General features: G+C 38.9%; 2 protein-coding genes across 4 annotated transcripts in view; both read left to right on the top strand.

Moving 5' to 3' along the window:
* Nucleotides 1-7753, top strand: part of hmcn2 (hemicentin 2) — a 65497-nt gene extending 57744 nt beyond the window's left edge. The window contains exons 72-81 of the mRNA XM_057832151.1: nucleotides 1039-1098; nucleotides 1199-1318; nucleotides 1437-1571; nucleotides 1730-1849; nucleotides 1961-2086; nucleotides 3254-3382; nucleotides 3477-3770; nucleotides 5627-5746; nucleotides 5827-5953; nucleotides 6028-7753. Coding sequence (XP_057688134.1) covers nucleotides 1039-1098; nucleotides 1199-1318; nucleotides 1437-1571; nucleotides 1730-1849; nucleotides 1961-2086; nucleotides 3254-3382; nucleotides 3477-3770; nucleotides 5627-5746; nucleotides 5827-5953; nucleotides 6028-6406 — 1610 coding nt within the window. The 3' untranslated portion in view covers nucleotides 6407-7753. The remainder of the gene's footprint in view (nucleotides 1-1038; nucleotides 1099-1198; nucleotides 1319-1436; nucleotides 1572-1729; nucleotides 1850-1960; nucleotides 2087-3253; nucleotides 3383-3476; nucleotides 3771-5626; nucleotides 5747-5826; nucleotides 5954-6027) is intronic.
* Nucleotides 7754-15205: 7452 nt separating this feature from the next.
* On the top strand, nucleotides 15206-68794 carry angptl2b (angiopoietin-like 2b). 3 transcript variants are annotated; one of them, XM_057831952.1, is made up of 5 exons: nucleotides 15206-15299; nucleotides 59218-60103; nucleotides 63385-63578; nucleotides 66509-66779; nucleotides 66853-68794. In XM_057831952.1, the coding sequence occupies exons 2-5, from the start codon at nucleotides 59242-59244 to the stop codon at nucleotides 67050-67052; spliced, it is 1527 nt and encodes a 508-aa protein (XP_057687935.1). In that variant the 5' UTR covers nucleotides 15206-15299; nucleotides 59218-59241; the 3' UTR covers nucleotides 67053-68794. The 3 variants fall into 3 exon arrangements, with proteins under 3 accessions (XP_057687935.1, XP_057687934.1, XP_057687936.1); XM_057831951.1 differs by lacking the exon at nucleotides 15206-15299 and adding an exon at nucleotides 55308-55641; XM_057831953.1 differs by lacking the exon at nucleotides 15206-15299 and adding an exon at nucleotides 57078-57145.
* The last annotated feature ends 3295 nt before the right edge of the window (nucleotides 68795-72089 follow it).

Below are 72089 nucleotides of genomic sequence, written 5' to 3'. Positions count from 1 at the left end.
TCAACTGTTACTTACCTGTGGCACATAACAGGTGATGGCAATACCTAAATCACACTTGCAGCCAGTTAAAATGGATTAAAGTTGACTCAACCTCTGTCCTGTCTCCTTGTGTGTACCACATTGAGCATGGAAAAAAGAAAGAAGACCAAAGAACTTTCTGAAGACTTGAGAAGCAAAATTGTGTGGAAGCATGGGCAATCTCAATGCTACAAGTCCATCTCCAAAGACCTGAATGTTCCTGTGTCTAAAACGAGGCCTTCAAAGAAAAGAACACGGTCCACACAGTCAAACATGGCAGAGGTTCCCTGATGTTTTGGGGTTGCTTTGCTTCCTCTGGCACGGGACTGCTTGACCGTGTGCATGGCATTATGAAGTCTGAAGACTACCAACGAATTTTGCAGCATAATGTAGGGCCCATTGTGAGAAATCTGGGTCTCCTTCAGAGGTCATGGGTCTTCCAGCAGGACAATGACCCAAAACACACTTCAAAAAGCACTAGAAAATGGTTTGACAGAAAGCACTGGAGACTTCTAAAGTGGCCAGCAATGAGTCCAGACCTGAATCCCATAGAACACCTGTAGAGAGATCTAAAATTGGCAGTTTGGAGAAGGCACCCTTCAAATCTCAGAGACCTGGAACAGTTGGCCAAAGAAGAATGGTCTAAAATTCTAGCAGAGCATTGTCAGAAACTCATTGATGGATACCGGAAGCGGTTGTTCACAGTTATTTCGTCTAAATATTAAGCTACCAAGTATTAGGCTGAGGGTGCCAATACTTTTGTCCGACCCATTTTTGGAATTTTGTGTAAAATGATAATGATTAAAACATATTTTTCATTCTATTTTGTGTTTTTTTTAATTGCAGGCAAAATAAATGAAGCTATTACTACCAAAGCATTTGTAATTCCAATCATTTTCTGGGAGAAATTGAGCATTATCTGACAGAATTGCAGGGGTGCCAATACTTTTGGCCAGCAGTGTATTCACTATACAATATATGCTATATATGCGTACATATATACTATATGGCTATTTGCAGATGGCCACGAAGAAACTTGCCCGAAAGGCTTTGTCCTCGACACAACCTCATACTGTGCTGGTAGGTGGCCTCTGCCTGCTTTATGGTTTGGCAATATTCAACTCAAACACATGTAATTGTGCCACTTTATTATTGTAATTCAATGTGTGGTTATGATTAGACGAAGACGAATGTGCCCTTCAGTCTCCCTGCTCTCACTCATGTAACAACATCATGGGAGGATTTTCCTGTGTCTGTCCTTCTGGTTTTACCATATCCACAGAGACCAACTCATGCCAAGGTGAAACAAGCACACATGGTTTTCTTTACTAAGTATTGACTGTGATGATAGGTGATATTTTATACATAATATAAAATGTAAAAGTCGCTACCCTTATCCATCAAATGGTACCCAACAGATATAGATGAGTGTACCCAGGGCTCACATATGTGCCACTACAACCAGCAGTGTGTCAACACTGTGGGCACGTACCGCTGCCAAGCCAAATGTGGAATAGGATTTAAGCCCAGCATCACAGGAAACAGCTGCGAAGGCAAGTCACCATTTATCCATGTTCACTTTTTCCAGCGAAAACCAGTGTTAGCTCAGGTAGCGTTCAGTAAGATTATGAAACATTGACTGTATTATAATTTAATAAACGTTAATTACACAGCCGGCTGGTGAATACAGATACCTAATTTTGTGCTCTAGATGTGGATGAGTGTCGTGAGTCTACCCTGTCACCGTGTCAGCATCATTGTCTCAACACTTTGGGATCCTACCGCTGTATCTGCCACCCTGGGTACCAGCTGTCAGGCGACCAATGTCTCGGTTAGTCATCTAAAAACAACATGATGAAGGCTTATCATTTTGAAGAACTGCCATTTGATTCAATGATATAGTAACAAACATTTTTTTTTTTTTTTTTTTACAAAAATACAGACATTGATGAGTGTTCGAGGAACGTTTGCCCAGCTCACCAACAGTGTCATAACACCGACGGCGGATACCAGTGTTTCGACAGCTGTCCTGCTGGCATGACAAAAGCAGACAACGGAGTGTGCGTAGGTAAGTATCTGTTCTTCCTCTCTTCTCTCATTTTTGAGATTTTCCATAGCAATTCCAAAATTCGACTGCAGACGTTAGATTACGTAATATAATCATTGAAAGTGCCAATAAATTTTTGAAACACTTATTTTCTTGAGTGGGTAAAGATGAGGATGAGCCTGTTGGCACTGCATTTTACATTGTGTAAGAGTCTGATTTCACAGGAAATCTGCTGCATTGCTTAGAGAGGTTTCTTCCATAAAGCCAGTAAGAGTTTTCTTAAATGCTATAATTTGTTGCACAGATTCCACTGGAAGATACTTACCAGGAGTGCAAACAAATTATAACGCATTTCAAACAGGTTGTACAGTTCAGCTCACCAGTTCACATTTAAAATCGTAAACACTGATCTAGCTTGATTTTGCATGGTGAAGCTTTGCATTACATGTGCAAATAGAGACATCATACCAGAATAAATTCACAACTCCATCTCATTTCTTGTTGATGTGTTTTTTATAGGGCTGTCAAACGATTAAAATTTTTAATCGAGTTAATTACAGCTTAAAAATTAATTAATAGTAATTAATCGCAATTCAAACCATCTATAAAATATGCCATATTTTTCTGTAAATAATTGTTGGAATGGAAAGATAAGACACAAGAGGGATATATACATTAAATATACTGTACATATGTACTGTATTTGTTTATTATAACAATAAATCAACAAGATGGCATTAACATTATTAACATTCTCTTAAAGCGATCCATGGATAGAAAGACTTGTAGTTCTTAAAAGATAAATGTTAGTACAAGTTATAGCAATTGTATATTATAACCCCTCTTAATGTTTTCGTTTTAATAAAATTTGTAAAATTTTCAATCAAACAATGAACTAGTAGCTCGCCATTGTTGATGTCAATAATTACACCATGCTCACGCATTGTGATACTCATAAAATCATTTGGACCCAAACGCCAGCAAAGGGCGCCAAACACCAAAAAACAAGTAACAAGCGGACATTACACTGCTGTCATTTTAATCTGTTTGAGCGGGGCATGTGCGTTAATTGTGTCAAATATTTTAACGTGATTAATTAAAAAATAATAATTACTGCCCGTTAACGCGATCATTTTGACAGCCCTAGTTTTTTAATACTCGTTGTCACTTTTCTTAATCATTTTTCAGATATTGATGAGTGTGCGGATGGAAGTCACATGTGCCGCTACTCTCAGATCTGTCAGAACACAGTCGGTGGATACAGCTGTATATGTCCCAGAGGATACCGATCTCAAGGAATTGGTCTGCCATGCCTAGGTAGGAAATCCCTACATTTCCTTACCTTCAAAAATTACATAATTTGTGTGTCATGCCTTTGCAGTACAGTAAGTCCTCTGTTCTATACTTTTAGATATTGATGAATGCCTACAGACACCAAACCCTTGCGTCTATCAGTGCCGCAATGTGCCTGGAAGCTTCAGGTGTCTGTGTCCACCTGGAACTGTGCTTCTTGGGGATGGACGCTCATGTGCAGGGCTGGAGAGAGGACATATCTTCAGTAATGGAACCAGAATCAGGGCGAGACTTCGGCCACAGCTGGTGTCATCCCTTGGCAGGCCAATTTTGTCCCGTCCTTATGGGGCATCTCGTATTACCAGGCAGAGTTGCCCTGTAGGATACACCAGCCAAGATGGCACTTGTGTTGGTAAGCATTCATAATCGGTGCGACAAATGTCTTTATATTGCAGTCCAAAGTAGGACTTGACTATACAGAACTGTACTAACTGGAGTTTGAATAGCATGGTCGCTTTTATGTGATTAATATTGAGTTCAGTTGAATTTATCAAGATGCCTTTTTCTACGTTTGCATTCAGCTTTTCATAGTCACGTTTTTGGCATCTTTTTAAAAATTTGCATTTGAACAGGTAATTTTTCATTCAAAATTTTTTCTTTGAAGCAATCCTTTTTGTGTTTGGGCCATATTATGGTAGGACATTTGTGTCGAAATCATTCAATCCCCAAAAAAAGCTTTGCGTCGTGGCCCTCCGGTGGGATCCCGGGTGTCGTGCCACTGGCCGGCAGCCGGCCTTCGATCCGGGGGTGGCCCCGTTGCTCTGGTGGGACCCCGATAGCCAACTGCCAGGACGGCGAGCGCACGATCTGGGTGAGGCTGGGGGCCACCGGCAGACGTGTGTGTGAGGTTTCCCGTGTTTAATCAAATTAAGCAGCAGGCTCTCGGATCATAGAGGCGCTGCCTAGCATCAAAGTCGTCCGCCTTAGTTGCGCTATTTTCAGCTTGGGCTTGAGCCGACGGCTGGGGCCGGCCCGATGAGTGGTGGCCATGATTCTGGCTTTATCAAGCTTTTAAGGCTTACTCCATTGGCGTTACCACTTGTCAATGAAACATGTCTGACCAATAGCGCGAAGTGCAAAATTTGTCTCAAAATGATTCACTTAAAAGAAAAGGTCGCTCAAAACTTTTTCCTCTTCAATCAAAAAGAAAGGTTCTAAACTAAACTAGTTCTAAACTTTCTGCACTTAAAAAAAAGTGACACTTCAATATAAAAATAAATAAATAAATAAAATACAATAAAAGAAAAATAATATTTTCAAGAAAAAAAATATTTTTAGGGGAGGGCAATTTTATTTTTGTAAATGAAGTTTTCCTTTGATTTACTTTTTTTTTTTTTTGGTTGAAGCAACTTTTTTTGTGATTGAATAATTTAGACACAAATGTCAAATACAAATTTTTGAGTCTTAAAAATTTTTTTCCATTCAAAAACTTTTTTTCTATGATTTGAAATTCTTTTTTTTGATTGAAGTGATTTTTCTTTTGATTTTTTTTTTTTGTTTTTTTTTTTTGAAGAAAACATATTTTTGATTGAATAATAAAGACACAAATGTCCTAGCCAAAATGTGTCCCAAGCACAAAACAACATTACTTCCATCAAAATCGTTGTTTCTAAAACAAAAAAGAAAAAAACAAAAAAAAAAACAAACAAAAAAAACAAAAACAACAACAACTTGACTTCAATCGAAAAAATAATTAAATCAAAGAAAAATAGTTTTAGTTTAGTATTTAAATGCATTTTTTTTTTAGTTTAAAATGTATTTTTGCATTAAAACACATTTTTTTTTTACTTAAGTGACTTTTTCTATTGAAAATATATAATTTAATTGAAGCCACTTTTTTTGATTGAAGTGACCTTTTTTGATTGAAAATATATATTTTTATTATACCCACTTTTTTTAATTGAATAATAAAGACGCAAATCTTGAAATGACTTTTTTATTTCATTGAAAATATATGTTTTGATTGAAGCCACTTTTTTTTTTAATTGACTAATAAAGACACAAATCTACCTCCATAGTATAACTGATGATTGGAAAGAGACGTCAAAATTACCTTATCAGTCAACTTCAAGCCTTAACCATTGAATAATGTAGAAGCTTTCTCACTGACTAACCAATTCAACCTTTATTATTAACTACACCAATACAGTTACAGAGATTACAAGAGAATTATAACCTACAGTATATACTGTATTGCTATTTGTGTAGATGTGGATGAATGTCTGCTCAGAAAGCCGTGCCAACACGAATGTCGAAACACTATCGGCAGTTTCCGGTGTCTATGTCCTTCTGGCTACCAGTTGCTACCCAATGGCAGGAACTGTAAAGGTACCAGAAAATCAAATTGTAATGATGTACACTTGATCTGTCACACAGTTACGACAAGTAAACTTTCTTACTCATTCTAGATACCGACGAGTGTTTAGAGCAAGGCATTAAATGTGGCTACAATCAAATGTGTTTTAACACTAGAGGAGGATACCAGTGCCTGGACACTCCCTGCCCTGCATCCTACCAGCGTGGAAGAAGCCCAGGGTAAATCCAATAAAAAATCAGGCATTGAAATCTTTGCTGTTTAACTGAGACCTTATCTCCTGATTCTTTAAAAGGACGTGCTACAAGCCATGCGGTCTAAACTGTGCCAAAGGAGGTTCTCCTCTGCTCCTGCAGTACAAACTACTCACTCTTCCCTCTGGCATACCAGCCGATCACAACGTAATACGACTATCCGCGTTCTCAGAGTCAGGCATCCTGCAAGAACGCACGTCTTTTACCATACTAGAGCAAGAATCCGACACAGGTCTGATGGACCAGGCATTTGACATCAGGGACGAATTCGGCCGGGGAGTCATCTATACACTAAGGCGTCTTGACGGACCAGAATTGGTGCGGCTCAAGGTGCAGACCTCCACCGAATCACAGCAAGGCCGTGCGACCTACCAGAGCATTTTCATCATTTACATCTCCATCTCGGCATTTCCCTACTGAGCATCTGCTGCTTCACATATGACTATGTCCTTAAAAGACCTCGAGATACTTTTGAAACCAAAGGCAATTTCTCTGAAACCTGATCGTCATGCGGAATTTGGGTTTTAAAGGAACTTCAACATACAACATATGATAAAGAGGACGCTGTCAATCAGAGAAGATTTGGAACACTATACATAACTGTGACAGGCAAATCCTGCCTTTAGTGTGAGTGAAAAACTAGAGAAGAGTAAACTTGTCCTTTCCTTCAAAATGGAAAGTACAATGAATGCAGTCATCATATGAGCAATAATATTTTCTATTGACCAGAAACTACCATAAACTTGGCTCTCTTGGTATTTAAGTGTGTCACTGTCTGGTTATACTGTTACTGGTTTAATTGGAGCTAATATATGAAAAGGAATAAATTTTTCGATCTTTCACAATAACCTTTCTAAATGTTCACCATTAATTCCATGAGGCTGCCTGGGCCAAAGTGACAAACCAGAAGAGTGAATGTTCCTTTTTTGTAGGCTTTTCATTTTTTGTTTTATGTAAATATGTTTAAAAGTGCCTTTGAATGTATCTTAGTGAAATTTATTGATGCTGTGATTCAACTGGTGCTTATGTGCTACACAGAATATTTTTTTTTTTACTGTTATTTTTCAAACGTATTGAGTTCTTTGGGATTATAGCATTATGCACCATGTTTATATCTAGGCATGAACAACATCATTTCCAATTCATGAAATTTTTTAAAAATACATTTTCACTGTAATGTCTGTTGAGTATTTGCTGGAAAATAGAAAATATATTTTGAAAACCCTCTGCTATGCCCGTAATTTTAATCGATATCAGGAAAAATGAGAGAAACAGCATTACTGTATGCAAATATTTTGGAGTTTCTCTGACTGGCAGCTGCAAATATTTGTTTTATATTTGATGCTTTAATGTAAAAGTGACCTTCCAATGACTGGCCCGTCTATAAGAACACACACTCGGTTAAACATCTGTTTCTAAGATGAAATTTCGCCTTTCCTCATCAGTAAAAAATGTTATTTGCTAAAGATGAAGTGTTGAGACAACCAGATGAGAATCAGCGGCTTATTAGGGCTCCCCCCAATAAAAGAAAAAGAGGTAGGAATGACGTCAAGTACATTTATGTTCCACAGCAGAACTATCATAACCAGGTCAACGACTGGTATCTGGAAAAGTAATAAGGAAGCAACTGTTCCCATCAAAACCTGGTCTCCAAGAACCTTTTATATGCACAGAAGCTTATTAGGGTAATACGGTACATATGTTGGAATGCTTGCATTGATTATACAGCAACAGTACAGCTCAGCGCCAATATATTTTGACAATGACGTGGTTTTTTGTTTGTGTTTTGTTAATTAAAAAAATATATTTTACTATTACAAGAATAACTAGCCCTACAAGCAGGACTGAACGGGCCCTTGCAGTTTGGCGCAACTCGGACGAACGCCGTGAAAAGTGGGGAAATACAGTGGAATTTTTTTTCCGCGTTTTTACGAAAAACGAGGGAATACAGCGAAAAAAAAAGTCACTATATTCCCCAGCTTTTCCGTGAAAAACAAAGGAATACAAATACAGCGAAGAAAAATCCACTGTATTCCCCTGCTTGCCCGTAAAAACCGGAGGAATACAGTGAAAAACATCTTCACTATATTCCCCCGCTTTTCTCGAAAAAACCACGAAAAACGAGGGAAAACAAAAAAAATCTTTACTTTATTCCCCCTTTTCCATGAAAGGGGGGGGAAATAATGACATTTTTTTTCACTGTATTCCTTAGTTTTTCATGGAAAAGCGGGGGAATATAGTAAAGATATTTTTCGCCGTATTCCTTCGGTTTTCATGGAAAATCGGGGGAATACATGGAAAAAAAATGCACTGTATTCCCTCATTTTTCGCATGAAAGTGGGGAATATATTGAAGATTTATTTTCGCTGTATTACCTTGTTTTTTGCGGAAAAGCAGGGGAATACATAAAAAAAAAAAATCGCTGTATTCCTTCATTTTTCGGTTTTTGCCAAAATGTGGGGGAATACATGGGGGAAAAATCGCTCTATTCCCTCGTTTATTGCGGAAAAGAGGGGTAGTATAGTGAAGATTTTTTTTGCTGTATTCCCTCGTCTCTTAAGGCTCCTCTGATGCAGATTTGAGGTCAATTGATTTCTTTTCCTTGGAGGAGGAGCCTGTCTTGTAAAAAGGCCGTTTCCTGTTCCCACTAGGAGACGCCAGGCCTAATGGATAAATATTTCAATGCAGTCATGTTCAGGCTGGGATTACCTTTTATACATGGCAGATATGAAAAAGACTGCACCTTGTATCAGGGAATTATTAGTCATTTACTGAATATGGCGTGTTGCGGACTTAGGCACTCCGCCCAGGTCAGGCCAGTGAATGAAAACTCACCATTTTGATAACTTATGATCTCATATGTCTCATGAACTACTCACCAATTTTAAAGAGGATCCAACTAACTCCCTAGGCGCCAAGGTCTCAAATGTGCACCCTGTAAATGGATAAAAATTTCACATTCGATCCAAAATACCCGATTTCCTGCTGAGTTTGGAATATGAGTGCATTAAACCTTTTGGAGCAGTTTTGCACAGTTTATCGACTCCCCAAATTTCATTGCTCTATGTTGAAAAAACCTAGTTGGAGAGGCCTTTTATAAAATTCAAGGGGGCGCCACTGAGCCATTTTGTTACACTTTTTCACAACGTTGCAAAATTATGTGCAAATTTTGGTGCATTTTCATGCATGTTAAGGCCTCCAAATTGGCCATTTTCATTTGCCATGAAAAAAAAAAAAATCCTTTACATTCCAATAGGGCTCTCACGCCAGTTGGTGCTCGGGCCCTAATAAGAGCTTGCCAAGAGTGTATTATGCGCTTTAGAACAGTACGTTCACTTTGCCGTTGCAGGATAGTCGACAGCTTTCCCATAAAAATTTATCGAGTTGTTTTTGGAAAAAGTTCATCATCCTTTTGCATCATACATCATCCGTACTAAAGCATTCCAATGAATGAACGGACATGCAAAACCTGGAGTTGTCGACTTTTTATATACACTGTAAAATAACAAAAAAAAATTACCCTATAGGGTGCAATCTGCAATGTAGGCGGAAAGAAGGAAGCACTCAAAGAAACACTTTTAAAAAAACAGATGGAAATCAGTCTGTGACTACAATCTGGAAGATTCAGTATGTCTGCTGTCCCCTCTTTAAAAGAGGCTGGATAAACATAATCAAAATATCTGTAAGGGTAGTATGACTGCACATTTTACGTCACTCTTTTCATGTGTTTTCCTTAGGTTGAGCAATACATATTATTCCACGAACTGTTATTGCTTTCAAATCTCAATTTCATTGGTGCAGGATGTGGGGTGCTGAGGGGTGCTGCAGCATCTCCTGGTGTTGGGGAGAAAAAAAAATATTTTGGTAGATTCTATTTTTGTCAAAAATAAATCAATAAACACTGAAACAATAGAGTATTTAACTTTGGGGATTAAATATATACGTTGAAAACCTTTTTTTTTTGTTTGTTTGTTTTTTTTGTTTGTTTGTTATTAACATCATCACCACCTGACACCTTGCTTGCTACCAGGTCACATTGGATAAGGCACTATAGGAACAGAAAAGTTAACCCTGTTGACAAAAATTAATGAGCAATTAATTTTTTATGCATTTATTTATTTATTTATTTTTACAAAATCAGCAAAATTTTCTAAAATTCAATTCGAGGTTGAAAATGAAGATGATTATGATAGTTTGTAATAGTTACCAGTAAGGAAATGTTAGCTGACGATTTAGACCATGGAGAACTTCAGATAGCTTGCCTTGTAGCCATATTATTGTTTGTTGCTGCTGTTGAGCTGCCGCCGTGCAGAGAGCTGTTGGATATTCATGTGCAATATATTTGAGTGTTGTGAAAAGAGGCTGCTAAGCTGAGGCTTATTGGCTTATTTTTCCAAATGTGTTTGTGTGTCATTGCGCTGTCTAGCTGTGGGGATTTGCATTATAATACACAGGCGCTTTTATTTCCGAAACAAAAACTCCAACACACATTGTAGGTGAAACAAACGCTGTCTTCTTAGTAGCCTAGTAGTACGTAAACTATCCAGCATGCGTGTGTACTGCCATTGTGCACGCTTTGTATGGAGACAAAGCGCGAGCATGACAAATTTGGAACAAAACGGCTGATTAAAAATGGGAAAAAACACAATAAGATCCTGAGCACCCCCTGCTGTGAGTGACTTCCAGCGACACTGCTTGATTTTATCTCTTCTCTTGAGATTTGTATTTATTCGGGTCTTTTCTTGAAAACCAAATAAAAAGTTGGCTCAAGTTACACCTTAGCTACGCAGCAGATGGAGCTGATGTCAGATTACTCCATAAATGTTTTTAACGGATCATCAGCACTGCTGTGCTGAGTACTGTAGGGTCTATTTGCTGTCATCACTGGTAGATGGGAAATGGTAGTTGTACTTGGAATTGAAGATTAAAAAAAGAACAATGCTACAGTGGTTGCTATCGTTAAGAGACGTGTTGAACATCCCCGCTGATGTTAAATAAATGATGGCAGTGCTGAGTTTTTTTTAATACATGATCTGTTGCATGGATGACCCCCTAAACCCTAGGCCCTAGTCATATTCTAAAAATGCTGTTGGGATGGCGTGGGGGTAAGCGGCCAGGTGCAAGCCTTTTTGTTTGGATATTTATCCGGCCAATTTGGGATTATGATGTTACCACTTACACTGGTCACTGTGATCACAGGCAGCTAACCCTAACCACTAAACCTTAACTAGAGTTGAGGTTTCAATTTAGAGTTTCAAAGCTCAAACTAGGGTTAGGGTTCCTTCCAAAGTAGGGTTTCAAAACAGGGTTAGGGTTTCAATTCAATTCAATTTTATTTGTATAGCCCTGGATCACAACAATGTCGTCTCAAAGGGCTTTGCAGAGGCAATATGATACACAATCAGAAACAGCAAACGAAGCAACAAAGATGAATAAATAAATTCAAGTCCTGGGTATCCCCCATCCTTAGACCCTCCAAGTCGGCAAGGAAAAACTCCAAAAACTCTAGTGTCTTCAGGAGAAAACGAGAAACCTTGGGGAGTACCACAGTCAGGAGAGATCCACTCCCAGGACGGATAGACAGGAAGCCCCAGGACCACTAATGGGAATTAGCAGGCGAAGTTACAGTCCGTAAAAAATGCGGTGGAGCAAAGGAACAAGAAGAGGTCCATCTAGCCAGATGAGACGGGGGTAGCAACGAGGACGTCCATCCAGCTTGGGGTCCGGACAGTCAGGAGGCTGCAGCTGAAAAATAGCCCCTCCCCAGAGGGGAGGGGGGAAAGGGGACACCAGGTGACTAGTCATGAAGAGACTAGACAACTAGATATTAACATTGGAAAATAGAAAAAAAGTAAGATAAGTGGTAGGTAGAGTGAGAAAAAGGAGATAGAACTCAGTGGCTGTACTTCCCCCAGCTTTATAGCTTCTAGTGCAGCTTAGACTAAACTTTGAGTCTACTCCGACTTCAACTAGCCTGACCATAAGCTTTGTTGAATAGGAACGTTTTTAATCTAATCTTAAATGTGCAGACTGTCTCGGCTTCTTTAATATTAGCTGGAAGCTGATTCCATAAAACAGGGGCTTGGTGGCTAAAGGCTCTAGCTCCGACAGTACTTTTAGAAACCCTGGGAACTACCAGTAGACCTGCATTCTGAGAGTGGAGTGTTCTGTTGGGGCGGTATGGAACCAGAGCATCGGAGAGATAAAATGGCCCCAACCCATTAATGGTCTTAAATGTAAGAAGGAGGATTTTAAATTTAATTCTAAACTCGACTGTAAGCCAGTGAAGGGCCTGGAGCACAGGGGTGATGTGCTTTCTTCTATTGGTTCCTGTTAAAAGTCTTGCTGCTGAATTTTGGACAAGCTAAAGACCTTTTAGGGAACTTTTAGGAACTAAGGTGCAAGAAGGGAGTTACAGTAATCCAATCTCGATGTAACGAACACGTGAATTAATTTTTCTGCATCGCTTTTAGATAAAATATTTCTAATTTTGGCTATGTTGCGCAGGTGAAAGAAGGCCGTTCTGCAGGTTTGTTTAATGTGAGCTTTAAACGATAAGTCAGGGTCGAATAAAACTCCTAGGTTTTTAACTGTGGTGCTGGAGGCTACACTTACATTGTCCAGAGTGACTATGTGGGCAGCTAAAGAGTCTCTCACACTTTTCGGGCCTATTATAAGGACTTCTGTCTTTTCAGGATTAAGTAGAAGATAGTGCTCATCCAGGTATTTATATCTCGGATGCAGGTGCTTAGTTTGTCCACTTGCCTGATCTGCTCAGGTTTAATTGATAAAAATTTGTGTGTCGTCAGCGTAACAATGAAAGTTAATGCTATGTTTTCTGATCATATTACCTAGAGGAAGCATATACAGCGTAAACAAGATGGGCCCGAGGACCGATCCTTGCGGCACACCATAACTAACTCTAGAGTATGGTGATGATTGCTGGTTTACATTGACAAACTGGTACCTATTAGATAAATAGAATTTAAGACAGCAGAGGGCTGCTCCTCTAATGCCTATGTCACAGTCTAATCTCTGCAATAAGATATTATGGTCGATTGTGTCAAAGGCTGCACTCAGGTCCAACAGAACCAAAATAGGTTTCAAAATAGGATTTAAAACTGGGGTTTGGGTTCCAAACTAGGATTAGGATTCCAAATTAGCATTAGGGGTTCAAATTAGGGCTACCGTAGTAGGGTTTCGAAATATTGTTAGGGTTTTAGATTATAGTTTCAAAGTGTTCTTGGGGGTTTTAGATTATGGTTTCAGAATAGGATTAGGGTTTTTAAATTGAGTTTCAAACCAGGGTTCCAAAGTAAGTGTTTGTTGTTGCTTTCATGTTGTGCTGCCAGGAGTTGTTTGACTTCTTGCTGCTGTTCTCATGTTATTAACTTGGAAGCAATGTTTACTGGTGCCTGAAAAGAACTTTCCTGGATCGGGGTGTTATGCAACTTTTTTTTTTTTTACCGACTCCTCAAGATCACAATTACATGATAATACTATTAGTCTTAGCACAAATGAATGGTTTAATATGTCCTTAAATAAATGTTTAGTAGTGCTGTTAACAGTAAACACAGCATTGTGTTTTCCATGTAAAAGATTAATAGCCAGACACCTTCCCAATAACTACGTTCCTACAAAAAACAAAACAGCCATAAACTCAATTCTACTGGTAAACCTCAATAAAAGAATGTCTAAAATTCCTGCGGAATAATACCACTAATTTCAACTGTCATTATTAAGTAGTATAAATAGGTCTTTATCAGATTTAATTCCCAAGAGATTAGATAATTTTTGTTTACAAATAAAGTTTTACAGAAATATGTAGTGAGGCAGTGTTACGCTACCATCACAGTCAGTTTTTGGGACCAATAATTTTCAACAAGAAACAAAAACATTATACAATCATTGATTCACACTATTCAAGACATACTTGTTACAATATTTGTTCATTTTTATTTCCTTTTTTTTTGTTTTTTTGTAAATTTGTTGCTGTTACTGCAGTGACGAATTATGCATCACATAACAGTACGGAAATACTAGGAGCAAGTTAGCACTTGTTTCAAAAGTGTGCCCTAATTTTAAATTGTGCATGCGTCAATAGTTGAGCATATGTACAGTGAATTCAAAACCTTTTAGAGTTTCAGGCACCTCTGTTTAGTTTTAGCAGATAAATACCAATATCCTCTAGTCTGCAAAGCCCTTTGAGACAACCTTGTTGTGATATACAGTAGGGCTATACAAAAAAAAATTGAATTGAATTGTTAACAGTGGTGCTGACAACAGAAAATGACTCATCTGTAGCGCCAACAAGTTGACAGCATTTCAGATGTTAAGTTCAAATAGCGCTTTACTAATTTCTTAAAGGGAACCACGGATATAAAGACATGTAGTTCTTAAAGGATAAATGTTAGTACGAGTTATAATAATTTGGTATTAAAACCCCTCTTAATGTTTTTTGTTTTAATAAAATGTTTTAAATAGTTGTTGACGTCGCAGGGTTTCACAGTGTCACTCCTTAACTATGTAAGGTAGTGATTTAAATACACCACAAGGTGTCAATGGCGAGTTTTAAATTAGAGATCAAAGACAATGAGTGAGTTTTGTCCCTTGACTGACGCAGTAGTTTCCTCTTTAGTGCGGGTCCATTATGTTCAATTGGTTCAATGTTGTCTTCACAACATACAAGACTCCTGATAATGGCTCCCAGCATCATAGTATGTATATTGTGACTAAATATAACCATCTAGTGTATTTGTTGAGCTAAACAAGTTGCTAAAATCTTTAAATAGAGTTTGACCAAAGTCTGAGTAAGTTTTATGTGTGTTTTGCATATCTATTTTGATTGTGAATCCCAATTCTCTTTGCATTGTTGTTTGTGAGAACATGGCCTCATTAATAAAGATAAAAGCACTTTTCTTTTTGTGAACATTATTTTTTGAAAGATACGAATATTATTTTGTTGTATTTTCACTATATGATACTTTTGTTCAATTGTATGTTGTGAAGGAATTGCAGAAGTTTATGCCAATAAACGGCGTGGTCCGAGCTACGAATCTAAATGCCTGTGTCCACTCGCCTTTCTCTGCTTCTTAGATCTCAATGTGCAAAATAAGACATTATAATTTTTGGGGCAGAAAATGATACGAATAGCCAGCAATCAAACTAGGTTTAATACATTTATTTGTTTTCCATGTCCCTTATTCACCGGGAAGCAAGATTTGGAAGCAACATCTGATAAGTCTGATAAATCTGAGAACACTGGCAGGATGATCAACAATCTGGACATTTGCTTTTACGTGATAAAAATAAGGTAAGGCAGCATTCTCTCAGTCACGGAGCCCCTCGACTTCTCGGTAGAGGCAAACTGCATCAACGTTTTCGTGTCATTTCCCTGTGATGTGGGTGTCAGCAAAAATAATCAAACTGCTGTGTTTCACTGTATACCCTAATCATATGTAAGGCACATGACAGCTCTGGATGCTAACTGTCTCAATAAAAATATTGAAATAAGTTGGATCACACACACATTAATTTACCGTGAAGTTCTGCAAACAGTTTTTCAGATCAAACACTGTCCTGCTCTCGTCACTAGAGCAGGAGAGTGCTGTCATTAGCTTACTTGACACGTGAATGCTACTCGTCTCAACCCGTCTTTCCTGTTCATTTTGATTTTGCTCTCATTTTCATTAATGTTCCACTCGGGTTCAGATTGGAACGGCAGACCCGATTACATGTTTATGTAGTTAAAGAGTGACACTGTGGAAGTCCGGCAGCGTACCCATGTGACGTCACCGCCCTGCGACGTCAACAACAATGGCGACCTACTAGTTAAAATAATTTTACAAATTTTATTAAAACGAAAACAAAAAGAGGGGTTATAATATCAAATTATTATAACTTGTACTAACATTTATCTTTTAAGAACTGCATGTCTTTCAATCCGTGGTACCCTTTAACTTTGCCTATACCTGCAGTTGCTCTTAATGCAGTAAGCACTCATGGACACACAGGCTTGTGTTGCGTTCAGGTCAAACTTAATAAAAGAGGACAAACAAGTGTCCTGCTTGAGGCTGCGCACTAGCGCAGCATGCAAGACGTAGGGCTGCCCTACCTTGTATGGTGCTGTAACTTCATCCCAAGTGATCTAAATTTTGGCTATTGAGCCCATTATATTGTTTTCATTGTTTTCAGTCATTTCTAGCTCCTGTCCACAAATCTAGTAATCAGAAATTTTGTAAAGTAAAATTGACAGTAAACTGGTTGACATGCTTCAGAAAGTGAGGAAACAAAGATATCGACATGTAGCAATGGAGTGTAGCTGAAGACAGCCTTTGAAAATGTCTGGAAAGCTTTCTCGTTGATAGTAATGTGTTCACGTGTTTGTTGAATGACTAAATATGCAGATGTTCGTTGTTGCTCATTGTGTGACGGATTAGCTAGTGTGTATACGTGTGACTCTGGGTGGAGTGCTTTGAATGTGGGTGGCAGGTCTCAGTCTAAGCACTGACAAGCTTTGTTAGTGTTGTCATGGAACATTGTTTGATTGGCCAAAGTGCATTATTGACATGAAAATATGGCAGGGAACCAGCATATGAGGTCAGTTGTTTCCAAGAAGGGGGACAAGTCCAAGATTTTTTAAAATTTTTTTATTTTTTAATTTTAGTCATGGTTGTCCCTGGATAAGAACAGTTCAACTATGAGTAATGCCACGGTTGCAGAAGGCTGTCGAACTCGTTTCGGCGTGATTGAGTTACAGGGCGATGTAGTGATAATCATAGTAATGCAGTTTCTTCGTGGCCAATTGGCAGTGCATAAGTGGTGACGTTTTGAGCACTGTTGGGCACACAGTGAACTTTGAGACATGCTTTTCATTGTCAACATACAGTAAGAACGGTGCTTCCATATGCTTGTTCTCAACTTCTCCAACAGATTTCACAGAAAGATTCGATCATACCGTTCCAAGAATTTAAATTCAATCAGGCTGTGCCTTACAGTGACCAAATTCAGCAATGTTAGCAATGTTAAATGTGACCTTGAACATAATTTGTCAACACTGCACGCAGTCTGGAGACAAATAAATGAAACTGGTGCGCGGTTCCAGATGACATACTGCATTTCTCTTTTCAACGCTTGTCCAGCCAATAAATAATATGATAATAAATGCTCACGTTTTCTTAACCAGAACAACCATATGACCCATTGGAAATTACTGCAAAGATGAAAAGATTGGTTGGGTAATATTTACTTGTTGTCATAGCAACAGAAAGTTATAAAAAACACAAGAAGTAGGTCAGTGGCAAAATACACAAGTGTGGATAAAAGAAGAGTTGACACACACGTCATATATAATGAAAGGTAAATTGCATTTTAATGTTCTAACTTGTTACCTTTCTGTTCTCACATTCTGCCAAGTCTCGTAGTCATCATACGTAAGGATAAGAGCTCAATGAGCTCATACCAATACACAGAACAAACAACATAGGAACAAGAGGGTTCTGAAGAAATCCCTCAAAGCAACTCCAACACGAAGCAATAAAAGAAAGTAGTAGCGCGGTGGGCGGTATATTCCTTGACATCATTCATTTTAGCCAACTTGACAATATTTCTTACTCACATATGGGAGCAACTTTCTAAAATACATGTAACACTTGAGGAGCACAATTGAACTTTACAACATTATGTGGATTTTTATGGCCAACTGTAGAAAGGTACAAAAATATTTTCTTACTGGATCCCACCTCAACAAACCATCTTCTACACTTGCTAAGCATTTGCCCACACGTGATGCAGCCTGGAGGGAAAATACTTTCATGTGTTCTAAACATGTTGGCTAGAGTGGTGCTGCTGTCTAAGTGCAAGCGTCTGCTTCGTTTTAATGTGGGCCAGACTCTGACTTCATTGCCACAGTGCTGACCACAGTAGTTCCATCCATCCTGCTTCCCAATCTACCAGCCAAGTCCTGCTTCCTATCATTATTCCCCAGGGATGTCGACTGGGGAAAATGGGATGACTATCTAAACCTAACTAATTTTTTACTTTTAGATGGAAAGTGGTAGAATGAGCAACACGTGAATAAGAATAAGGAGACCACACACACGTCTTTGTTGATTTCCATTAGACTCAAAGCTTCTGTTTTGGGTGGTACCTGACTACTGAGTTACTGTTTAACATATAAAATACATGGACTTCCAAGTCTTGACTTAGCATTTTGTCGCTGACTATGAATGACACAATAACGTCAATAAAACATATACTACATGTATTTTAAGACAGTAAGAGCCACTCGCATCACTTTTTTTGGTCTTTTTTGGATGTGGTTGTATTCCAATGCGACTGCAAAGCAGCAGCGATTCTTAAAGTCCAAAAAAATAGCTAGCAAAACCAACAACTTTAGTAAAACTGCTCCTTCTGATAATGCCAAAAATACATCCCTTTTAGAGAAGTCCAGTATGTCAGTTCCAATGCTGATAAGATTCCAACTGGGCAAAAAAACATAGCTTGCTAAAGATATCAGGAATACTATATCAGAAGCTACTCTCAAACCTGGCCCACCACCAACATGAAAAACATTTGGCAGCTCAAGCAAGTTTACTCCCCCCTGAGGATATTTTGTGTCCGCTGTATCATGAGACCAAAGCCCCCTATTGCCAGACCTGCAGTTGTTCAACTAATCCTTCGGCTGAGATTTACTGCCCTGGTAGACGGGTAATTGTCAATATTGCTCCAGTAATTACTTTCAGACAGACCAAGCTGTGAGGCTGGCAGTAAAGATGTACTCTCTCATGCCAAAACTGAAAGCAGTAGCATTGAAGAAAACACCATAGGATAGCTACAAACATAATATGGTGGCCATGAGCCACATGAACTCAGCAAGCTACGTCTGCAATCTTCATTTTTCGATTGAGTTCTGTGCAAAAATTAAACAGATAAAATCTTCTCAATTATGCAAACTTTAAAACTGGAGCCTAAAGCACACTTGCGCTTCCCATTTTCAACCAGATGTGCCACTAGCTCACCTCTGTAATCACACAGTTGTAAAATGATGTTCATTTTTTTTTTTTTTTTTTTTTTTTTTTTTGGGTGTTTCAACAGTTGTTATCCATTCTAATGTTTGTGAGAGTAGTTCTTATCATCTAAGTTATTAGCTTCAATACAACAATAAATTTGCATATTTAGACATCCATGGCCATGCAAGGGCAAATCAGCAGATAATGGATGAACATATCATTTTCACTCATAAATAACTGAATGCTGCAAAGGAAAAACTTTGTACAGTGCAGTATACCCTGAACAACCTGCTGTGTAATAAAAGTCAGATGGAACACAAATCCTACCATTATTCCAAGTGCCATATATTTTTCAGCACGAAATTAGTTTCGTAGACTTTAAAGTGTGTACGACAGGAGAAAAAAAGTATTACATAGGATTATTATGTGAATTAGAATCATATTTTAAGACGATTCCACTATATACAACAATTTAGCAAAGCGCAGATGACGAGAAATTAGTCTTTTAATCTGCCGGTTAGCCACGCCTACCATTATAGGGCTCTAGCGTCCCCAACAGGTGGATGACATCAGCAGAGTCACAATTTCATCCGATTTAGTATGCAGCCCATTGAGGGGGAATTATTCACAACGAGGAAAACGCGACGAAGAGAGCCGCAAAATGTCATTGTTTTAATCTCTCTACTCCAATATTTTTACAGGATATTCTTTTTATCCAGGTATTTTTCCCCAATAGCTAAATAAATGGCTTGAGAAGGACCAGTCAGCCTGTTGAGGGGGAATTATTCACAACGAGGAATACGAAACGGAGAGAGCTGCAAAATGTCATTGTTTCAGTCTCTCTACCTCAATATTTTTACAGGATATTCTTTTTATCCAACTATTTTCCCCCAATTGCTAAATAAATGGCATGGTCATGACAAATAACAGTCTTGTGCTAAATGAAATCTGAAATAATAAAAATGCATTTATTCAGGATGACATGGCAAAATTACTCCATAATGGTCAAAACTTTCGACTTCACCTTCACTGTCGCACTTCCCGAACGATATTTTATGACACCAAAATCGGGCTTATGTCATTTCCCTTCCCCGGCTTCGAAGAATGTAAACAAACCAAGAGGCGTGACAGCTAGCCGACATGCTAACCCGAACCGAGTGATGTTTCAAAGTCTTCGAAGCGGAAAATCACACATAACTAGCCCGGGTCATTTCACATGACGACCGGGTTGTCGATCGTCTTTGCCGATCGGCAAACCGCTAGGCGGAGAGCAATTTACAGCTCGTTCCCCGGAGGAGGGCGGCTGCAGTTGTTGTGCAGCTAACGTGCAGCTAATATGTATAAAGAGGGATTTTTACATGCCTATGCATGATCAAACGTAAGTAGTCCTTTATTAAAAGAAAGTTTGTAGTGTTTACTTTGTAATTGCTGTATTCGCGGCTATTTTTAACACAAAGTTGCAATTTTTGATTGGGTGGAAAATTTGACAGAACACCGGGCACACCTAGAGGGCAAAAGCCGAGTATAGTGCTCGCCCGGCGGGGGGATGTGCGACAAGCCGCTGGTTGTCGGCCGAGGGGAAAAGGAGCATGTCAACCACAAAATGCAAGCCACCTCCGTTATAAAATGATCCCAGTATTTGACATAATACAAAACACGATGTTTACTCACTTCCTCGTAGGTCCCGTGGTCCACAGTAGTAGGGCTTGTTTTGGCCAATGAATGGGAACCGGTGAATGGGAACCTTTTGAAACTCCAAAAAGGCCACACGCCTCTCCCTCATACAGCAAGATTTTTCTGCAGCCGTTTGGCTGGCGTGATGCGAAAAATAAACGTATTAATCTGCAAAATCAGCTGAATCCTTAGTCCTTCTCATAGAACAGTACAGCTGTATAGTCAAGAGGACTCCTTCCTCAGTACATGTCACAGCGCCCTCTTTCTCAACTTGAGACTATTGCCGGAAGTCACTCATTTTCATGGCGCGGGATTGAAAAAACAAAATAAATATAGTGATCGCTTCCACACACATCCAAGCGGTCCATTTCATTCAGGAGCATAAAATACCGCGTGTATTATGAGATAAACATGTTTTTTCGTGTCACAGGCATTTTACAGATGTAGAATTGATATCGTATGTGCATTGATGATGTACCTAAATCGATTAATACTATTCACGAGTTATATTGAAAAACTCAATTCTACCCGAATTAGTCATTTTACCAAATCAGTTAATGGTTCCTACTTTGTGGAAAGGGTTTGGTAAAATCCTCTTCCAATCTGCATTGACTATTATTCCTGTTTGTAATAGTCAGGCTCCCCCATATTTTTTTCTCATAGAATGAAGTGGAAGAATAGAAGGACACAGTGGCATTAAAGGGATCCACGGATAGAAAGATTTGTAGTTCTTAAAAGATAAACGTTGTTATGAGTTAAAATAATTTCATTTTGATACCCCTCTTGATGTTTTCGTTTTTATACAGTTTGTAAAATTAGTATAAGTAGTTGGTTGCCATTGTTGTTGACGTCGCAGAGTGTTGATATCTTTGGGTTACGCTGAGTATGACTCCTGAGTATGACTCTAGCGGCATAAACATGTCATCTGTTCAACCCTTTCAATTTGAACCCCAAAGGAACATTAATGAGCACGACAGCACTGTCGATATTTCACAAAACGAGCAGCAAAAGCAAAATGAACAGGAAACACGGGATGAGACAAGACGAGGGTAGGGCAAAACTATTTTTCTTGCAAAATATGCTACACCTCCTACAGGAGGCGAATTTGACACCCAAAGTTCTACCTTGCACTTTCAGCTTGTTTTGCTTAGATGCATACCGACAGAACATACTAAAGATGCCTTAAGAAAATACTTAAACATAGTAATATCAAATAAGGATGGTTTAAATACGCTACGTGACTAATGTGGTCAACATATCAATAATCTGCTTTAAAGCTTCCACAAGAAAACACAATGCTTAAAAGATGAGAGGGAAACACATGCAAATAGTATTTTAAGCCAATGAAAAGGTAACAAAGGACTCAATAAAAACACAAATAGTAAGTACTCACCGCTTTTAACCGATGGGCGCATGTGTTGAACGTCTCGCCGCGTAGGAAGGAATTGCAGAACACCGGTAGTGTTCGTCTAGTGACAGTGACAAACTACGTCATCACCCCGAGCGTCTATTGCACGTATAAATCATAGCGCCCTCTGTAGGTCAAAACATGTACTAAATATTATAGATTTTTATACAATGGCAATATTTTATTTGTTTCTAATAACACATTTTAGTAAAAGACAACAATTGTTGCTTATTAAAGCATACAAATGTTTAAGTCCGAGGTTACCTATAACATACAGTGGGGAGAACAAGTATTTGATACACTGCCGATTTTGCTGGTTTTCCCACTTGCAAGCCATGTAGAGGTCTGTAATTTGTATCTTAAGTTCTCTTCAACTGTGAGGGACGGAATCTAATACAAAAATCCAGAAAATCGCATTGTATAGTTTTAAATGATACATTTGTATTTAACTGCATGAAATAAGTATTTGATACATTACCAACTAGTAAATATTTCGGCTCTTAGTTCTTTTTTAAGAACCCCTCCTGTTCTCCACTCATTACCGGAAGTAACTGCACCTGTTTGAACTTGTTACCTGTATAAAAGATACCTGTTTACATGCTCAAACAAACAAACAAACAAACAAACAAACTCCAACCTCTCCACAATGGCCAAGACCAAAGAGCTGTGTAAGGACATCAGGGATAAAATAATACACCTGCACAAGGCTGGGATGGGCTACAGGAAAATAAGCAAGCAGCTTGGTGAGAAGGTAACAACTGTTGGAGCGATTATTAGAAAATGGAAGGAGTTCAAGTTGACGGTCAATCTGCCTCTTTCTGGGTCTCCATGCAAGATCTCACCTCGTCGGGCATCGCTGATCATGAGGAAGGTGAGGGATCAGCCCAGAACTACACGGCAGGACCAGGTCAATGACCTGAAGAGAGCTGGAACCACAGTCTCGAAGAAAACCATCGGAAACACATTACGCCATCATGAATTCAAATCCTACAGCGTACGCAAGGTCCCGCTGCTGAAGCCAGTGCACGTCCAGACACGTCTGAAGTTTGCCACTGACCATCTGGATGATCCAGAGGAGCAATGGGAGGTCATGCGGTCGGATGTGACCAAAATTTAACTTTTTGGTCTAAACTCGGCTCGTCGTGTTTGGAGGAAAAAGAAGGATGAGTACAACCCCAAGAGCACCATCCCAACCGTGAAACATGGAGGAGGAAACATCATTTTTTGGGGCTGCTTCTCTGCCAAGGGTACATGACGACCGCACCGTATTGAGGGGAGGATGGATGGGGCTATGTATCGCCAGATCTTGGCTGACAACCTCCTTCCTTCAGTGAGAGCCCTGAAGATGGGTCGTGGCTGGGTCTTCCAGCATGACAACGACCCAAAGCACACAGCCAAGGCAACTAAAGAGTGGCTCCGTAAGAAGCATCTTAAGGTCCTGGATTGGCCTAGCCAGTCACCAGATCTGAACCCAATAGAAAATCTATGGAGGGAGCTGAAAGTCCGTGTTGCCCGGCAGCAGCCCCGAAACCTGAAGGCTCTGGAGAAGAGCTGCATGGAGGAGTGGGCCAAAATCCCTGCTGCAGTGTGTGCAAACCTTGTCAAGGACTACAGGAAACGTTTGGTATCTGTAAAAGCAAACAAAGGTTTCTGTACTAAATATTAAGTTCGATTTTTGTGATGTATCAAATACTTATTTCATGCAATTAAATGCAAATTTATTATTTAAAAATCATACAACGTGATTTTCTGTTTTTTTGTATTAGATTCCGTCCCTCACAGTTGAAGAGAATTTATGATACAAATTACAGACCTCTACATGCTTTGCAAGTGGGAAAACCAGCAAAATCGGCAGTGTATCAAATACTTGTTCTCCTCACTGTACGTATATCCTATTTATTTACAGCTTGTGCTATAGTCTTTTTTTATTTTTTTTTTTATTTATTTTTTTTTTTTTAAATCAGTAGAAGAAAAGCACAGAGTAATTGCAGGCTGAGATCAACGGATGCGCACCGGATGTAATTGCAACCTCACACCATTAGCTCAAGACCAAAGAATGAAACCCTGAGGGAAAAAAACGAGCTATAGAAAAACAAGACAATAGTCCTAGAATTAGTACTCGTGAGTGTCATATCTTAATGCCGACAACAAAAGATGCTGTGCAACAAACACCGTGAGAAATGTTGTTCTGGTTAGCATTATCATTGCGTTGTCATTAGTCAAGCATTCACATTGTTTGCCTCACAGAGTTAATGTAGCCAGGACGCTCTGCATGACTTTTTCCATCCTGGATCTGTGAGTGGTCATGGCTGATTCCAGGAAGACACGAACTCAGGCAGGACAGCCCCCAGGATTGGGGTGGTACTGAGTGTTCAACCGCTATCCATCACTGTTAGGGGTATCCTGGGACACACTGAGGCATGGCTACAGCGCACTCCCTCTGGCTTTTACTCTCAGTAGTCTCAATATGGCACTTCTGGAAATGTAATCCGCACTTAAATTTAGCTTGCCCTTTCAAAAAAACAAAAAACAAAAAAAAAACATACTGGATTAACAAATGGTCATTACTAGAGAAATAAATAACAGAAACATAACAAGTCATGACAGTAGAGTGTTTCTAAAGTGATCTTTTGAAATATCATCCCTCTCCGGCTCCATTCAATGCTAGTAAAACAATCTCAAATTACATTGATGAATAAGTGTTAAACACTTGAGACTATGACTGATTCTTCCTGTTTTAAGACAGCCATGACCCAATGTTAAGTTAACCTTTGATGAAAGGAAAATCACCAGGTACTGGCCATATTTGCCCACAGCAGTGCGTCATGCACTGGCAACACATAAACATTTACAGTATTTTAACCAACTAAAAATCTATCCAGGCTGATGTAACAACACTTAAAAAGAGCAAATGTTTAAAAGTTAAAAAAAGGATTAAATTATAACAAACAAATAAAATATGTAACCATCTTGAATGTGATTTTAGAATATCTCATGAAAGAACAAATTGTCTGTATGAATATTTACACATAATCCCTTTGTCTATTCTTGATTGCATTGAATTATTACAACTGAAATCAATAATTCCCCAAAATTATTTGTTTAAAATAGTTTTGTTGCTACAATGTTTGTGATTATCCACTTCAATTTCGATACAGGAACAGCATTCAATTTTCTTTATTTTCCACAAAACAGGACGTACGACCGCAAGTAAAGTGTGAAAAACACCGATGTCAATTGACTTCTCACTGAAGGACATTCCTCCAAAATTAAGACAGAAGAGCACTACAAGCCTGGAAAGCTATAAAATCAGCTCCTATTAAGGATTTTCCATCTGCTTTCTTGGTGAATTGCTTTGGGTTAAAGCTGTTTAGTTGGGCTCCCTTATGTGTCCAAGCGTTAGGGTGGGGGTGTTGATGGTTAAGTTGTATAATACTAAACTCTCCCAAGATTGCAGCCACTAAAAATTCAATTGTTTAAAGGGAGCCTCGGACTTGAATACAACAATTGTTCTCTTTTACTAAAATATGTTATAAGAAACACATAAAATATTGCCATCCATCCATCCATCCATCCATTATCTTCCGCTTGTTCCGGGGTCGGGTCGCGGGGGCAGCAGCTTTAACAGGGAAGCCCAGACTTCCCTCTCCCCAGCCACTTCAACCAGCTCCTCCGGCGGGTTCCCAAGGCGTTCCCAGGCCAGCCGAGAGACATAGTCTCTCCAGCGTGTCCTGGGTCGTCCCCGGGGCCTCCCGCCGGTGGGACATGCCCGGAACACCTCTCCAGGGAGGCGTCCGGGAGGCATCCGAACCAGATGCCCGAGCCACCTCAGCTGCCTCCTCTCTACGCGGAGGAGTAGCGGCTCGACGCCGAGTCCCTCCCGGATGACCGAGCTTCTCACCCTATAAAATAAATTATAAAATATTGCCGTTAATTTAAAAATGTATAAAATGTAGTACGTTTTGACCTAAGGAGGGCGCCAGGATTTATGCGCGCAATGAACGCTCAGGGTGATGACGTAATTTGACACTGTAATTAGACGAACACTGCCAGTGTTCTGCAATCCCTTCTTATGTGGCGAGATGTCCAATACATGCGCACATTGGTTAAAACTGGCGAGTACTTACTATTTGTGTTTTTATTGAGTCTTTTATTCCCTTTTCATTGCTTCAAAATACGTTTTGCATGTGTTTCCCTCTCATACTTTTAAGCATTGTGTTTTCTTGTGGTAGCCTTAAAGCAGATTGTTGATCTGTTGACTACATTAGTCATGTAACGTATTTACACCACCCTTATTTGATATTACTACGTTTAAGTATTTTCTTGAGGCATCTTTAGCATGTTTTATCTCTATGCATCTAAACAAAACAAGCTGAGTGCACGGTAGTACTTTGGGTGTCAAATTCGCCTCTTGTAGGACGTTTCGCTGGTGTGGCACATTTTGGCACAAAACCGGTTTTGTCCTACTCGCGTCTCGCCTCATTAGGGGTGGGCATTGTTTGAAATTGAACGATTCCGGTTCCATATTTCGATTCCCGTTCTGAACGATTCTCGATTTCGATTCTTTCAGGGTCAAAAAAAATCTATAGTTTAAAAATGTATTAGTTTATATTAATGTCTTAACGTCTCGATTTTTTAAAGAATTTTATGAATTTGAACTGTATTAATATTATTAGTATTTATATGAATTCGAAAGTATTATTAGGCACGGTGGCTGAGTGGTTAGCACGACCGCCCCACAGTTCTGAGATCAAGGGTTCAATCCCCGGCTTTGGCCTTCCTCTGTGGAGTTAGCATGTTCTCCCCGTGCCTGTGTGTGTTTTCTCCGGGAACTCTGGTTTCCTCCCACATCCAAAAAACATGCATGATTGAACACTCTTAATTGACTGTAGGTATGAGTGTGTGTGTGAATGGTTGTACGTCTCCTTGTGCCCTGCGATTGGCTGGCAACCAGTTCAGGGTGTACCCTGCCTACTGCCCGTAGTTAGCTGGGATAGCCTCCAGCACCTCCGCGACCCTCATGAGGAAAAAGCGGCATGGAAAATGATTGAATGAAATTATTATTATTTATTAATACTTAATACAATTAATGTGAAATTTATAAACTATATGATCTTCTCACAGGTTATTTTTAACCTGTACATAAATATCAGCCTTTGAATTCGAATGTGATGAAGTTTCTTTCCACAGGAGTGCACTTTCACACACATGTTTATTTTTCAAAAGCTCACGGGAAAAAACATTTACTTATATTGTTTTGACATACATGTACCTTAGCTGGGAGCTACAACGAAGCATTAGTATAAATTTTTCTATTGATTGCAATTTCATGTAGATGATGCAACATAATAAGGTTTCTTTATTTGTAAAACCGATTCTGTTGTGTTTACAGACACATGCAATGTTTATGTTGTTACAATACAAGTTAGGCCAGTAAGTGGCACCGTAGGCGCGTGTACGTATAATGCGGAGTAGAAGAGATGAGAGCGTCTGGCTAGGATGCTTTGTGATGTGATGCTGTTTTCACTGCTACGAGTTCATTAAAAAAGTAATTGAATGCTTCATATGGCTGCTTCTTTCTAAATAAGCAGCACAACAGAATCCAAAACAAAAATCCTTTTAACAATGTTGATTTTAACAGAGGCATCTACTGCTTTAAGATGGCGGCTGTTTGCTACTACTTCATTTTGCATCTATTTCTCTTTATATGTTCTAACGCGCTGAGTCTGTCATTTTGCATCTAGTTCTATATACATGATATCGACTATAGCCCGACGTAATAATACGCCATCCATCATCTACTGCTTAATCCGGGGTCGGATCGCAGGAACAGCAGAAGACAGACGTACTGTATTGTTTTACTTATCTGGTTCTGACGGCGCAGCGTGTCAACTACGTAGTACTCGGCTAGCTTTGCACTTGGCACTTAGGCTACATTCCATGAAACCGGTCGTGCATAATTGGTCGTGCAGCCACCCTTGCATGAAAATAGTTGTGTTGCGAATGTTACACTGAGCTGACTGGTCTTTTATTTTTTTTGGTAAAGTTAAGCCAAACTTTTGAGCGGTGCCACACCGTGTCCATGGTTGTAATCAAGTTGCAATGCACAAACACGCGCTTCTGGTGGCTTCTTCTTCGTGGTTTTCGGCAGCATTTTTTTTCCACTCGGCGGTCAGGGCATCGAAACATGGAATCAAAATTTTAAAATGCGAACGGTTCTGGGAGAACCGGAGCGTTAGAACCGGGTCCCATCGATGCTCAATGCTCGATGCCCAACCCTACGCCTCATCCCGTCTTTCCTCTTCATTTTGCCTTTGCTGCTCGTTCTGTGCAATATCAACAGTACTGTCATGCTCATTAATGTTCCTCTCTGGTTCAAATTGAAAGGGCTGAACAGATGACATGTTTACGTCGCTAGAGTCATATTCTGGAAGCCCAGCAGTGTAACCCAGTGATGTCTCCGCCATGCGACGTCAGCAACAATGACGACCTACTAGTTAAGCTAATTTTACAAATTGTATAAAAACGAAAACATCAAGAAATGTAATAACGTTTACCTTTTGAGAACTACAAGTCTTTCTGTCCGTCGTTCCCTTTAAATCTCGAATATTGTTATCCTAACTAAGGTATCAATGCACTAGAGTAAAGGCCTGGTTTTAGTAAGATCCTAAAAAAGGCTGAAAAATTAAGCTTCTGAATTCTGTGATTTCTTTTCCTGTCTGATGCTGAGTCAAATTTAAGATCATTATGGTGATCAAATTTGGATACTTCTGCAAATATATCTGATGTGTTTAATAAGCAAGTGGTTTGCAAATTATGGTTCTATAAAGGGTTACATACAAAATATCAGAGTAATTTATTTGCTTATCTATTTTAAATTCAGAAGTATGTTGAGGCAGCAGTACGAGACTTGTAGCGTTAAGCCTGAGTTATACTTCCGCGTCAGACCTACGCCGTCAAGGAAGAATCGAGTTACGACCCTACGCCGTAGCCTGACGCGCACCTCTCGATTTTTGTAACCTTCGCGTCGTGTAGACGCGTATGACGTAGCGAAAACGGACTGTGATTGGTCCGCTCAGACTGTTGTTTCCGGTTTACCGCGAAAACACCGCCATTGTACAATAGAATCAAACATTGTTTTCTACACGCAAAAATGGACCAAGCTGACGGGAGTATCATCGAAGAGCAAGTCTCGTCAAGAAATTATTATTGTGATTGCCAAATGGCAAGGTCGGCGATCGAAAAAATAAATAAATGGAAGAACCACCGAGACGTGGGTGGTCGGAATCGAGTGGCCACACGAAGCGGTGACCCAGTCGGCCAAAAACTGCCAACTTTTTATCACTTTATGTCGTATTTTTGGTTGGTGCACTTCATCATTTACTGTGTACATATGTTTCAAGTATATGAAGAATAAAGCACAGATTTGGTGTCAAAAGAGTTGTTTTGATCTTTAATTTTCAATAACAGACAGTTCACACACACAATACATCATCACTGATTGAGAGTGCCTCGGTGCTTTTTATGATAACCTTAAAATCAAGCCTCCCAACGCAGTTTGGGAAGTTCCCTAGACGCCAGAAATCTGCTATGGCTTCCCACTGGCTGGTTGTAGGACACGGCAAACAAATCAGGCTGGAGGGCTTTGCAGACCTTGAACGCAGTGCTCGACGCCAGTTTGAAGCTAGCCGCCACAGCTAGCTCTCTCCACCCGAGTCTAAAACTCTCTGTGCGGCATCAAAAGTCGGCCAGACCGCCTCGAAACCGTCTTCTGCGTCGCCTGCCCGTCAACATTTGTATGTTCCATATTTATTCAGTGTTGATGAGCAGAATATTTACTTTCAAGAGTTCCATCTTGCATTGTTTATTTTTCTCCGACTAGCGGAAGTAAACAAGCATGCCCCAAAACCGTGCAAACATAACGCCACGTCCCTCTAGTGGCTTGGCGGTGAATTACAGAGCAACGCGTTCCCTCACCGCAGAACTATCGAATGTCGAATGACGCCGTAGTCGCTACGCCGTCACCGCAACGCGGGAGTATAACTCAGGCTTTACAATACAGAGTGAATCAGACTGAAGTTGCTAGTTAATATTTGATTACATAAATACCACAATAATGCAAGTTTGTCAGTACCTTTATTTTAAAATATTCATTTACCACTTAAAGCAGATGAGAACATACTGTATGTATGAAGAAAAATGTGGCTCAATTCTTGGTACAGCAGACCTGGAAAAAAAAAAGCAGATTTTGAAAAGAATTTAGTCATAGGTGATATTTGACATGACTCCTTCTTGTGACTCATGCCAAGTCAACCTTTCCGTACATTATTCAGAAGCTCAATAAACAGTACGTTTTTGGAATTTTATATCACATGTGTCTATCACGTGAAGAGTGAATTAAAAACATCACGCTAGCAAGCTAGTTTATGCGCAGCTGTGTGATGATTAGGCCTGCCATTCCAGGACTAAATAATGCGAATGACCAACTCCAGACAAAGTTAGCCTTGAACATTACAACACTTCAAAATAAACTGAAATCAAATGGTGACATAACAGTCACCAGAATCACCCTGGGTTTACATCATTTGGGCACAGCGATTGGACAGACCGATGAGTGTTATACAGAAATGTCTGTCTGGAGAGCTTGCTCTTTTAAAGGAAATGTTCCGCCTAGCCAGTGGAAATAGCTGGCCAAATACTGGTAACACTCTCGAGACTAAACATTGGCTCAGCTACATGGAAGTTATGACATTCAAATATTAGGTAACTGTGGCTAACATTTAAATATGGTTCATTTCTTTCAATTTACTATCATTAGACAAGGGTAATGCAGAAAATAATCTTTGGGGTGAAAGGTTACCTTGTTTCCTCAGTTGCAAAAATGTAGTAAACTAATACACTCCTGTGTTCTCTGCTACACAAGGTGTGGTAATCAAGTTTGGCCTCTTTCACACAGTAATGAATGAGATCGTACACATGGTTAAGCATTGTACTTAAGGCAGTCAATCCAACAATAAAGCTATTGAGGTTATGTCATTCAAACTGATACCTTAGAGTTTGCACACCACAACACTGAACTGGATCCATGAGCATGTCGAGTTTTGTTCTGTGAGAATATAATATTTACATGTATATTTTCTAAAAGTTGTAATAATGAGATGAATTAAAAAAACAGGAACTCCGTTATTCTAAAGTCAATCTGCTTGCCATGTTTATGGAAGGAAACCAATGAAGTGAGTGCTGCTGCCAGATGAGCAAAACTTATTTTCAGCACACGCTGCGTACACCAAGTATATGTCCTCTCCAATAACATCCGACATTTACAATTATCTGTCAAATGGTAGCAATTACAAATGTGTGATTTAAAAACACAATGCATGTGAGGTTTATCACTGACAAACCATGTTGAATGGATAAAATACAATCAGGATAATTATCCGCTGCTTAAAGTCAAGTGCAACTGATTATTAGATTAATCATATGAAAGATCTATAATTAAATCTTAACTTGGCAAACCCTGTGGTTGGCAGTTAGCCTGTTACCACAACAAAATTGTTAATTTCATCCAGCCTTGTCATAAAGTGTAAAAGATGGATACAGGGTTAATTTAGGGCAGTGGTTCCCAAACCGGTCCTCAAGGACCCCTGTGGGTCCTGGTTTTTGTTCCTACCGATCGAGCACAGACCGTTTAACCAATGAGGTTTCTGCTAAAACAAGCAACACCTGACTACAATCAACTGATTACACTCGTAAAACACCAGATCGGTATACATGTGTCGTCCTGTTTTGTTGGAAAGAAATCCAGCACCCACAGCGGCCTGATGTGGAATAGGTTGGGAACCCCTGATTTAGGGCTACAAATTTCCAATGGGTGTACAGTGATCCCTCGCTACTTTGCGCCTCAAACTTTGCGCCGTCAGTCCATCGCGGATACAAAAAAAAAAAAAAAAAAAAATACAGATGAGCTGTCCCGAGCCGATCGCGTAGTCTCACTCTCGCTATCTCCCTCCCTCTCCCTGCTCTTTGTACGTCAGGCACTGCGGCACTGAATGGCGTAACGCACGCATGCTATTTTTAGACTGTGACGTTGCATCGTAAAGCGGAAGTAAAGCAGAAGAGGGACATTATAGACCCGCCTGTTATTACCCGATCATAACGGATGCATCGATTGTGACGGTTTACTACTGCGCACTCGTAGATCGACGCCATTTTCTCCCGAGGGATGACGGGAGATATAGATTTATGGATTAGGCTTGGACATTGAGGTTTTTTTTTTTTTTTTGCGTATGTGTGTACGCCGTGATCCTTTGAGAGGTCGCTGCAAACTTCGAACTTGTGTGGTATGTATACACTCACCGGCCACTTTATTAGGTACACCATGCTAGTAACGGGTTCGACCCCCTTTTGCCTTCAGAACTGCCTCAATTCTTTGTGGCATAGATTCAACAAGGTGCTGGAAGCATTCCTCGGAGAGTTTGGTCCATATTGACATGATGGCATCACACAGTTGGTGCAGATTTGTCGGCTGCACATCCATGATGCGAATCTCCCGTTCCACCACATCCCAAAGATGCTCTATTGCACAGGTGTCAAACCGATTCCAGAAAGGGCCAAGTGGGTGCAGGTTTGCTTTCCAACCAATGAAGAGGACACCTTTTCACCAATTAGATCTTTTACATGTGGAATCAGTTAAACTTTGTCAGGTGCTGCTTGTTTCAGCAGGAAGTTCATTGGTTAAACTCTGCGCGTTATCGGTTGGAACAAAATCCAGCACCCACTTGGCCCTTTCTGGAATTGGTTTGACACCTGTGCTCTATTGGACTGAGATCTGGTGACTGTAGAGGCCATTTGAGTACAGTGAACTCATTGTCATGTTCAAGAAACCAGTCTGAGATGATTCCAGCTTTATGACATGGCGCATTATACTGCTGAAAGTAGCCATGCGAAGTTGGGTACATTGTGGTCATAAAGGGATGGACATGGTCAGCAACAATACTTAGGCAGGCTGTGGCGTTCCAACGATGCTCAATTGGTACCAAGGGGCCCAAAGAGTGGCAAGAAAATATTCCCCACTCCATTACACCACCACCACCAGCCTGAACCGTTGATACAAGGCAGGATGGATCCATGCTTTCATGTTGTTGACGCCAAATTCTGACCCTACCATCCGAATGTCGCAGCAGAAATCGAGACTCATCAAACCAGGCAACGTTTTTCTAATTTTCTATTGTCCAATTCCAATGAGCTTGTGCAAATTGTAGCCTCAGTTTCCTGTTCTTAGCTGAAAGGAGTAGCACCCGGCGTGGTCTTCTGCTGCTGTAGCCCATCTGCCTCAAAGTTCGACGTACTGTGCATTCGGAGATGCTCTTCTGCCTACCTTGGTTGTAACGTAACATGTAACATGTTAAGCATTGTACTTGCAACATGCGTTGCTTGGATCAGGGTGTAGCTCACATGCCCTATCAATTAAAAAAAAATACATATTAAATGTATTTAGATCGTTGAATCTATCACATATACTGTATGTCTATATCTCCCGTCATCCCTCGGGAGAAAATGGCGTCGATCTGTGCGTGCGCAGTAGCAACCGTCACAATTGATGCGCAGGTCACGATCGGGTAATGACACCGCCCTTGCATAGACACCTTGTTAATTCTGCTACTTTTCTCCGGTAATCTTTCAAAAATGAACCTGCTGATCACTCATTGGAACTTGTAGAAACTACTCTAGATATTACGACATATGAAGGATGAAACCAAAAACTCGGAGGAAAAAATGTGAAGAATTAATCAACTTGCGTGGATTTTTAACGCCAGCTCGGCAGTAAACATTTATGCAGTAAATATTTTGTTGGATTGGCAATGTCTTTCAGAGGACAAAGAGGTAAGCCATTTTGATATTTTAACGTATTTTTTAGTGTGACGTTGTGCCGTACTGCTTCTGTCTGACAATGAATGACCTGAAAAGAATTACAATGGTATCTGACTGCCACTGTTACATTTTCTGTTGTAAAAAAAAATGTAAATTAAAAAAAAAAAAAAAAACTTTTGTGAGGGGGAAGTGTAAATAAATTATAGAATTAAGATTTGCTATCAATGAAAAAATTAAAAGTGTTCGTTGGCTGTCACTGAGTAGCATTTGCGATTGCTATGCAAAACAAACAATATAAATTACCCCCAAGAACGGTCAGAGACGTAGGACAACCAGAGGATATAATATATAAGAAAGACAGGGCATATGGTTTTAAGGGATAGCTTGTTGAAAGAGGAGAATGTCATTGTCATGTCATTGACATGTTTGTGTTTGATCTTGCCAAAGTCAAGAGCTTCACAAGCGCCGCATGCGTCAATCATCATTTAACTTGTTAAAGAGTTGCTATGGCAACTCATTACGTGTAAGTGAGAGGATTTGAGTAGACTCACTCAATGAAGTGTTGTGAGTGCTGCCTTGAAAAGGACATGCTCTGTGTGCGCATGCGTGGGCGGAGGGATAAGAAAGCGCGCCCTGGAATGAATGTGTGTGTGTGTGTGGCGACGTTCGAGGCAGCCGGACGTGTTGTGTTCGCAGCAAAAAACGCCACATGTTAAAGGTGATCCGAAGCAGTTTGTAATTTCCACATGTCACTCCAAGAGTCACAGCCAAGGGAGGTAACAGAAGTATTTGAAAAAGCCAAGCATTTTTCTATTACAGTACGTTATTCTTTTTTAAAAAATAATTCAGTGGGACAGTAACATGATTAAAATGTATCAATTTATTACATTTGAAGTGCTTAAAATCCATTTATTAAACAATTAAAAAAAAAAAAATTATACTTTGAGAAAAAAAGTGAAAAAAAAAAAACATGTCTTATAAGTATCTCTTTCCAATGCTAAATTTGAATAAATACATTGAATACACACACACACACACATACAAAAACATTTGGGTGGGGGTGGGATGTGCACTCCTTTGTGTTCATGTTTTCTGGTTCTGTATCAGTTTTATGATCAGTCAATTTATCCATCAATCATCTGTCTGACACTGTACAAGGATAAGCAATATTGAACTTGGATGGCTGGAAACCACGGTTTGCACTTATTCTGTTGGTTTCAATGTTTTTTACCAGAGAAACACTATCTAAGGCTTTTCTGTCAAAACCATGTCCACAACTCAGATGTTGAAGGAGTCAAAGACTTGAGTTAGCCGTTTCTGCCCTTCTGTTGTAATTTGACCTTATAGTAAAAAAAAGTCTGCAGACACTCAGCCAAAGTGTGAGATCAACGTGGGCTCTGACAGCCGCCAGCGCTGAGAGAATACCAAGTGTACACATGTGTTTGTTCAAAAGTGTAGAGCTATTAAGCTTGTCTACTTGTCTGATGTGGTCCAGGAAATTCTTCACAGATTTGTGTAAGCCATGTTAAGGATATAACAGTAAACCTTCTGTAACTAGATTTCTCAACATAATGGGACTTGTGGAATAAGGAATTTGTAAAATCAAAGATGTTACAAATGAATGCCATTCTTAAATACTGAAAAATCCATAGTATTCAATCTCCAGAAGATGTGATATTTCTGTGAAAAATCTAAAGTACAGGTCTCAGGAAACTGGAATCAGTTCCAAGCACAACGCCAAACATGTGACCTAATGTACAGTGGAAAATCCAATTCCCATTTGTGCCTTTGTGGTGACTTGGGTTTTCTTCTGTGAAATTGGGATCTGTCTTCGAGGAAAAGCTTTGATCTGGAAAATATGACTGCGGCTGGAAGAACATGGGAAACGATAATACAAGAAAGACCCTTTTCCGTGCTCTGGCCTCACAGGGATTTGGTGATATGCATGGGTCTGCACCACAATGCATGACATGGGTCTCATTTTTTGTTAGTCTTCTACCACCTTGACAAAAAACGAATTTGTCTAAAATTGCTTGGGATTCATACAATACGGTTGGTTGCCTTCACTATAGGTTTATTCCATGATGAATGTTGGTTTTGCCAGTGGAGTTGTGCTGTAATAAAGGTAGATGGCACTGAGTGTTAATGGAGCTTGTCTCCCATGTGGAGCGCCTTCTGTGTTCAGTCACTTCCTCTTCACACATGGAAAAGCAATCAAAACATGAAGACTAATGGAGCATGTGCATCTTCTTCAAAGCAAAATCTTCACCTCTGTTTAAGACATTGAGACAGTCAAAAGGTTTCCGGCAGCTGATTAACTACCGTTTTCACAGAAGAAACCATAATTAATAATCAGTAAGTTGTTGCCCAACAAATATTACCAAAGGGACAATAAATTTAAAAGTCCACTCTTGCAACAATGGCAAATACCTCAGTTGAGAGACAAGTTTTAGTCTAAAAATGGAAAAAGATACACAAAATAAGCTTTTCCATCCCATTGTTTGACAATTTCGGGAACTTTCATAATTGCTAATGTTGAATTGATAATGCTGTTTTATTAAGTGCACCCAAGAGTTTAAAAGCTTATGAATCATCATCAAAATCAATTAAAGGATTGCTTGAAATATCTTAATTTTTTTACAAGTAGTTTTCACAGACTTCCATAAATTATAAGCAAAAAATGTATCATTGACATCAATAGATACCGGATACCGGTTTAAATTTTTATTTTTTTAATTTGCAATGAAATGAATTCTCCCATACTAGTTTTACTGACTATTTTTTCCTTGTTTTGCACAATATTTCTGTGCTTGGTAAACTAGCATCAGTCAACATTGCCAGACTTGGACGAAATTTAGGAGCAATTTATGAAATAATAATATTGGGACTGTTGATCAGGTTTCTGATCGTGGCTACTCAACCAGTGTGTGTGTGAACCAGGTATGGCAGAAGGACAACAAAAACATTGTAATTTAGCTTAACTATTCTTAGAGTTAACAGAACTTGTTGTCAAGCCATATTTAAAAAAAAAAAATCATAGCATTTCACAACTGTTCATTATAAAAAAAAAAGGCCTATTTCAAATGCCACAGACAATACTGTAAGTGTGCAAGCATAGTCAGTGTTGCTAAATTCAAGGAAACCTGAAGCCAAATGGTACCTTTTTTCAAACAAACACTCCAAGGAATTTTGTACTGAGGTATTCCTTTCACTAATGTTTCACACATTTTGCGTCAATAATTTAGTCCCCACTTCCCAAAAAGCTGCCATAAACCCCCCTAAAACTACTACTAAGTTTTTAGGAGGTGAATTTTAGTGCTGTCATCATTTTACATGCAGACCTATGACACAACTGCCAAGATTCAACCAAGTAAAGGTTCCTTTTAACTAATCTGGGATTTAATGCCAGTCAATGGTTTATTGGTGTCTTTATTTCATTCTATCACTCTGTTAAATCTCTAAATATGAGTCAAGAAAAAAAAAGCTAGGTGTCAGTGATGAAAAACAGGCAAAAATACTTTCAAAAACAGAAAGTGCAGTTTCTTCAGTAATTGCGTGCAGGCTGTTTTTTTATTTTATTATTATTTTTTATTTATTTATTTATCTTTTTACCTGTCCTGCTCAGCTGTTTGACACGGAGAATGGAAGTCTAAGTGCCCGGATTGTCTGAACAACACGTTTTATTGTTTCACATTGAGAGTCTGACATACTCCCTTTGTGATCATTCAACATACCTCATTTATTATGACAAAACAGCAAACAGGAAGGGGTTATGGGGGAACAGAAGAAGAAAACAACAGAAGAAAGAGAAGAAACACAACAACAAGAAATACATTGAACGCCTAACTACACTAACTACTACTATGTTGGTGCTATCGTCAGCTAAATGTATTTCCGGTTGACACCATGTGGGGGGCCTGTTGACCAGGGAAAGAGGGGGAAGAAGGTGGGGGAGTCTATAAGCTAAGTGATAGAAAGGGGTAGAGTGTACACAAATCATCTCTGTGATTTAGAACCCAGTAATCGTGTGAATCCCTTGTGAGTGTAAGCCCGTTGGCGACCGACCCCCCCGCCCGAGTGCGGCCAATAACATCCAGCCGCATGCGGGCCTCGCTGGGCACGCAGCAGCCACGCAGACGAGCAGAGACGCCACGCGGGCGCCAACACAGGACCACGGCCCCCACCCAGCCAGCCCGGGAAGGGAGGGCGGGCTCTGGGGGGTGTTGGGCGGCGCAGTCCATCCCTCCTCCCGCAGCCCAGCAAAGGAACCCCCCCCGGAATCCAGGGTGGCCCCCTGGGCCACCCGCGCGCCCATCTACCGGCCCTCGGGGATGGCAAGAGGGGATGCACCACCAACCACCACGCCCGTCCCCAACCCCGTTCGCCCACCCGGGCCACGTAGGCTGTTTGTTTGAAGTCAAATTTCCAAATAACAGGAAATAGCGGACTTAAGCTATACTCTTTCCGTTGGACATTAAACAGCAAAATCATAAAACTTGCAACTGCGGCTTGGTGATCTGGCCCAAACAAGATTATGATATTTTGCTTTCATTTCATCCGATTTCAACTTTTTTTTCCAACTTGATTTTTCCATTTTTTTTTAAACTGATAGTTTAAAAAATTAAAATAGAATAAAACAACAAACCAAGGAGTTGTTAAAGGTTAGAATATGTCGTTAGAAGAAGCAAGTTTTGTTAGTATCACTTGCTTTTTTGCAATCTACAAAGAGCGTATTGTAGAGATATTTGTTCCCATATGTTTGTTCATTGTACTTGGTTCATTCATTTCAATACCGTTTTGTCTTTCTGACTGGATAAGATAAGATTGCAGCTCTCAGCTTCTTCTCTGAAGAAAGGTCATTCACTTATAACAGCTGCCTAGTAAAAATCCACTTTCTTGTGAGCCACTTCATGAGTTAACATGGGGCCTGCCTATTCGCATTGGGAAATAAGAAAAAGTGTATGCTTTGAGAGTTCGGGGCAGATCTTCTCAAAGGCAGCTGGGTTTGGCTCCCGGGAACATTTGTTCAGGCCAGCCAGCTTTAATTATTCTTTCCGTAGTAAATGTATTTATTAGTTCTGTCAAACATAAAATTTGTATTCGAGTTAATCACAGTTTAAAAATGAATTAATCGTAATTAATCGCAATTCAAACCATCGCTAAATTATGCCATATTTTTCTGTAAATTATTGTTGGAATGGAAAGATAAGACACAAGACGGATATATACATTCAACATACTGTACATAAGTACTGTATTTGTTTATTATAACAATAAATCCACAAGATGGCATTAGCATTATTAACATTCTTTCTGTTAAAGGGATTCACGGATAGAAAGACTTGTAGTTCTTAAAAGATACATGTTATACTATATTATACAAGTTATACTAATTTTATATTAAAACCACTCTTAATGTTTTCATTTTAATAAAATTTGTAAAATTTTCAATAAAAAAATAATTGTGACGGGACATCACATGGGCTCCCTGCCGTTCTTCCACAGTGTCTTTAACTCCGTAGGGTAGTGATTGAAATACACCACAAGGTGTCAATGGCTAGCTTTAAATTAACTTAGAAATCAAGCCAAATAGTGTGTTTTGTCCCTCAACTGACGCCATTGTTCCCTGTTGTTTCCTGGCCCATCCACTGTAACTCACGTCATTTGAGTGCTGGCTTCACAATGTACGAGACCCCTGATCGGTTGTATATTGTGGCTAAATATTGCCATCCAGTGTATTTGTTGAACTAAACAAAGCGTTTGAATAGAGTTTGACCAAAGTCTGAATAAGTTTTATGTGTATTTTGCATAGCTATTTTGATTGGGAATGCTGGTTCTCTTTGCACTGTTGTTTAACTGTGTGAGAACAGGGCCTCATTAATACAGATTGAGGCACTTCTCTTTTAGTGAACATTATTTTTTTGAGAGGTATTATTTTTGTTGTGCTTTCACTAAATGATACCTATGTTTGTTGTGAAGGAGTTGCCGAAGCTTATGCCAATAAACGGCGCGGTCCAATGAACGCCTGTGTCCACTCGCCTTTTGTAATATTCTGATATAGAATTATCCGAGGACCCCTGAAGTGCACGCGGCGCCAATGTTGTTTACTCACATGATGCAGGAGTAAGTTAGAGTTACAGCCTGTCGAGAGCTGTAAGCTGTGTTAGTGTTGAAGCTGAATGTGCTAATAAAGAAACAAAGTGCCAGCATGTCCCATGTGGTATACCTTTGTTAAGAAAACGTACAAAACAAGACACCTTTCTCTGCCTCAGCTTTCAAGTGCGTCACTGTAATCTGTTTGAGGCAATGCATGAGCGGGTCATTCCGCGCATGCGTTAAATGCGTCAAATATTTTAACGTGATTAATTTAAAAACATTAATTACCGCCCGTTAACGCGATAAATTTGACAGCACTTGTATATATCTTGGGTGATTATTGCTTTCTTTTTGTTCCTGAATTGTGCGTCATCATCTCCTGTTCATTACAACCTGTAAAAGGAAAAAATCAACTTTTTTCTTCAATATATGTATATGCTTTGCTGTGTTCTGTTTTTTGTCTATGAATGTTCAGGAGGTGTTTATGTGTGAATATTCATGTATTTGTGACCCGATGCTAATTTTCATTTGCGTGACAATTGTGTCTTGCATATTCCCATCAAGCGAACAGGTTTTTGGGAATAAATGAGTGCAAAACCTATTTTTTTGGTTTAATAGGTCTCTTAAGTTTTACAGTTTAACTCAACTGGAGTGTAATTGACTTATAGCAATACTAACCCCGTTTTAAGAGATTTTTCTCTATCTGCCAAACTTTAGTCAGGTTGCAATCTTGAATTCGATCGATAAAATATTATTTAATAACTCAAAGGAGTTAATTTGGCATGCCTAAATCTGGAAATCAAGATGAGACACATGACAAACTCATTATTTGACCTAGATTGAGGTCAGTTTAGGTAGTATGTTTTTACAGTTTGCACTGTCGACCTCTTCTCCCTAGGTATGGATGGGCTGCCTCTGTTTAAACAATACTTAGATGTGTCAAAATGTAATATGTAGGAGTCTTATGTTTCAATTTGTGGCCAAACAGTCAAAGTGTAACCTGTTGTAACCTATGCAACAGGCTCAAACAAATCCATGTGGTTTGGTGAGACAGTGGTGGACACACTTGAGTGAATTTGGTCACATAAACTGGAGCGAGTACTCCCAGGGAGTTACAGGTCAATCCCTTTTAGTCGGAAACCTGCTCATTATTGTTTTTTTCTTTGTAAAGGAAAGCTGAGTAAAATAAATGTTTTTTTTCCAATTGTAAATAATTAAATGTAACCCTCTATTCAAAAACTTGTTCACGTGTGTATTTAGATATGCTTATAATTAATTGCTTATAATTAATTAAGTGCATGGCTTGATTTTATTATATAAATATATTAGGGCTGTCAAACGATTAAAATTTTTAGTCGAGTTAATTACAGCTTAAAAATTAATTAATCGTAATTAATCGCAATTAATCGCAATTCAAACCATCTATAAAATATGCCATATTTTTCTGTAAATTATATATATATTCTGTAAAATAAATTGTTTGAATGGAAAGATAAGACACAAGATGGATATATACATTCAACATACGGTACATAAGGACTGTAGTGGGCACGTCACTCTACTGTCATTTAAATCTGTCTATGCTGTCCTCACTCCGAAGCGTCTACTTTTTCCAAAGCTAGACAGCTAGTGAACGGCGCCTTAATAATTAGACTTCTTCTTTTTTCATCTGATTTATTAATAAAATGGCCTCAAACCATTGTCCTCTTTAGACCGTCGTAAAACTACAAAATAAAAGTACACAAGCATTGCATTAGCAACAACGTTAGCTTAGCACGCTATACAGGTTCACTAAACAAACAAAAAGCGTCTCATACAAAAAAATATAACATTTCGCTTACTAACATAATATGTACATTGTTTACAACAACCATACTTACGGACAAATCTTGTCCAAGGATCATATAAGCACAACATTATCAGCCCGAGACGTCGTGCTGCCATAATGAAGAAAGAAAAGAAGAAAATAATAAACCATGTCGCAAAGAGACCACAAGAGTTCGCTGTTGGACAGCGCAAAAAGCCTTGCTGTAAAACTTACCAAAAGGCAGAATACTTTCTGAGCGGGACATGTGCGTTAATTGCGTCAAATATTTTAACGTGATTAATTAAAAAAATTAATTACCGCGCGTTAACGCGATAATTTTGACAGCCCTAAAATATATATATATATATATATATATATATATATATATATATATATATATATATATATATATATGTATGTATATATATATATATATATATATGTTTAGAGTCTTACTTTACCCTAAAAGAGTTATCATTTGCATCATATGATCAGATTAAATGGAAACTGGGGTTATTCTCCCTGCATGTGTAATATTTTTGCCTGCATTTCCTATTTTCAATTCTTTCCATGCTATGCCTCTTTTAATCAATTTAAGTCTAACATGACATGCGTTCCACCTTACCCGTGACCCTAATGAGGACATGCAAGCAAGATTTATTGAATAGGGATGGAGGTGTCCTATGGCTGTCGGGGGTTCCACTGAAAAACTAAACTTTGGGTGAGTTGTCCCTGCTGTCATCCATTATTCTGTAAACAAGAGGGAAATCAGTAAATGTCTACCTGGGGGTGTTGTTCTCGTCACTCCCCAGGATGTCCTCTCCCCAGGACATCAGTCATTAAAACTAACAGACCTCAACCTAAATACGAAGGCACTGTTCTACACAGTGTAGTGAAAGAAACATGCTTGGATAGCTGCAGGAGCATGACTTGATTCCTTCATGCTTGTAAAAACAAAGCTGTTTATGGAACATGTGAAATAACCACACGTCACATCTCCTGTAGTTTCAACTGTGACGTGATGTTCCAAATGTTCAGTGTGATAGATATGCATTATTGTACTATTTGTTTAATGCACAGTTTAGCTAGAAAGGCTTGTGTGGACTTTGTTTTAAACAGCCACTGGTCATCAGGCAAAAATAGGTCAAATATGCAGCTGACATAATCCAAAAAGACACTCATAAAACTTCACGGTCAGAGTTTTCTGAAACTTGAACCGTACTACTTGCACTTCCCCTGATGATTGATTCATATTTTATTATGGTCCTGAAAATGTATTTAATACCAATATTTAAATGTGAAATTACATTTCGTAGTTGCATGATGTTTAGTACTGATTCTATACATACTGGACAAGTCTACCCGGCAACAGCAATCATTTGAGTTAGAATGCTGATTTGGCCTTTTCCAAGGATGATGCTGTAGTCGATGATCTATTCTTGCGATGCTCATACTCACTGCAAAAATTCTTCTACGATTTCTCACACATTCCATGTGCTGTACGTATGTCTCATTTTTGTGATTTGCGCAAAAGTTGGGGTGGACCTGACAGTCCCATTATTTCCACACAGATTGTAAATCTTCCATTTTCCAACCTATGGCCCTGCAGCTCCTGTCACCAAGGCAGCAAGCTTGAGACAGCAAGGCCATGGAATATGAAGTAAACTTTTTCCCCATACCATAGCACTGGGGAATATCAGTTTCTCTTCTGAGTATTATCAGGTTTCTCATATAGCTATTCAGAGGACATGTGGAAATAAAGACCCATTACAGCTATAACGGACGTAAGTGATTTGACATTTGGGAGAGGGGTGTCAGTCAGTTGGGCATAACAAACAGCAAGGCTGGGCGATGGATGACAAGGTTGTTATGGGTCACTAGAGGATGATCCATCATTACTGGCTGACCTGGCCTTGTGTGAAAAAGAGAGGTCACTGGGGTGATTTGACGGATGAAAGTGCTCAGATTTAGGACAATTACTGACAATCTTACTTCCATGTCAAGCAGATTGATCTTGTGGCAGCTGTAAACAGTATATTAAAAGTTCAGGCCACAAACAAACTTCAGAATGTCTCTCTTAACGCAACACTAGGTAAATTTTCAACCTTAACCCTTTAACACCGAACGTGTCGGATGCGCCACGTTTACGCATATCATCTTTGAAGCCTCGTAACGCTGTAATTACGTCACCCACGTGCCCCTGGTTGCTCTTGTTTAAAAGTACGTAAGTTGATGTCCACACCAGTTTTTATTTGAAGTCAATCGAAAAAGTAAAACGGGAGATAATGTCATTTGAGTTTTATAGTTTTATTGCACTCATATAAATATGCATTAAAACGCTGCATGGACCATGTGTCCATCTCCATATTTGCATCATTTCTTGTCCTTTTTTCAAAACCGAAAGCAGCACAAAAGACTACATATCCCAAGAGCCGTTGTGATGTCAAGAAGGACGATCCTAATGTGAACATTTTTAATAAATTGACGAGCAAGGCGCCAACTAAGGGAAAGGAGACACGCGAAGCAAGCAACGGCCGGTTGGATTGAGCGAGCGACTTTGAAACGTGCAGAATGAATCGAAAACTAAATTTAGCGCAAGCTAATGCATTATTTCATTAACTCAAGGAATAGGATGAGCTGTATTTGTCATTGTTTTCCTCGGATTAGTCGGCGTCTCGGCGAGTAGAAGTGACAGCAGCGCGCAAACGGCGGATGAGTAGGCTGTGTGACGTTGTGTGTGACGCAGCTTAGTGACATGTTCAAAAACAAACTTTATTGAGTGCGCAAAAAAAAAAAAAAAAACTTTATTGGGTCGCATGCCTAAAAAAATTGAATTGAACTGAACTACTTGTCAATATTTTTGAAAATACTTTTTTTCCAATGTTTATTATTTTTTCTTCACTATGAATCTTTTCAATTTTTATATAGATGTGTGTTCGAGAAGCTTGATTGCATGTACATATATACCTTTGATAAGGTGATGGGTACAATACCTAACTTCACAAAGAGATATCCTCCAAACCCTTTTTGTGTTGGATGATGTATATAATTTTTTTTCTCACTATTTTGCTCTGTATATAACATGTTTTGACCATAGTATGTGTGAATGCCAAAAGCGCCTATGACCATAGCTGCTGTTTGTGTTGAAATGTCAAACATAAAAATATTCAATCTTATTTTTTTCTATTGAATGTTTATCCTGGTAAGTTAAATAAATATTATCAAGCTTCAAAAGGTTGATCGAGCATGTTTGGTTGTCAGTGGGACTTCAACATTACAAATTTTGAAAAAATATTTTGGGATTTTTTTTGTCTTTTTGGGTCCAAAATGTGGATTAAAGTTGGTCAGTGAAGAAAACAACAGTTTGGACATGAAGTTCAAGGTATCCTGAAAAAAGGGACCCAACTTGGCCATTGTGAACAGTTTTTTCTTTGAAATATAGAGGCAACATCAAAGGCATGCAAATTCGGCCAAAATAGGCTTAGGTGTTAAAGGGTTAATGAAATAGTTTTAGAACATTTGTGATAATATATCAACTGACAACTAGTTGAATGGCACCTCTTTTATATCTTGAGGGGGTCTCTATCGCTTTCACCGGGACTAATTAACTTTGAGGAGGGTGGCAGGAACCCTGCCACACACACAAAAAAATACAAATGTGGTGACTGCTTTACGGCATACGTCACTTCCCCCGTTCTCCATTCATTATAAAGACGGACGTTAATGCGAACGCTTTCGCACAAATTCTGCAAAGATGGCAGGGCAACCAAAGAGGCAACGTTTTTTTTTAGGAGGAAAAAAAGGGAGGCTACCAGGATATACAGAATAAACATTGGCCCAGCTTTCACTCGCTGGCATGACGCAACCCCCCCCAACCCCGGGTGGGGGTGCATAGCCACACAAAGCCACATGGTTGCTAACTGTCATATGCTATTGTTTAGCCACAACTGGATTCATTACATTATTACTATTCATCCTTCACACAGCCGCTGGAAACAGAAATGTTTTTTAATCCATCTGCAGATGATCGGAAGATCAATTTTTGATTGATTGATGATTTTAGGACACTGTGCAGGTGAGCGCTGGTCCTCATGTGTAACGCAATCTTCCTTAAGGTAAAACACTACCGGTTTTGTCCACCGGCGTCGCTAAAATCGACCAAAACTGAAAAGTTACCAAGTGTTGCTTTAAGGAACAATAAACTACAATTCTTAGATAGAAAAATCACTGGTTTCGAATACCATGCTGGTTACATTCACAAATTACCAATGACTTGTTGCTACATGAGTCTTTATCTTTCAAGAGTGAGTACCTACTGTATGTGTTCAACATTTAAATAATATTTTCCCATAACATTTAGATTATTCCATCTGCTAAAATGCAGCGATGGAAAGAATATTTAATCATTGTATCAACGCTGTGGTTTTGGATATGACCCAATAAGTCACACAATAAGTGAAAATTGGAATGAAAATCCCATTTCCAGCCATAGAATAAGAGGGAATCTTTCACATTCAGCTGCAGTTGTCATCTAAATGGAAAGAGCCAAAGAACAGCATGAATGGAATAACAAAAGTTTAGTATAGGACATCGTGCATCACATGGGAGATTATTGTTGCTTTGATCGAACTTTTCCTAAAGGATAAACTTTGAGGATGTTATGGAATAAATGTGCCCCTGTCTTTATGGCGGTGAATTTTCTGCCAGGAAATTTGTCTCATTGTGCCAGTTCTGCATTTTCATTGTGCCATCAGGGAAAATAATGAGTTTCGGGACAAAAACAAAATAAAATTATTTTCCTTGAATGCTGAACTGAATGCAAAATGCACATTCTAGACAATTTTAAAAATTGTCATCAAAATAAATTACACTCAAATCCAAATACCTATATTGTTCAAGTCATGTATCTGTGAGTGTAAAATTTCCATGGTCAACATATTTCAATAAAAATATGCAAGAAACAGGAAAAAACATTGCTTCATCATTGGCAAGCCCTTTGATTAAAATAACACATGAATGCAATTTTGCAAGCCATCTCGCCAATATTGAAAGCTCAAGGCTTAAAGCGACAGTACTTAGACGTTTCAAACCAACACAAATGGAAAATTCTGATTCTACAAGGCCAAATGATGATTACTAGTGTTTACAGTGCCTTGCAAAAGTATTCGGCCCCCTTGAATCTTGAAACCTTTCGCCACATTTCAGGCTTCAAACATAAAGATATGAAATTTAATTTTTTTGTCAAGAATCAACAACAAGTGGGACACAATCGTGAAGTGGAACAACATTTATTGGATAATTTAAACTTTTTTAACAAATAAAAAACTGAAAAGTGGGGCGTGCAATATTATTCGGCCCCTTTACTTTCAGTGCAGCAAACTCACTCCAGAAGTTCAGTGAGGATCTCTGAATGATCCAATGTTGTCCTAAATGACCGATGATGATAAATAGAATCCAAATGTGTGTAATCAAGTCTCCGTATAAATGCACCTGCTCTGTGATAGTCTCAGGGTTCTGTTTAAAGTGCAGAGAGCATTATGAAAACCAAGGAACACACCAGGCAGGTCCGAGATACTGTTGTGGAGAAGTTTAAAGCCGGATTTGTATACAAAAAGATTTCCCAAGCTTTAAACATCTCAAGGAGCACTGTGCAAGCCATCATATTGAAATGGAAGGAGCATCAGACCACTGCAAATCTGGCCGTCCTTCCAAACTTTCTTCTCAAACAAGGAGAAAACTGATCAGAGATGCAGCCAAGAGGCCCATGATCACTCTGGATGAACTGCAGAGATCTACAGCTGAGGTGGGAGAGTCTGTCCATAGGACAACAATCAGTCGTACACTGCACAAATCTGGCCTTTATGGAAGAGTGGCAAGAAGAAAGCCATTTCTCAAAGATATCCATAAAAAGTCTCGTTTAAAGTTTGCCACAAGCCATCTGGGAGACACACCAAACATGTGGAAGAAGGTGCTCTGGTCAGATGAAACCAAAATTGAACTTTTTGGCCACAATGCAAAACGATATGTTTGGCGTAAAAGCAACACAGCTCATCACCCTGAACACACCATCCCCACTGTCAAACATGGTGGTGGCAGCATCATGGTTTGGGCCTCTTTTCTTCAGCAGGGACAGGGAAGATGGTTAAAATTGACGGGAAGATGGATGCAGCCAAATACAGGAACATTCTGGAAGAAAACCTGTTGGTATCTGCACAAGACCTGAGACTGGGACGGAGATTTATCTTCCAACAGGACAATGATCCAAAACATAAAGCCAAATCTACAATGGAATGGTTCAAAAATAAACGTATCCAGGTGTTAGAATGGCCAAGTCAAAGTCCAGACCTGAATCCAATCGAGAATCTGTGGAAAGAGCTGAAGACTGCTGTTCACAAACACTCTCCATCCAACCTCACTGAGCTCGAGCTGTTTTGCAAGGAAGAATGGGCAAGAATGTCAGTCTCTCGATGTGCAACACTGATAGAAACATACCCCAAGCGACTTGCAGCTGTAATTGGAGCAAAAGGTGGCGCTACAAAGTGTTAATGCAAGGGGGCCGAATAATATTGCACGCCCCACTTTTCAGTTTTTTATTTGGTAAAAAAGTTTAAATTATCCAATAAATTTTGTTCCACTTCACAATTGTGTCCCACTTGTTGTTGATTCTTGACAAAAAATTTAAATTTTATATCTTTATGTTTGAAGCCTGAAATGTGGCGAAAGGTTGCAAGGTTCAAGGGGGCCGAATACTTCAGCAAGGCACTGTACATTAAAAAAATGGGTTTCAAGTCAAAATTAGATGACACGTGATCTCCAATCATTAACAGTAGCCTTTGCTATATCACCATATTAAAGTAAAAGAGACTAAAGACAATGGTGAAGCCAAAAAAATTTAAACAGTGTTGAAATTAATTCATTCAACTTCTAAACTGCTTATCCTCATAAGGGAAATGATTGCTGTAATAACAATTCATGTGTTAGAATACCATAATATACTGCTTGTTTGAAATGGACAACAATGAGAGAAAATATCTGACAAAAATGTTGCCCTAAAGCAGTGCTTCTCAATTATTTTCTGTTACGCCCCCCCCAAGGAAGATGTAAATGTTTCGCGCCCCTCCCAAACTCTGCCGCCACTGTAAATAGTATCATTTGTCTATAATATTACTATTATAAGTACGCCTCTGCCTCACATTGTCATTTTTTTCTATTACAGAAAATACCAGATCAACTTATAAAGTATAACTTTATCAAGACTTAACGCGCATCAATTTGCCTGAATTAAAAAAAAAAAAAAAAGTCACATCCAAACTGTAAAAATACACTCAAGGTACATTTCTAACATTTGATACCGAAAAATAAAATCAGTAAATAATAACAAATTCAAATTCATTAGAAACATTAACTCATGAGGACAATATGCCAAAAAATTTGACCGAAAAATCAAACTGAATAGAAAGGAATTTTTTTTTTTTTTAAAAAAAGAGTGTCTTTGGACAAAAGGACAGTTTTTATTTTCGCTGCTCGCTGCTCACAGTATCACCTCCAGTTTGCAATAGTGTGGGGTTATTTTCCACTGAGCATGCTAACAGTGCTCACTGGTTTACTTATATAACACTGACAAAGCGGGACGATTACTGGCAATATTCGGCACGTTTTCAGTGAAAAACAACCAAGCGGCTTATCAATGAGATTGGGGTCTAATGTCTTTAAGTGGCGTCTTAATTGATTTGGCTTCCCGCTGTCCGCTATAATCATTTTTAGACACAGTAAACAGTGGTCTTTCCTCACCTACCACTGTATTAAATGTCAAAGCCAAAAGGCAAACGGGCCGAAAAAAGCGAATTCTCGGTGGCCGAGGGAGAACCGTAGGTGACGGCGGTCGTCGTGAAGATCCCAAGCCGAAAATGGCACGTCTCGGGCGGACACGTGAGAACCGGAGAAGACAGTGGGGTCGCTGAGTGAGTCCGGCCAGAAAACGGCTTTCGAAAACGACGCATAGCTCTTCTTCATCTCGTCTGTGTGCTCTTGCTTACTTCAAAAATACTGCGCGCACTTTGAAAATGAGAGCGCCACTGCCACCCACTGAGTGGATGCGCAAGTACACTTTATTCTCGTATGGCAAAAAAAGAAAAAGCATGTTCCCTGAGGTCACATGCCCCACCCCTGGCATCGCTCTGTGCCCCCCTGGGGGGGCGCGCCCCACTATTTGAGAAGTACTGCCCTAAAGGGATCCACGGATAGAAAGACTTGTAGTTAAAAAAAAAAAAAAAAACACGTTAATATGAACTAAAAAAATTAATATTGAAAACCCTCTTGATGTTTTTGTTTTTATACAATTTGGAAATTTAGATGAATCAGTACGTCACCATTGTTGTTGTTGTCGCAGGGCGCTGACGTCACATGGCTACGCTGCTGGACTTCCAGAGTATGACTTTAGCGGCATAAACATGTCATCTCTTCAACCCTTTCAATTTGAACCCGAGAGGAACATTAATGAGCATGACAGCAAAAGCAAAATGAACAGGAAAGACAAGATGAGAGGGGAGTAAGAAAAAAAAAACGGTGTTCTGTCAAAATGTGCGAAAAGAGGCGAATTTGACACCCAAAGTACTACCATGCGCTTTCACCTTGTTTTGTTTAGATGCATACAGACAGAACATACTAAAGATGCCTTAAGAAAATACTTCAACACAGTAATATCAAATAAGGGTAGTTTAAATATGCTACGTGACTAATAGAGGTGTGCATCGGCACTGCCCTCACGATTCGATTCGATTACGATTTGGAGGGCCACGATTCGATGCGATTCGATTCAATTCGATTCAGAGGGTCACGATTCGATTCGGTTCGATTCGGCAATGCATCGCGATGCATTAAAGCCTGGGATGCATTAAAATTCTAAAGCTAAGCATATTTTTCGTGAATCATGAGGCAACACAAGCGGTCAGACATTAAACAACTTTTTTATTGGCTCTTGTGTCACTCCTGGTTGAAGTCAAATGAAAATAGTATACTTTCAGATATATATTAAAAAAAAAAAAAAACAGAGCACAGCATTTAATTAGTGCTTTGAATGAGACCAGGGCTTTCTCTTTTCTTTACACACAGTAGCAGCCTTTCACACAGTGCAACATCTGAACTCCTGTGCAAAGTCAGTAATATCTGTCACTGTATTTTAGTCACAACGACCCATCAATAAAAATATTCAAGTTAAATATTAAAGAAAACGACAAAGAAAATATTGTAGTGCAGCAGCATCTTTACCGCAAAATGTCAATCATTTACGTGCGGGTCGGGTCGGGCCGGACTTCTCTCTCGCTAACTTTTTTAAAATAAACATATATTTGTAAACTAAAATGATGTATGGATGTTAAACTAAGAAATACTTGTTATAAAATAAATAAATTGAAAAAAACAGAGAGAAGGCGCTTTGATAATCCCAAACATGAGCCGCAGCTGAGCCAGTGCATTGGTTGTGCACATGAACGCCGTGGCCCCGCCCTCCTTTTTAATCTTCCCCTCGCGCTCTAGTGCTCTCCACGAGTCTGCAACTCTGCATCCTGGTATTTCCTTTTCGAATTTCGATATAGAGCACCAAGAGGCGAAAAGCAAACTAAAGACGGGGGGATTGAAAAGGCAAGAATCCACGAGTGGTGTGTGGAAAGGATTTAAATTGATAGTGGAAGATGCATACAGAAAACTGTGTTGGCCTTGCTGAATGCAACAAATGTGGCGCACGCTTTGCTCTCATACGAGAGCAGAAAGACTGGCACGTTCACGCTGAGCAGGCATTTTAAAAACTGTACTGGCCTAAAAGATGGTATTAGTCACACATCGTTATTATCATTCGTTTCGAGGGCTGCATCTCTTCGTGCTAAGCAGGACATCGTGGAGTTCGTGCATGGTGTTCCTTAAAGTGTTATTATTTATTTTGTTTCTGTGCTGCTTAAGGCAGCTTGTTCTTTTGTGTGTTCTGATGCGAGTCATTAAAATAAAGAATGTTATTTAAAAGTTTTTTAGTTTATTTTTGTATATGCAGCTGTTCCTCTCCTCATCAGAGAGGCGCGTCCATGTGAGCACAATATCCCAAACAGAAATATATTTAACATACATTTCCAGCGTTATTTCGTTGTGTACGTGCATTTATAATGATCATATATGTAGACTTTTTAAACATTAAGAAAACTTGCGTTTTTTTTCTGCCAGCTCGAAGAAATTAAAATAAATGTCTTTTGCTGCATTTTGCCAAGTAAATGAGCATTAACGATCCACCTGATAGAACAGACACACAAATATAAACGATATAAATGTTTATTGAATATGCATCTTACAGTCTTGTTTATCTGGGAGAATTTGTTACGAAAGACAGGTTTTAATTTATCATTATGCACATAGGCATCGTCACAATTGTTATCACACAACGCAACCACGTATTGCATCCCCGCATTTGCTCCTCCTGCTGAGTCCTCACAAATAAAACGGGCTCGGGCCTACAAATGAAACGTACATTTTCGGCGGGGGTTTCGGGCTCGAGCCTACAAATAAAACGTAAAATTTCGGGCTCTCGGCCTTTAATACGGGTCGGGTTGGGCTGGATTTTTTAGGCCCGAACTAAGCTCTAATCGAGAGAGCAGAGAGATAGGACATAACATAACAATGGCTGAAGCGGAGAAAGAGGGAGCGAGAAAGATTATTGATGCACTTGAGGCATTGAAAGCAGACATCTGAAGACATTTTGGCTACTACGAGGTTGGTGGGAAACTTGACCAGAGTTATGCGGTGTGTAAAAAATGAAACATGAGAATAATGTTTGTAATGTGTGTAGCTACCAAGCTACAAATGGGGAAACCAAATCCGTTGCATCACCGGAATTGCGCAGGGAAGATTTTTGAACGTACTTATATATTTCAAAATGCGCTGAATCGATTCGGCTTGTTGCCGGCATCGAATCGAATTGTCCATGCCCCGCATCGAGATGCATCGCCGCATCGATTATTGTTGACACCCTTAGTGACTAATGTGGTCAACAGATCAACATTCATCTTTAAAGCTACCACAAGAAAACACAAAAGTATGAGTAAGCTTAAAAGTATGAGAGGGAAACACATGCAAAACATATTTTGAGGCAATGAAAAAGTAAAAAAAGACTCAATAAAAACACAAATAGTAAGTACTCACCTCCTTTAACCAAGGTGCGCATGTGTTGGACGTCCCGTCGCGTAGAAGGAATTGCAGTAACCCCATAGTGTTCGTCTAGTGACAGTGACAAACTACGTCATCACCCCGAGCGTTCATGGCGCGGATAAAACATGGTGCCCTCCGTAGGTCAAAACATGCACTAAATTTTATAGCTTTTAAAATCAATGGCAATATTTTATGTTTCTAATAGGGCTGTTAAAAGATTAAAATTTTTAATCGAGTTAATCACAGCTTAAAAATTAATTAATCGTAATTAATCGCAATTCAAACCATCTATAAAATACAGTATGCCATATTTTTCTGTAAATTATTGTTGGAATGGAAAGATAAGACACAAGACGGATATATACATTCAACATACTGTACATAAGTACTGTATTTGTTTATTATAACAATAAATCAACAAGATGGCATTAATATTAACATTCTGTTAAAGCGATCCATGGATAGAAAGACTTGTAGTTCTTAAAAGATAAATGTTAGTACAAGTTATAGAAATTTTATATTAAAACTCCTCTCAATGTTTTCATTTTAATAAAATTTGCAAAATTTTCAATCAAAAATAAACTAGTAGCTCGCCATTGTTGATGTCAACCCATAAAATCAGTCGCACCAAAACGCCAGCAGAGGGAGACAAAAAAACACAAGTAACAAGTGGACATGACACTGCTGTCATTTTAATCTGTTTGAGCGGGGCATGTGTGTTAATTGCTTCAAATATTTTAACGTGATTAATTTAAAAAAAATAATTAACGCCCTTTAACGCGATAATTTTGACAGCCCTAGTTTCTAATAACATATTTTAGTAAAAGAGAGCAATTGTGACTTATTAGACCCAAAAAGTCTTTATGTCAGAGGTTCCCTTTAAATCCAAGCAATTCTCATGTGAAGGAAAACATGTATCATGTGACTTTTAAGTCACATGATAGCACAAATGGAGAATAAAGACCCATCCTCTTTAATGGCTAACTAGTAACCAACAGGCAATACAGACAATTAATTGATCAACTCGGATACAAATAATAAAAAATTGGGCTCTGCTAATCAATAAGTACTGGCCCATGCCACAAAGCTACCAAGGTTCATGAATAACAGAGGAGTAGAACATCAAAATTAGAACAAGAGAAAAAAGAATATGAAGAAAAAAGATGAAGAACAACAACTACTTGAGTGATGTCTTGACAAACAATCAGCCGAAAATAAGAACAGGACAAGAAATACCAGTACAGGACCATTTTAACAGTAGCGGTCGGTCAATTTTTCTTGAAGAGCAAAATACTTAATGAAAATAAGATTTAAAAATAACTTTTTAAATATACATATTTAGAGATGAGCAGGATAAAATTTCTGAGTAGTGTGATTTAAGTTTCAATCATCTGAAATGATGACACATTTCTTGTTTTTGCGAAAAGCATCAAACACAATAAAATTCAAAATTACCCCAGTGGAACAAAGGAAACCCAATGACAACATTATTGGCTGCCTACGAAAAAGCTACATAACTTTTGAAAAGAGAACAAAAACAAAACCCAACAGAGTAGACAACATCCAAGGAAACCGTGTACTGAAAGCCAAGTCTCAGCTCGCAAAATTTATCAAAGTTTGGCACGATTTGACCATACTGACAGCAATGTGTCATCCTTTCTCCACCAGTTAGTACAGCTCTGCCTCTGATGTAATGACATTACCATCATTTTGGTGTGACGTCATTCAAAACTATTTTCCCTATTGAGATTCACAACCCTTCTCATATTTCACCTTAAAACAATTCACTAGGGTGAGCAGCCCTTCACCCAGACTCGTTCTGAGTAGAACACCTGGATCGACTTCCTTTCCTGACAGCCTCTTTCCGTCTCCTTTGCTGCAGGTGCTCATTATCCCCCAATTAGTTTCTGATCAGTGAAACGTATAACTGTTGCCCAACACCAGAGAAACCATGCATTCCCAGACCAAAATATCGGTGATGAACCTCTGATCAGCAGACAGGGCAGGGGGTTAGAAATTTAAGTCCGTGTGTGTGAGCAATCTCTTTCGTGCCATGTGGAGGAGGGGTGGAGTACAAACAGTAAGAATGTGTTCAATACAACAGAGGCGGAGGCTATAAGCTCAATTTGTCTGCTTAGTGAAACTCTGCTTAAAAGTTATCAAGAGTTACAAGGAGGAGGAGAGAGAGAGAGTGCAGCTGAGAGAGACAGCCTCTTTAGGTTCTGAGAAGTGATGGATTCAGCTCACCACAAAGTGACAGTCCTGTAAAGTACCAAAGGCAACGCTCGACCTGCCGTGGACTCAAGAGACTAGCTAAATTTAATATCTTTATGACTGATGCAGCTTCTTTTTTCTTGGTTCAGTCAGGAAGTCAACCTTGTGCTGGATTCATGACAGTGTTCTTTAGTGTAATAATAGCCTTTAAACCATTTTTACCTGTCCACTGCTGGAATGGACTGAGTTGACAGAGAGTGAGTAACCAGAGAGCAGGAGGAGAAAGCAGACTAATTTGGGATGACTTTCTATCAAAAGGAACTACAGTTGACCCAGCCAAGAGAACAAGACAACTGAGGGAGGCTCATCAATACACTTCAGTTTTCCTGTAAGTTTGAATTATTTTATTTTATTATGATAAATGAAAATCACAGAGAAACATGAAAGGTGTTTTATATTTTTGTCATGTGCATTGATCATATGTTCAGATACGAAACAAAAGAACAACTTACTTACATGTAGAACTAACATGCACCTAAATTACACGTTAGATCTATTATGATCAGTTTTGAAACAAAAGATTTGCTATTTAATGGTTGACTTTTCGGTTTGGTTGCCGGGGTTAATTTACCGCAGGGAGTCAATGGAGAGCAGGCTCTCAAGTGCGTCTTCAGTCCAAATGCAAGGACTTATGTTTTCAAAGGAAATTATTAAAACATTCTATATCAGACACATTAATTAATTAATGTAAAAAAAAAAAAAAAATCGTACACGTTTCTGATGGTTCCCTGGAGGATATGGAAGGAAGCATTTGAATCTTGTCTTTGTTTCTGTTGCCATGGTAGTGTTTGGATAACAGGGATTTGAGGCAGAACTTATCACAACAGTTCAGGAGACCCCCAACTCCCAAATTAACTCAGATGACCTCAGGGATAGTATGAATAAGAAGCAGTTTCAATACAACCTTGAAATTAACTGTAAAGGCTGATGAAGCTCATCATGCTCCAAATATGTTTGCTTGAAAATTTACAAGCCACAGGAAAAAGTGAGGTAATCTTTAAAGTAATAAAAGCCTGATAATCACCTTAAACACGCGTAAGGTTTTTGGGGAGAGAGGTTGACAATTACTAGGTCTCATGCAGGAGACAGACAGTCAGCGGAGTTGATGGCAGCTTGAAAATTCTGCACAGTGGTCCTTTAAAGTGAATGCTTAAGTTCAGTTACAGAAAAATAAGCACTTCTGTGTGCTTGTGTTGCAGTCATAGAGAAAGTAGGACACAGTATGTTCGTAGGTGTGGCACAGACAAATGATATGAAGGTCCTGCATCGGCAAGGTCCAGGTCTCTCTACATGTGTGCATGGGGACTCACTCTAATGAGGTGACTAAGAATGTGAGGAATGCCATGCTCAAGCTGAAATGAGAGTGACGAGGGCAAGAGACATAAACCAGTCAGGGAGAAGTTGCTCGGCTTCTAATGAATATATGCTAAGATTTACCAAATGGGCTGAAGTGTGGCACCGGTCAGACAGCAGTAAACCTAACTGCTGCACTCTCCAGACATGCTTGATTGAGTGGAATGATCCAAGATGAGCTGCCATTAAAATTAGGATGGAGTTTAGTCTGGTTAGAGTGGACTTCTGTCATTTATGTTCAGATCGTTTGCATAGCGGAAGTACTGTATATCACACTTCCTGACAGTCAACAAGCAGTGATTATAAAAACTATTGACCACTCAACAACACCAAATTAAATAAACTGTTTTTAGGACAAGAATGAGCAAGAATAGGTAGTATTAAGTTTTCTGATTTTCCCTCACGCAAAGGTGGATCAGGTAATAAAAGGCTGCCTCAGACAAGGCAGATGGAACTCTCCCTGGTCCCCAGGAGACTAAGTAAGTATTATTTAAAAAACGTGTGTCAATGGGGAAAAAAAAACTCATTGCGTGCACACTCAAACAAAGCCACATTTTCTCATGAGCTGCAACCATTTTCACCTCAGCTTTGAAGTGAGGGATAGGGGAGGAGAATACCAAATAACAACAACCTGCAATAAGCTCCTACACAGCAGTGGAAATCCACATAGCAAATCACAGAGACAGAGCTCATGTTCAAGAGGGAGCCACCATTCAAATACAGTCATATAGTTGCCTTGCAAAGTACCGGCATCTATAAAATGATCATTTTTGCCCATTTTAAAAAATACCGTGCTACTTTCCACAGTAAGACAGTCTTACCACCTGTATGTTGACAGCCAGTCTGAAAACACAAAAGCACTTAACATGAAAACTAGGTTGCTACAATTACCAAGAAAAAAACAATTAAATCAACTTTAACTTGATTTTTCAGCTTGCAGTGGACAGAATCTTCTGAAAATCTGTGTAACTTAGGGCTAACGGTTGTCGGCGCTCGGTCTAGCATAGCAGCTTCGTTGTAGCACACTCTGGATGTCTGTTCTTTTTAAATCTGTCAAACCACTTATAGCTAGCCTTACCTTTTTCTTCCCTGCCATAAAGCCTTGGACGCAGCCTCCTAAAGCTTTCAAAATCTCCATATTGCCTAAAAAACTTGGCAAGCACAGAGCTAACATAGTGCCTTCATCATAGTAAATTGTGGATAGCCTTTTGAGTGAAAAAATGAAATAGAAAACTCTATAAAAACATCCAGGGCTATCAACATTGTTCATTTTGTAATGGCACTATTGGCAACTACTGGAGCCCAGTCCTAACCCTAACCCTAACTCTGGCTATCCATTATGTTAAATATGTCTAAACCTAAGGTTAGCCTTAAATCTTTCTTCGGCAGTGCGTGAAGTCTTCTCTTGACAGGTCAACATGAAGCCTACCTGTAAATATACATAACTTTTGTATTTAACTTTTTACTCCTGAGCACATATACGCTTCCGACAAATATAAAGCCCTTTGTCTCTTTCTTCAACTAGTAAAGATTCAGCATCAGGAGCAACTATCTCAGTATCTTGCTCTAGGCGACTTTAATAGTGTCACAAGGGCTCACGAACAAACCCACAACCTATGAGATGGCAGTCAGTTCTGTTATGGAGCCATGCCAGTTTACAGTTGTAATCTCAGTGAGTAGTTGAAAGAACATTGTTGATAATGTCACATTCAATGTTAAGAAAAACACTAGGCCCATAACCGAAGAACTGTAATAAGTTATAATGCATAAAAAAAGATTTGAAATACTTGACATACTTGATCTAATCTCAGCAAGTAGAAGTGTTGTTCTAATATTTTGCGGCACATAATACCAATGCACAAATTTGCGGTCTTGGCCGATAGTACATAATTTGAAAAAAAAAATTCAAATCAGCCTTTTTGTAGTTTGCATTAATTCTCATAGTTGGCGAGGAAAGACTGCTGTCATTGTCCTCAACTGTAAACCCGACACTTGATTGCTTTACCTCGCTTGTTCTCCAATCTCTACAATTAGATCAACTAGGCTTAGCGTCACTGATGTCATGCATGTTTAAAACCAAACAAGCAGGTGGTAAAAAGGCACAGAAATGCATTTTATTCACAGTCTGACTCTGGTTACTACCAGTTAGGCTATATGGAAACAGTGTGCAATTCACATCACATTTCGGTACCTAACCCGAGATGCCAGCAGAAGTCTTCTTCTTCTCCCTCTGTGGTTTACGGCGGCTGGAAACGATATCTTTTAAGAGTACGTCGGCGCATTATTTGTTAGTAGCCAATGCCAGCATTTTATTGGTGTATTGGGGCTTCTTCCGATTCTAGTATTGGTATCGTTACAACACTAGTCAGCACTTAAGAAGACATAATTTAATCCATGAGGCTTTCATTTATTTAAAAGGAAAAAAAGAACGAATGAGAAGGTTTGAAAGAAACTAATGAGGCACACAGGAATTACACACATGGAAATAAATCTTTTGTGACCTCACTATTGATTGAAATCACACTCTTCCCTTTCTTCCTCGGTCCCTCAGGCTTGGTGAGTTGGACACAGTCTCATGGATACCCCTTCAATGGTCCTACTGGGGCTCCTTCTCGCTTATGGCCTAGTCTGTCAGATTCAGGGGAGTGTCTCAGACAGCCAGAGCTATACGGGAGCCCAAGAATTTGACAGCAGTGATGATGGTCTGGAGAGAGAATTTCTTTATGCAGGAAGGAGCAAACGTGCTCCCGCTGAACAACCACAAGACAAATGCTCTTACACTTTCATTGTACCACAGCAAAAAGTGACGGGAGCTATCTGCGTCAACTCCAAGGAGCCAGAGGTCACGCTGGAGAATCGTGTGAACAAGCAGGATTTAGAGCTCCTCAATGTGGAGCTGCAAAAACAGAAGAGGCAAATCGAGACTCTTCAACAACTGGTTGAAGTTGATGGAGGCATTGTTAATGAGGTCAAGCTTCTTAGGAAGGAAAGCAGAAATATGAATTCCAGAGTTACCCAGCTGTACATGCAACTCCTCCATGAGATCATCCGAAAGAGAGACAATGCCCTTGAATTAGCTCAGGTAGAAAACAGGATACTTAACCAAACTTCAGAGATGCAAACACTTGCCAGTCGCTATAAAGACTTGGAGCACAAGTACCAGCACTTGGCCTCTTTGGCCACCAACCAGTCAACTCTTATTGCACTGCTGGAGGAGCAGTGCCAGGGTCGAACTCCTCCCCGACATGTCCCGGTGCCACAGCCACGGGCTCAGCCGCCTCGACCGTCACCGCCTCTTAACAAACCATACCAGCCACCAGTCCTTCCTCGTATTAACAAACCGCTCAGCAATGAAATACAGAGTGATCAGAAGTCTCTACCACCTCCAACTATGCCTACAATCACACATGACCCATCTTCCACTGACAAACCCTCTGGTAAGTCTGGTGTTTAAATTTTTCCCCCTTGTGTTACAAATCCTCCAACAAATCATGAGGCTATTTATTGTTTTTCTGGTAGTCTAACATACTGATGTTTCGGGTGATTGATTTTTTTGGGCTTTATCAATTACATAAATGGTTAGTCATAAATGATACAAAACATTGTCATAAAAAATGTTGATGACAACCAAACCTCTTAGAATGCTTGTTTTGTTACCATGAAATAAAAATATATAATCAAATAAATCAAAGCACAATGGAAGAATGATTAGAACATCTGACTCACAGTTCTGAGAACAACAGTTCAATCCCATGCTCTGGCCTTACTGTTTGAAGTTTGCACGTTCTACCCGTGCCTATGTGTAGGTTTTCTCCAGGTACTCCCACATCTCAAAAACATGCATGAGGGCTGATTGAACACTTCAAATTGTGCTTAGGTATGAGAGTATGCATGATTGGTTGCCTTTTTGTACCCTGCAATTGGCTGGCAACCAATTCACAGTGTACCCTACCTAATACCAAGAATTAGCTGGGATAGGCTTCACCACCCCTGCGATACTTGTGAGGATGAGAAGATGAGTGAATAAATCATAGTTCTGCCATTCTTGTGTTTTTATTTATTTTTTCTTGTTAGAGGTTGTTGACCTGCAATTCAGATTGTTTCCTAACATGTGAAACCACATTTTGCTCTGAAATGGTCTGATAGTCATGATCAGATTCAAATTTATATCGACGAGAGAATACTGAAAATTTGTTGGGAAAAAAAAAAACAATCATGCATTTACAGCTAGTTTGGAGATTTAGATATATACAGTATTTAAATTGAAGCACATTGAAATAGGGGGGGCCTATTATTTCACAGGAGACATTTAGTAAGACCAAATTGAAGCACATGTTCCGACATATTTAATGGCTCTTTTAAACAGTTTAACTTTTCAGTCAGAACGTCAAAATTAAAAAGAAGTACTTTTTTGTTTTTTAAGTGCTTCCACATGTTCTAGCATTTTTGCACCTTGAAAATGTTAGAAATGTTTTTACACTGATAGTGTCATGAAGAGCTACGAGCAACAGAGAACGCCAGACGAGAACACAGAAAAAGGAAGTGAAGGCGTAAGATACCAGGAGGCAATGATGTCATATGTTCCACTTGCACCAGGCAAGAATCAAGTCATATGTTCCCTCAAATAACTGGGGATAATTCTGCCATACAACAGCTCTATGAAGAAATTTCGGAAACACTTTACAATAAGGGTCCCTTAATTAACATTAGTTAATGCATTTTCAGACAATAACTCATGTTTAAGTAACATTGCAATAATTCATTTAATCCCTTATCTAACATTTATTAATATAATTAACATGAGTTAATGCATTAGTTAATGCATTTTAAGACAATAATGTTTAAGTAACATTACAATAATTAATATAATTGCTTATATAACATTAATTAATATATTAATTAACATTAGTTAATGCATTAGTTAATGCACAACCAGACAGTAACTAACAGTTTGGTAAAATCAAAAATATATTTAGGCCTATATGGGTTTAGGGTTTGTTAACTTATGCATTTATAATTTCTTAGTTAAGGGACACATGTGCTACACTTTACAATAAGAGTCCAAAAAGCATTCAGTAATGGTTAATAAAGGTTAAGAGGAGGGAACTTAAGCATTTATAATTTCTTAGTTAAGGGATATGTGTGCTACACTTTACAATAAAGGTCCAAAAACATTCAGTAATGGTTATTAAGGTTAAGTAATACTTATGAGGTACGTTCACGTGAAATAATACCATACTTAAGGTTAGGTTATAATATATAATATGTATAATACATTACTTAACATTAATTCACATATACATTAGTGGATTAATAAATAGTTATTAATGTATACTGGTACTAGTAAGTGATTATTATTCTAAAATGAGAAACATTGCTCTGTGAGTCTTTGGGTGCTGCTAACCTAACCTTAAGTACGGTTATATTTCACGTGAATGTACCTCATAATTATTAATTAACCTCAATTAACCATTACTGAATGTTTTTTGGACCCTTATTGTAAAGTGTAGCACATGTGTCCCTTAACTAAGAAATTATAAATGCTAAGTTAACAAACCCTAACCCTAAACCCAAAACCCTAACCCTATATAGGCCTATATATAGTTTTAATTTTACCAAACCATTAGTTATTGTCTGGTTATGCATTAACTAATGCATTAACTCTTGTTAATTAATATATTAATAAATGTTAGATAAGCAATTATATTAATTATTGTAATGTTACTTAAACATTAGTTATTGTCTAAAAATGCATTAACTAATGTTTAAAAAGGGACCCTTATTGTAAAGTGTTACCGAAATTTCTGGCAGTAAATTAATTGCATACAACATCAAACATATCATGAATGTAAACAGTGTTCAAACTGTAAAACCTACATTAGATGCAGTATATTTCCGTCATCTGAGAAGGATTAACATAGATAGAATAGTTTGATTTGTTGCCCGTTACATGGCATGTCGAATTATCTTCCAAAATGGTAAAGCACAACATCTGTTTCCTTATGACCGGTAATGTATACTGTCTATATTGTACTGGAGCACTTTATTTATGGTGCCAGATGGCACACTGCATTTAAGCTCTTTTCCACTCAATCAGGGAAGCCAGTTGTACTATTATAGTGTTTTGTCCATGGCAAATAAGTTTCAAAGTTCAAAGTTTCAAGTGTATGGTCATAATAAGACTCATGACAAGATTTAGGGAAAACATATAAAGCTGAGTTGGGTCCTAGCACCCCCGTGATAACCGATATGGCTAATGAATGAATGAATTCTAACGTCACAAATTTGCTCTACTTACTCTGAATCTAAATCCTTTTTAGAAGAAACATGCGTACATTTTTTGGTCATCTTTAAATCTAAATAGATGAAAAGTTTAAAATAAAATCATGACATGGTTGATACACATTTTTGCACTTGAAAAAAAAAATAAAAGGATAGAAATTTTTGCCACTGTTTCATCATTCGGTTGTCAGGCTTCCCTTTGCCCTTATGCCAGTGTTTCCTTTGGCTCCACAACAGCCGTTTCCCCTATGAAAGGAGAAGCCAAAGACAATTTTACAGTTAAAATAAGAAGCACACTGATGATGGATGGGATTCCCTTTGTCAGAATCCAAAATCTATTTGAGGTTTCAATGAAAATGCTGTTTCACTAAATGTGATGACAGGAATCTCTGGACAAAATATTACCTGCTTGACAAAATGCCATGTTTCTGTCCAGGTCCATTTAGAGACTGTCTGCACGCTCTGGACGAAGGCCACAGCCATAGCGGCATGTACTTGTTAAAACCAGAGAATGCCAACCGTCTAATGCAGGTGTGGTGTGACCAGAGACATGACCCAGGTGGCTGGACCGTAATCCAGAGGAGAGTGGATGGCTCTGTCAACTTTTTCAGGAACTGGGAGACGTACAAGGTACCAGTACATCACACCAAATCAAGCACCACATAATTAAAAGTGCAACTGGTGCCTTGTGTGAGGCTCTGACGCTAACCAGATGCGAGCAAGTAATGAATAAAGGAAAGGATTTTTAAACTCTTAACAAAGTGTCTCAAGTAGTACTTGGGTAAAGAATGAGTCATTAATCCCATCTGTTGGTCATTGTGAATTTACTTAACAACTACTCTTACAAAAAAATAAATAAAACAAAACAAAACAAAAAGTTAAAATATTTGAATGGTGGCTGTATAAGATTTCTGGATCTTTGAATTCCCTGAGAGAATATATATATTTTTTATACGTACTAGGAAACATTTGTTTACCGGCAAATCACAAGGTTCTCATTAAACTGTAGCAAGGGCAGAAACAGATATTTCCTAGACCAAATACTTAAACCTCCTGAGATCAGAAATTGCATTCATGTGCTCATCGGATCGAGTGTTGTGTGATTCAAAGCATGTGTTGGGCAGTGGATAGTGCAAACCAGTAAGTTTTAAGACTGACGCTAGAACAAAACCTTAAGACTCTGGATTAGGCGGCTTGCTTTGTTTCCAATAACAAAATAACAACACAAACACTTACTGAATGCTAGTCAAACATGACTCATTCACTCCATTTACAACAATGGTTATTTAAGATACACAACTTCAAAGATAGGCTAAATTCATAATTAGCTTCAGAGTCTACAGTATCCACTGAGAGAATAAACACTGAAGACAAAATAATTGGAATCGATTGTTCATTTAATTTAGTGTAACCTGAAGGTTTTAAACTGAGAATTTTTTATTGAATGTGAAACCTTTTTCATGGTTAAAATAAATATTATCACTGTTAGCCCAAAGACTTCGTAGTATATTGACGGAAAACGGGGCCGATTAATAGAGGGCCTATCTCCGTCAGAGCTGACCGAGAAGAAACACAAAGAGCTTTTTACGTTGAAAATTCTTGTGAAGAGATGCTTAAATCCCTGAATTCTTAATGGACATGGACATAAAACAGTCTCGATTCTTAGTTAAAAGAAAAAAAACGGGCAGTTAGCGTTTTATTTTATGTAAATATATCGAATGTGCTGCTAGTCGTTAAGGCACTGTGGCACCGCCTAATCACCACAAAGAGCTTTTCACGTTAAAATTTCTTGTGAATAAATGCTTAAATCCCTGAATTCTTTATAGATATGGACATAAAACAGTCTCACTTCTTGTTTAAAAGCAAATAAACCGGGCAGTTAGCATTTATTTTACATAAATGTATCGAATGTGCTGCTGGTCTTTAAGCCACTGTTGCGCCGCCTTATCATCACAAAGAGCTTTTTACGATTGTTGGTTAAAAGCAAAAAAAAAACAAAAAAACGGGCAGTTAGCATTTATTTTACGTAAATATGTCAAATGTTCTGCTAGTTTTTAAGCCACTGTGGCACCGCATTATCACCACAAAGAGCTTTTTATGTTGAAAATTGTTGTAAATAAATACTTAAATCCCTGAATTCTTTATAGATATGGACATAACACAGTCTCACTTCTTGTTTAAAAGCAAATAAACTGGGCAGTCAGTTAGCATTTATTTTACGTAAATATGTCGAATGTGCTGCTGGTCTTTAAGCCACTGTGGCGCCGCCCTATAACCACAAAGAGCTTTTTACGATTGTTGGTGAAAAGCAAAAAAAAAAAAAAAAAACGGGCAGTTAGCATTTATTTTACGTACATATGTCGAATGTGCTGCTAGTTTTTAAGCAACTGTGGCGCCGCCTTATCACCCCAAAGAGCTTTTTATGTTGAAAATTCTTGTGAATAAATACTTAAATCCCTGAATTCCTTATAGATATGGACGTAAAACAGTCTCACTTCTTGTTTAAAAGCAAATAAACCGGGCAGTTAGCATTTATTTTACATAAATATATCGAATGTGCTGCTGGTCTTCAAGCCACTGTGGCGCCGCCTTATCATCACAAAGAGCTTTTTACGATTGTTGGTTAAAAGCAAAAAAAAAAACAAAAAAAACGGGCAGTTAGCATTTATTTTACGTAAATATGTCGAATGTTCTGCTAGTTTTCAAGCCACTGTGGCGCCGCCCTATAACCACAAAGAGCTTTTTCGTTGAAAATTCTTGTGAAAAAAAATACTTAAATCCCTGAATTCTTTGTAATGTGGACGTAAAACAGTCTATATCAGCGTTCACTAAATCCGGACCTCGGTGCCACTTTTCCGGTCGTGTTTTCCATGTCTCCCTCCTCCAACACACCTGAATCAAAATAATCAGGATCATTATCAGGCGTCTGAAGAGGTTGCTGATGACATCATCATTTGATTCAGGTGTGTTAGGGGAGAGAGACGTGGAAAACACGACAGGAAAAGTTGCACTGAGGTCCGGATTTAGTGAACCCTGGTCTATATTCTTGGTTAAAAGCAAAAAAACAGGGCAGTTTCAAGGTTTCAAAATGCATTCGTGGTATGAAGCATATAATCATTACCTTGAATCCTCGAATAAATCACTCCTGTGACAATCCTTCCTGTTGTATGCGGCACAGCTTTCGTACTTTTTCAACCTAAATCCGGCATTGGATCGCTGCATGTGTTTGAGAATAACTGTGACCGACTTCGACCGACTGAAGCGGAGTGTGGGACGGCCCCCTACTTGAAGGTGTGGCGCAGTGTCTGGGGAATGTGTCCCGTCAATATCATTATGAAGTCTATGGTTCGCCATAAAAGCTAGCTCATGCTAATTTAGCTTCGATTAGTTTAGTTGGAAAGCCACTTCATCGCAAATCGCATTCAATAAAATAAACTATTTTCGTCAAAACAGAAAAATCTAATTGCGAGCCTGTCTAAATTTTGATCACAATAAAGTCCGAAAAAAAAAAAACGAAACATAACGTGACCATAAATATATGTGTTTTCTGCATTTCCTAGCAAGGATTTGGAAATATCGATGGCGAGTACTGGCTTGGCCTGGAAAATATCTACTGGCTGACTAACCAGGGAACCTACAAACTGCTGGTAACTTTGGAGGACTGGTCTGGCCGAAAGGTGTTTGCCGAGTACGCAAGCTTCAGAGTGGAGGCCGAGGCTGACTACTACAAGCTACGAGTTGGTCGTTATCATGGCAACGCCGGCGACTCTCTCACCTGGCACAATGGAAAACAATTTACAACACTTGATAGAGACCATGATGCATATACAGGTACGGATTACTAAAATAAGCATGTCATTTCAAATTGCATATGTATAAAATTAATCCTTCACAATCCCCCCAGGTAACTGTGCCCACTACCAAAAGGGAGGCTGGTGGTACAACTCCTGTGCCCATTCTAATTTAAATGGCGTTTGGTACAGAGGTGGACATTACCGAAGCCGTTACCAAGATGGAGTTTACTGGGCAGAGTTCAGAGGAGGAGCATATTCACTTAAGAGAGTAATCATGATGATCCGTCCAAATGCAAACACATTCCACTAAGTTATAGTAAAAAAAAAAAAAAAAAAAAAAAAATTAAAACAAAAACCTGGCTTCATTTCTATGTTTTCCTGCAACAAAACACAAATGGTGAAAGATCCACAGTGTATTACCAACTTACAGTAGTATCCTGTATTAATTGAATTGGTACTGGTTCATTGCTCAGGTATTGTACATGAATTATAATGAAATGTTTTATGTCCCGCCTATTTGCACCCATCTAATAGAGACTTAAGAAGACATGCTGCATTTACATCATGGTCAGTGGCAGATGAAACCCAAATTTATTTGCCTGAATGTAACTGCAAAGGGTCTCCATTTAATTTGCATTATAACTGGAATGTCTGTCTAGGGAACAAACCAAAAACAAGCACTATATTTAGAGCTTAGTGTATGGGATTCATTTGGTATATTCCACAAAGATAAAGTTACATTTTAGTTGAGCATTGTGGGTAAGAAACACAAGTTCTATCTATTTTATGTACGGTTTTCCCCTATTAGAATAAGTTGAATACCATCCAAGCACATGTATTGTTGAAAAACAACAATTCACATTGTCAAATATGGTTGATTGAGTCTTCAATTCATCTAACATGCATGCGGTTGGAATGTGAAGGGAAGCTGGAGAAAAGTGCAATGAGAAAACCCACACAAGCAGAAGGAGAACATACAAAGTACACCCAAGGGGTTCTGACCAAAGATCCAAAGGGAGGACCTCCTTACTGTGACTATATCACTATACTGCCAAAGTTTATCCAAACTTAAAAATTATATCTCAAAGGAAATCCCTCAAGTTACTACTTTTTCCCCCTGTTTTGAGACAGAAAAATTTCAATATATTTTCCTCATGAAGTATACCCATTTATACAAATGCAGTATCAGACACAGGAAATGTATCCCATGACTATTTTTAGCTTCATTCTAATTAGAAGTTTATCATTCATCAGAGCAGTGATATTGTTTTTTTACATGGGCACCGTTGAAAAATCTGCCCAAGTCCAACTATGATGTAAAATGTCGGTAATAATATTCCACGATGTTTGACTGTGTTACATAGAGAATGTCACATTTTCTTTTCATTTTAATTCATCAGCTGTTGAACATAAATTATCCACCAATTTGCTTGTACGAAGCAAGCATTGTATTTACTGTATAAATCGAGAGGTTTGTTGTCATTGGAAAGGAATATACATTTGTACATAAGATATTTGTAATATAATGTCATAGATCAATGTTTTGAACAAAATTGCAATAAAATTTGTACAGATAAACTTTCCCCTCATTTAATGGGGAAAAACAGCCAACGAAATCCGTATAATCATATGTGGAAACATGCTTTATGATTGCATGCATTATGATGATCTTTTCAAGATATCTTGATTTTGTGGCCCTAGCCTGGGATAATGACAAGATTTACAGGGGATGTTGGTAATTGTACTAGGCTGTGAGCTTTACAGTCATCAGTCTCATATTCTCATAGGAATGAATTTGAGTATAATGACTATAAGTGCTCCCATTCAAGGATTTAGAGAAAATGTGTATTTTGATGACCACTTCATATCCCTAGTCATAGACTTCATAATATATTGACGGGACACGGGGCCGATTCACAGGGAGCCTATCTCCATCAAAGCTGACCGAGTGGAAACCCAGACAAAGAGCTTTTTACGTCGAAAATTCTTGTGGATAAATGAATCTTTATAGATATGGACGTATAACAGTCTCGATTCTTGGTTAAAAGCAAAAAAAAAACGGGCAGTTAGCATTTATTTTACATAAATATGTCAAATGTGCTGCTAGTCTTTAAGCCACTGTGGCGGCGCCTTATCACCACAAAGAGCTTTTTACGATTGTTGGTTAAAAGCAAAAAAAAAAAAAAAAAACGGCCAGTTAGCATTTATTTTACGTAAATATTGCGAATTATAACGCCAATGCTGTAGCGGCTAATTTCTCCCATTGATTTTTTTCACAATGTTTCAAAATGCATACATGGTACAAAAAATATAATAATTACCTTGAATCCTCGAACAAATCACTCCTGAGACAATCCTTCCTGTTTATATGCGGTACAGCTTTCATATATTTTCAACTTAAATCCGGTGTTAGATCGCTGCGTGCATGTGTTTGAGAATATCTCCTCTTGATGCTGGGTGTGGACAGGCCCCCTACTTGAAGCCGTGGCGCAGTGTCTGAGGGCTGTGACCCGTCAATATAATTATGAAGTCTATGCCCTAGTTCAGTAACCACCATGCTTTATGTGCTGTTGGAAAAAAAATGATTTAATAAAATGACCAGTGTTGATAGGAAAAATACGTCAATGAGTAGTAAATATCCCGAGAGTGTTATTTTGTATGCCCTGTGAGCCGCTTATAATTTATATATACATATATATATATGTAACAGTGGTTTGTTGCTTTCAAAGATGTGAAACTGTAAAACAAAACAAAACAACAAAAAAGGTTTTTTTCAACAGCCCAATTACTGCAGCAGGCGCAATGCATAAACAATATAACAATACATATATTATCTGAAAATTCAGAATTAATTATTTTTATTATGTTAGTTTAGAAAATGATAACTAAAGTATGGAGTCAGTTTAAAGAATTCCTGATAAAGGGAAATCAAGCATTGTAGTAAAGACTTAGCAGGCTAGAAAAATGAGAAATGAAATGTGACATGCTTGGCTTGTTCAAGTAATGCATCTAGCAGACGTGTCCACTGTCAGCAAAACCTTCCTTCACTTTACAAAAAGTGTCAATGAGTTTTCCAAAGACAGCTGGAAAATGAACCAATAATGACTTCACAGTGACGAGAAAAAAAAACAAAAAAAAAACCCAACCCCATCATGTCATACTTGGATGCCAGACATGAGCGTTTCCGAATGAAAACAATTGAGGAAGAATTCCTGTGACTGACAACTTTACAGGCAATTTGAGGCCAGTCACCAACCGAGCAAAAGTGACATACATGATTTAAAATCACTTTCTCTACATAAAACCCAAAATACCATGGTAGCACTTTGTAGTAGTAACAAATGGTAAAATGTAAAAATGTAATCCAATAGTTTTTAAGACATTCTTTGAAGCTCTGGTCAGCAACATGTCTTGTGCAGTATCCAAGAAGGCTGCAGATTTTCCTAGTCACCAAAACTTACAGTACATCCCAAAACCAATCCGCTTAACCTGATTTGTGGTTACTCAGGGAGAGTGTTTCATTGTCTCCATAAACAGAAACAACGTGTTACGTGTCTGACGACTCCACGCCATGGAAAACCGTTAGCAAGGTTAGCCTGTGTAAACCCTATACTTCAACCAACATGGAAAACCAAGAGCTGACACAGTACTAAGTCAGCAAAAAGACAACCACATTTCCTGAGTTGTCAAACCTGAACATTCAAACTTTACATCTGCAAAAGTCTGTTTCCTTGGACTGTTATAGAAAAATGTTCCTTTGCCTTGTCAGGTTTCTTCACGTTCTTGTGTCTTGGACGATCTTATCTTACCCATAAAAACCACGAAACAAATTGTTTGATTGAGACCTTTATACACTCATACTCCAAGGACAATTGTGAGCGTATACTATATATTTTAAGGAAATAGAAGCAGTTCAATTCGATTTTGAACACCATATTTTTTGAGCTATAAGTCATGCCAGAGTATGGGTCGCTCTAGCCCAAAAATATACAATGACGAGTCCAAAACATATATACTGGAAGTAAAGATACACGATAATATCAGTCACCGATAATTATTGGCCGATAATGACAATTATGACGTCACACAGATAATCCAGATAATAAAAAAATTCAACCGATAATGCAATCCGATAATTATATACTTGATTTAGCCTCCAAATGTGCGCAACCGAAGAATTCAGCATGCCGCCTCCTCAACCCCTCCCCTCTCTGAAGCCCCTGAGGGAGGAGGGGTTGAGGAGGCGGAGTTACACGACAAGAAGTAGTTGAATATTATGGCGGCTGTTACTAAAAAAACGACGCTCTCGCCATCTGCGAAACATGTACCGTAGAAGTTCCACGAGGCAGAAAGAAAGCATCCTCATTCAAAACCACTAACCCAGCAGCCATTTAAAACTGCATCCCAAAGATTTTTGGAACGAATACGAGGCTGCTGCTAGCGGGAATGCTAAAGCTATTGTAAACACTAACTAAGTTAAACTACAGGGCTTTTGACGATACAGAGTAGGGCTGTTTGGGAATGCAGCCCAAGGCGGGTGGTAAATTCGCATCTAAGGTTAAACGCCGGCACGACTGGAGACCGATAGTCGGCAAGCCGAGCCCGGTTCCCCGGCTTCGGGACCTCCGGCGAACACCCCGGTTTCTCGAGCGTTCCCCCACGGCGTGCGAGCAGAGCCAGGACCCGAATACGCCGCGGCTAACCGGCTGGAGTGGGCGGATTATCCGGTACGAACGTAGCTGCCGCCGAAACGAGACGTTTATTTTTTTTTTTACCTAAATGACCTGAGAACCAAAGCCCTGAATAAAAAAAATAATGCATTTTATACGACCACCATTCTTCATGAAAAAGTGATGTCCAGTAAGCAAGCTTATCATGACGGCACAGTGGTTAGATGATAATTTAAACATGGAGAAAACAAAGTCAGCCAGTCAATAATGCATTCAGTGTGTTAAATGACGAGCGGTCAGATGACTTTGTAACGCTGCCTTTATTTTCGGCTTAACAAAACTCAGGCACAGAACAACACGCACGCGGATGCGAGCTCCAACTCCGTCCAAATAGTACTGCCGTGTATCAGTTTAGCTGCTGTAAAGCAAATGTTGTGAAAGCCGCAAATGTAAACAAAGGGCTGCAGAATGGGTACATGACATCTCGCTCTTTTGAGTTAATCATTTTCACAGTGTGCAACAAGGCATATAACATTAGCAATCACTTTTCAAATTATTTCTCTGATCAATTACAGTCACAGTAGATAATCAAATTCTGAAATCAATATTCTGTAGCTGGGCGGCACGGTGGCTGAGTGGTTAGCACGTCTGCCTCACAGTTCTATGATCAAGGGTTC

The sequence above is a fragment of the Corythoichthys intestinalis genome, chromosome 3 (assembly GCF_030265065.1).
Source record: "Corythoichthys intestinalis isolate RoL2023-P3 chromosome 3, ASM3026506v1, whole genome shotgun sequence".
Taxonomy (NCBI): Eukaryota; Metazoa; Chordata; class Actinopteri; order Syngnathiformes; family Syngnathidae; genus Corythoichthys; species Corythoichthys intestinalis.
Note: the sequence above shows the minus strand (reverse complement) of the source record. Positions and strands in the feature narration are given on the sequence as shown.

Excerpts from the sequence above, each read along its gene's own strand:
- angptl2b (XM_057831952.1), top strand. The coding sequence starts at position 59,242 with ATGGATACCCCTTCAATGGTCCTACTGGGGCTCCTTCTCGCTTATGGC. Across the intron at positions 60,104-63,384 it reads TTCCACTGACAAACCCTCTG|GTCCATTTAGAGACTGTCTG; the intron begins GTAAGTCTGGTG and ends GTTTCTGTCCAG. Across the intron at positions 63,579-66,508 it reads GGAACTGGGAGACGTACAAG|CAAGGATTTGGAAATATCGA; the intron begins GTACCAGTACAT and ends TGCATTTCCTAG.